The sequence below is a fragment of the Dipteris shenzhenensis genome, chromosome 26, assembly GCF_047967505.1.
Source record: "Dipteris shenzhenensis isolate YYH24624 ecotype China chromosome 26, Dip_SZ_1.0, whole genome shotgun sequence".
Classification (NCBI taxonomy): Eukaryota; Viridiplantae; Streptophyta; class Polypodiopsida; order Gleicheniales; family Dipteridaceae; genus Dipteris; species Dipteris shenzhenensis.
In genome coordinates, this window is record NC_141621.1 from 30,420,165 (window position 1) to 30,492,253 (window position 72,089).

A 72,089-nucleotide genomic window follows, 5' to 3' on the forward strand; every position below is an offset into this window, starting at 1 on the left:
ATGTTGGATGCCTTTCTTTTCTTGGAATTAAAGTTAGAGAGAGTAAGGTTCTTAAGGTTCCCATTTTGTATCAAGAGAATAGTGTTGCCACTGCATCACTGGTCTCTAATCCTTAAAGAAAAAGCAAAAATAGTGTGGAGCACCATGACCTACTGAGGGCATCACCACCTTTTTGTATGAAAGGCAGAATAAAGCTATTCCAATCATACATCCTTTCAACCATTGAGCATATTGTTCCTTCCTTATGGCCACCGACTTGCCTCCCACATTTTCTTATCAAGTCATGCATTGTCTCCATGTCCTTGTGTTTTAGTTCTCTTGAGACCATGCTAAATACTTGATCGTTGATATCCTCATGTGTGTGCCCAACCACCAACAAAAACTCAACTTCAATCTCATTGAAGATTCTATGAGCGATTAGCATTGAGCAAAATGCAAAGAAGAGTACATTCTTATTCTCTCATCCGTAATTATTGTCTGCCTATACTCTCAAATTTTCTCGTAGGCAACCTTTTTTTGCATTTACATTGTGAATTACCTTCATAATGGATGTTACAACTTGATTGCTATCATGTAGATGCAATGAATCAATCTAGATTTTTAAATAATTAATAAAGTATATTATTGAAAAGAGACTAATGTTCTTTATAATGGTTGTTACAGCTTGTTTGCAAAGGAAACTCACAAAGGACATGGGTACAAATTTTATTCTGGGGATGGAGGTGATTCTAGGTTGTAAAAGAGAAGTAGTTGCATTTTCTACAATCCATGAAAGTGATCCAAATTCTATTTGTCACTTTAGAAGACTAACCCCTAAATCCTAACACTAGCCTTCTATACCCTAACCCCTAATCCCTAAACCCTAACTCTTAAACCCTAATCCCTAACTCCTAAACCCTAATCCCTAAACCATAAACCCCAAACTTGAGAACCTAAATCCTAAACCCTAAATCCTAATTCGTGAACCCTAACCCCTAATTCCTAATCCTCTCCTAATCCTAAAATCCTAAACCTAAACCCCTAAACCCTAACCCGTAGTCCCTAAATCCTAAATCATAATCCTAGACCTCTTAACTCTAAACCCTAACCCAAAACCCAAAACCCAAAACCCTAACCCCTAAACCTTTAATCCTAATCTTGGCCCTATAAACCCTAAACCCTAACCCCTAAATCCTAAACCGTAACTCCCAAACTTTAACCACTAATCCCTAAAACCTAAATCTCAATCCTTGATCCTTAATTCTTAAACCCTAATCTTAGCCCTCTAAACCCTAAACCCTAAAATCCTAACCCTATCTCCTAAAGCCTAACCCCTAATCCCTAAACCATAAAGCCTAATCTTGATTCTCTAAACCCTAAACCCTAACTCGTAAAAACTAACCCCTAATTCCTAAACCCTAACTCCCAAACCCTAAACCCTAAACCCTAAACATTAACCCCTAAACCCTAAACCCAAACCGCCAAACCCTAAACCCTAAACCCTATGATTGATTTAAGTAATATCATTCATTTAAGTAATAGTTTTCATTAGGATTGATAAGTGGTAGTGGAAGTGAAAGTAGGAATGTGGGAATGGGAGTGGGAGGTGGGAGGTGGGAGTGCGAGAAAGGGATGGTGGGAGTGGGAGAAAGGGACGGTGCGAGTGGGAGAAAGGGAGGATGCGAGTGTGGAACTGGGAGTGGGAGTGGGAGTGGGGTGGGAGAGGGGAAGGTGGGCATGGGAGTGGGAGTGGGAGAAGGAGTGGGTGTAGGAGTGGGGGAGGTGGGGGTGGGGGTGGGAGGGTGGGAGTGGGGGAGAGGGAGTGGGAGTGGGTGGGAGAGGGGGAGGTGGGAGAGGAGAGGGTAGAAGAGACCAATGGGAGAAAAAATAATGTGATGGAAGGGCCAATGGGAGAGGATACAATAAAATGTAGGGACCAATGAGAGAGAAGCACTAAAAACCCTAGCTTTTCTTATATATACTCTCCTCCTCTCATTCTTTCTCACATTTCAACAAGTAAGAGCAAGAGGAGAAGTGGGAGGAGGAGCAAGAGCAAAACCAAGTACAAGCATACTTTTCAATCTCAACCTTTTTTTAAATTTTCTTCTTTGAAATTTTATTTTAGAGAGAGAAAGAAAAGAGAGAGAGAGAGAAAGGTGGAGAGTGAGAAAGAGAGAGGGGAGAGTGAGGGAGGGGAGATGTAGAGAGAGAGGGAGTAGGAAGGCACACTACTGCAGTATCAAGAGAAGGGAGAGAGAGAGAGGCGAGAAAGAGGGAGAGAGAGAGAGAGAGGAGCAAGGGAGAGGAGAGGAGGCGCGGCAGGGAGATAGATAGAGAAGGGAGAGAAAGAGGTGAGAGAGACGGAGAGAGCAAGAGAGTGCCATGCAAGAGAGAGAAGGGAGAGAGAGAGGTGAGATAGAGGGAGGGAGGGAGGGAGAGAGAGAGAGAGAGAGAGAGAGAGAGAGAGAGAGAGAGAGAGAAGAGAGAGGTTGAGGCAGAGAGGTTGAACGGAGGGGCTAGCAGGGGGGACTGAGCAGAGAGGCTGAGCAATGGGGCTAAAAGGAGAGGCTGAGGCTAAGAGGTTGAGCGGAGGCATTAGCAGAGAGGCTGAGTGGAGAGGATTACCAAAAAGCGAGCGGAGAAAAGCGAGCAGTCCCAAATAAGCGAGCAAGATTAAATAGGTTTCAAGCGAGTGAGAACCTCATCCACCATCTTATTCCTCTTAATATCATTGGAACAATTGATGTGATCATAAGCAAATCAAACATATTCCAAAAATGAAGGCATGCTTGAAACTCATAATTAACTTCTCTTTCATCCTCATATTATCACATTTGAGTCATTGTGGAGAGATAGAGACACAACAATACATAAAATTTGCGATAAAAAAAGCAAACACTACTCAAATTGAACATCCACACATCAAGATAATGACATATGACAAGGTAGAATATATGACTGAAAATATGTAAACATGATCATGTGCTACATATACATATCATGTCCTTTATGCTTGTAGGAGATCGTCCATACATTCGATCCAAATACATGGAAGGAAAACCAACTATGGCCTATAGTAGTGGAAATAGAAGCTTGTTAATGCCTGGTGCTTATTTTCCGTTAGATGCAGCAAGATACTAGTTACAGAGTGTCTTTGCCAATGATTTCACTTGAATCATGCTCCTCTTATGCTTGAGTTTGTGGTCACGTATTGAGTTTAACATAATAGTCTATAGGATATTGGATGAGCAATCAACATAGTGGTTTAGATGCATTCGTTTCTAGTTCCGAGGGGGTCTTGTTTTTGAAGGCAGGAAGCATAAGAATGGCAACACTTTAATGCACTGTCATTTTTGTGCTTCTGCCACCCAAAAACAAGATCTGCAAAGCCTTGCTTAAGCTTGAATGAGCCTCTTGATTTTGGGGGTGTAATGGTCGAAAATGGCAACGCATTAAGCCATTTTTGACCATTATACCCCAAAATTCAAGAGGCTCATTCAAATTTAAGCAAGGACTTTGCAAGCATTGCAAGTCTAGTAATTGAAATCAATCAAATTAGGAATTGGCAAACTCGATTTGGGAATGGTCAGAGATACTTTGTCTTTGAATAATGCCTTGGATCATGGGATGGGACCCATGAACCTGCTGCTTGTGATGACGAATGGTTCTGCCCTCGACTGGAGGTGACATGGGTGTAGTAGTAAAAGGGAAAAAATGTGGATATGATAGCCCTCATGGAATCTCTAAGGGGTCTTGCTTTTGGCCATGATTTTCACATTCTAGCACTTGAGCCATACATCAATTTCCAACACTTGAGGCATATAGTGGCTTCACCCACACAACGTTGCCAGCTGCAATCCAAGCATCAAGTAATCTCATATTCTGTATCTAGAGACATCATGAGGGTTACAGCCTCTTTTTGGTAGCCTTACTAGCAATATGTATTGAAAAAAAATGTATTCAATTATTATATTCTTCCTTGCTATATGATTGCTCTTAATGCATCCAAATTGTAGAACTATTTCAATACTACTGCTTAGTTATATTATATAATAACCTCCATATGTATGCTCGTGAGTCAACAAAAAAGAGACTTGGCAGCCCAAAAATGACAGCGCATTGATGCACTGCCATTTTTGGGATACGAGGCCTCTTTTTTAACGTCTCGTGAGCACAAGAACAAGCAGTTGTGTTCCTTACCTTTCTCTCCAATGGGGGTCTTCATTTTGGGGGGTGTATGCCAAAATTTGATAAACAACATCATTTGATGCATACAATTTTATTAAATAGATAAAATAGGCATGAAAACCATCTAAATTGGCTCTTTCCATTTGATTTGATGTATGATATGACCCCATTTGGACTTGTAAGTCCAAAGATATGGGGTCCTACTTTTAGGGCTTGAATGCCTGAAATAGGCAGCGCATCAACACACTGCCTATTTCATACATTTAGGCCTCAAAAGTAGGACCCCATGCAGGATTGCATGGGGTCCTACTTTTGAGGCCTAAATGTATGAAATAGGCAATGTGTTGATGTCTTGCATGGGGTTCTACTTTTGAGGCCTAAATGTATGAAATAGGCAGTGTATTGACGCACTGCCTATTTCAGGCATTCAAGCCCTAAAAGTAGGACCCCATATCTTTGGACTTACAAGTCCAAATGGGGTCATATCATACATCAAATCAAATGGCAAGAGCCAATTTAGATGGTTTTCATGCCTATTTTATCTATTTAATAAAACCATATGCATCAAATGATGTTGTTTATCAAATAGGACCTCGTATCTTTGGACTTACAAATCCAATGGGATCATGTCCTATATCAAATCGAACGGCAAGAGCCAATTTCAATGGTTTTCATGCCTATTTTTTTCATCAATCAAAACTGTATGCATGAATATATACATCAATATATGCATCAATATATACATATGTATTTATGTATATACATACATACATACATACATATGTGTGTGTGTGTGTGTGTGTGTACATATACATATACATATATATATATATATACACACACAGATACATATATATGCACATATAGATATATATGTATGTATATACATACAGCAAAATTAGGACCCCATTGGCTGCCTATTTCATGCATTTTGTTGTCTCATGAGCATAAGAACAAGCGTGTTGAAAACAATTCACCAGTCCCATATGTTGACATTCCTAAAAATAAATGATATCTTGTGACATTTTTAAGTGATAAATATCTAATTATGTCTTGTACTTGAGCCACCCATTATGGGGTGTGCCTTTCGAGTTTTTTCCTATATGTTTTTGGGATTCACTTGTTGTTTTGCATATGCTAGAATGAGATTTTGATGACTTTGTTTGAGAGTTCATACTATTATATGTAAATGAGATCTTGATGACTTTGTCCAAGAGTTTATAGTATTATGTGCTAATAAATGAATGATGCTTATATTATGTGCAATTTGCTCATTCAAGAATTACAAGACAAGATAATGAAGCATAGTGTTGTCTTAAGAAAGTCAAAGAAGATAGTGTAGTTGATAGATATGGAAGATGCTTCAAGGAAGATGAAAGTAGACCAAGTTCTCCAAGGAGCAGTTGCAGCACATTTTAGTACACCGAGGTAATAAGAAGTAAAGTTGAAATGTTGTTGTATCTTCTTGTGCAATTACAAACAAAGAATATAACCAAATAAGTAGATGGCCTGAGGATTGGATTAAAAATGCATTAAGCAAGACAAAGAGACCTGCACCATTGCCTCTTCTTGTGATAGATATGATCATCTCATGCTATAAGTGACACGTTGGATTTAAAGGACCACTCGATAAAAAGATGCCATGGATAGTGTTGAAGTAGGAGCACATTTTGAATGCATGGATGTTTTAAAAAAGTTGCCATGTGATGTTTTCTTGGGCCTTGTTGTCCTATACACGGTCTCTGAAGAAGAATCACATCGATGGAGTCAAGAGGAATTTTCTCGCTTATTCACACTCTTGGATTCGATTAATGAGCATGATAAATTTGTCCTTGTTGCATTTATCAAGGACTTAGAAGTCATCAGGATGTTAACTGAATGTGCAAAACAACAAAATTGGAATACCATCTTAGCATGGGGTTCATATGATAGAAATGATAATCGAACATCTCACCAATACATGGTGCTTCGCATCTTCTTTTACAAAGTAGATGATTATAATTGTGGCCAACTCATGCCATCAAATAGGGAGCTTAATCTCTCCTGGGTAGAAAGAGAGAACGTAGAAGAAGGATGGAATTTGGAATATGTTGATTGTTTGATTGATTCATACTGTCATGAGGAACACCATGTTGTAGACGTATTCATAGGTGGGGTTACCAGTCGAGCAGCTCTCCTAAAAACAAGATGTCTAGCCCTCACAAAATCAAAAGGTGATGTGGGAGATTTGGAGACAATGTGTGCACACATTATTGAGGTTGATGAGTCTTTGAAGGTGCAGATGGGACAAGACATTCCTGAAGATAGGGCATCCGACGAGGCAACTCCAATAACAAGTGTTGAGCTTCAGAAACAAATAGACAATGAAGCAAAGAGACCTCATCCAACATCTCCAAGGAGTTCAGATGATGAAGGACACAAAGGTAATAATACAAGACATTCCTAAAGACAAGACATTCCTAAAGACAGGGCATCTAACGAGGCAACTCCAATAACAAGTGTTGAGCTTCTGAAACAAATAGACAACGAAGAAAAGAAACCTCATCCAACATCTCCAAGGAGTTCAGATGATGAAGGACACAGAGGTAATGATACAAAAGACAAAGAGGACTCAGACAATGATAATATATGAAATTTATTTTTGGTACATATGATGATTTCTATTTTTTCTTAATTCGATTCATCTTAGTTGTTGTTATTGCTGTATGTTGGATTTGCATATATTAGCATAGTCTTTTTAAATCGAATGTAAGACTTTTCTTATGTGTTCACAATGGAATGATATGAAGAGCATCGAGGAAGGGACATAATCCTTCCACCCCTAGATTGCTTTATTTTAAATGAGACAATTTATTTGATAGTTTGTTTAATATATAAATGACTCAAACTTATATTATTTTTCATATGGGTACTTGACAGGTGCTTTTCAATTAATAACTACTATGAAGAGAAATGTTCATGAAGATAAAGATATACAAGGTGATTATAAAAGTGTTCATGTACATGGGAACTTAGATATTAACAATTTCCATAGGAGTGTGGATCATTGCACATTAGAGAAATCCCATAGTGTAGGAGATTGCAACTTAGGTGAATCTATTCAGCTAAATCAAGAAGAAGACAAAGAGTCTATGCATATATTTAGTGGTTGCTCACATGAGTTATTAAACCGTGCTGTTGATCATGCAAATACTCTACAAGTACAAGAGGACCTTGAGATGGACATTTCTAAAGAGTATTCAAGAGAAACTATAAAAGGTTCCTCTGAAACAAATTATTCAATGCAAGAATCCATACAGGGTTCATCACATACAAATGAGACTCATTGAATTCATAAACGTGCCATCATTTTAGACTTAAATGGATTATTGCTATGCAAGGTCAATAATAAATTCTCTGATAATAGATGCTAGAATATTCACAGAGAGAAGATATTGCTATGGAATGGATGCATAGAGTTTCTACATATTCTTCTTGAGCACTTTAATGTGGGCATATGGTCTTGTGCCTTGGGTGGAATATAAAGCAAAAAATTCAATTACTAGAAGAAGTAGCAAATAAAAAGTCGCCTTTCTTCATGGTTTGGGGACAAGCGGAATGTTATAAGAGGAAAAATCCTCCATTATTTAGACCAGACAAGAAGAATGTAGAAGCTTAATTTTTCAAGCCACTTTATACCATGTGGGAATCGTGGAAAGGACAATATGATCAAAAAACACTAACTTGATCAATGATAGCCCATATAAGGGTTGTCTAAATCCTCTTGGTACTTGTTTGTTTCCACATCCATCTACACTTAAGAGTCAATCCAATGTTGAACTCATATTAGAGAGTATTGCCTTATCTCCTTGAATTGAGACATGTTTCAAATGTCCGATCAATGATCATAGTAGATCCCTTTGGTCAATGTCTAGTTATAGTAGGTCATCCCTTGTATGAAAACTTTGAGAGTGTTATTAAGCATTTTCAAAATTTAAGGAGCGATCTTCCTCCTCTGAAAATATTGTGGGAAGAAAGTTACTCTTCCTCAGACAAGGAGAAGAAACCATCAAATTTTTCAAAGCAAGATTTTTTTTAAAAAAATGTAGTTAATGAGAAAACCAGCACCAATAAGGAGATTGTCTATAGAACAACTTTACATATTACAATCAATGCACCATGTGGATTCAATGAGTGATGTGGAGGCAATCTTAAGGACTCAACAACTTGGATTCTTGAGTCGATACATTATGAGCAGAATTATCTTCAGCCTTTGGAAGATTGGCAAAGAAAACATGGCAGTAAGAGAACAAGTAAAAAATGATCCCATTTTTCAAACTCAATTATATCTCTGATTCCTCTATAAGTGGTGCAACTGTATAAGTTTTCCTAGTACTCATAATAATTTGCATCAAGCTTTGTTTTCAATTAGCATGGCATTGAAAATAACACAATGTTTATAAGCTTTAAAGAATTGTACTAACTCTAATGCTTTCCTAACATCCATTCATATTGTTAAAGGACTTGATGCCCAAAAAAATTCATAGTTAAGGCAATCATGTAAGCTCTCCAAGTTTTGGACATTTTATTTAGTTGAAGCAGTCTAGCTAACCACTTTTTGATCTGGTCTGTTGCAAGCACATATGAGCTAAAAAAGTGTGAAGATATGATATGAGCTATTACAGATATTACTTTTGGAAATGTAGCTGCATTGAAGGAATTCTAAAGTTCATTTGATGATAGGGTTATCATTCAAAAGCAACCTCAATACTTGTCATTTGGTAGAGAAGATATCTCAATCCTCTTAAATCCATTGAAAGATGTTAATGACAAAGTAATGATGTCCATCCTCAAGTTTGATACAACTTTTTTTGTCTTGATACTTTAGTATTTCATTTGAATCTAATGATCTAACGTTCGTTTATTTATTTGTGTAGTAGGGTTATATCAAAGTTTCCAAGATCAGTACAAAATCATGTATATATGCTAGATTCTCTTCTTTCATGTGTACTTAGAGATAAGACAAAGACCATAGCTGATATTTGTGCTTGGTTGTAACCTCTAGATTTGGATGGCGTGCAAGTCATATTTATGGCATATTATGAGGCATAAGTAGCATTAAAATTTTATTTTCTCTTTCATTGATAAGATTGTGTCAAATAATAATTATTCTTAATTAATCATGCAACTTACATTGGAGTTTGGTGGTTTGGGACCTTGAAGATGAAAAATGTTAACTTATCAATTCAATTGAAGGCTTTCATGGCTCAATGTTATTGTAAGTATTCTCTTAATATGTTGTCACTTCCATGTTATGTATCGTCAAAAGTTATCCAATACACAGACTCGGTCCTTTTATATGTTTGATGGGTAGGTCGACATATAAATTGGTGTCTACTATTGGAGAAATCAAGCAGCACCAAGGTAACTCAGTAGACACAAAAGATTTCAAAAAACACATATCAGTGAAACAAAAGGATGGGCACAGCTGTCAGTGGCGAGTGAGCTACAATTGCATGGTAGTCCTCAACAAATTTTTTGAATGGTACTCACATCTCTCAATGGAGGTATATATAGAGATCGATCTACATACATTTATGGCTGAGACCATTCGAGATGTAATTGCTACAATCAAGAAACAACATGTCATTGAAGTAGTCGAGTCTACACCCAAAGAAACATAGCAGAGAATTGAGTCTCCAAAAGCATCATAGCTTCCAGCAGAGTTGGAGATACAATCTACGCCCAAAGCATCCACACCAAAAGAATCCCAACTTGTAGAGGAAGAAGAGATTGAGTCCACTCCAAAAGCATCATAGCTTGTAAGGAAGGAGAGTTTTAGTCTAACTCTAGAGCATCATAGCCTTTACAAGTTGCATCACGAAAGTCTACAGACTCATTGTGAACCATGTAGATGATGTTGTAAAGTAATCCAAATTTCTTGTAATAAAGACAATATGAATTGGCTCATGAGGTTTTTTTTGTTAACTATGTTTAATATCTAAAAGATTGAGGGATATTTACTCATGATGTAAATTTATTCCATGTGTATTATATAATGATATGGATGTCTAATGATGTGGTTCTGTAGAAATATTATATGTGATGATGGCAATTTAACAATTATAATAATTTGGATTGCTCATAATGAAGCAAAGCAAGAGGCAAGAAAGAGCATTATAAAAAACATTGAAAGAAATCTTGAACATTCTCCTTTTCTTGCAATAAAAAACATTAAATGCATCCGCACAAATATACAAAATAAAAACAAAAAACAAGCAAATATAAGTGAGTTTTAGTATTAAAAAATAAGAAATGAATGCAATGATAAAGGATTTGAAGGAAAATCTTTAAGCATCCAAGCAATATCTACAATGCAATTTGCACAAATAAAAAGTAAATATAAGTGAATTTTAGTATAGCAAAATTGAAATTTAAGTGCACTAATAAATTATTTGAAGCCAAACTTTCCATTGCTTGTTGGTGATAGCTTGTACCTATTGATCATACTAACTTCAATATGTATTGATGATGAGTATAGTGCTTTTCACAAATTCATGCCATGTATCTTGATAAAAGTTTGTTTCAAATTTTGTCTTTTATTAGATCAAAATTTTGAGTGCCAAAAAAAGTGGGACTTGGGGTTTTCCCACTTTTCCTAATACGGTGTTATTGCACAATCTCAATATATTGATTACGTGTTGATGCCTTTCCAAAATGAGCTTGTTAGATTTGTTTGCAATATGCACTAAGACATGATCCAATAGTTCCTATTTTAAAATATCATGATAAACCTATTTAGATCTCATTCCCAATCCCCTTCAAGCCACTTACTACTAGCGACCCTACATATTAGAGAGCTTTAATCGACTCTAGTGACCAATAATTCCATAGAATGGTGGGTAGGATGCGTCAATGAATGTAATTTTAAGCCACAAAAAAAAATATCATGAAAAATGGGGCTATTCATATTGCAATGAGAATGTGACATTTTCAAAAAGAGGCTAGTTTCTAACAATTTCGACACTAGCAATGGATATGTTTTGGATCTCATTGGTATAAATCAACTTTTGAGATGATGTTGCTATCAACACTTTAATGTAGATGTTACATGTTAGAGAAACATGATGGAAATAATTTCATATTTTATTTTATCTTACCTCACTTCAATCGTGTGATTCTAAGAGGAGTGGATTTGAAATGAAATAAATCAAGCACAATTAGTAGATGTTGGAATCTATTCTGACAAACCACTAGTGGTGGGATACGGAGTACCAACTATGACTTGAAATTTTTCGTGAGAGGCTAGCCAAGAAAACTAGTTTAGTTGTGATCCATACTTTCAAGCATTCGTCAAGATTGCCGCTTTGATCCAATGGCAGGACACATTTTTATTACAATTAAACCCTCTCTAAGCTAGAGGAGTGGAGACAAGAGTACCACTAGCCTAGCCTGTCAGAATTTCAGAACACTAAGAATGTTGTACTTGAACCACTAAAAGCAAACATCAAAAGGAGAGGGTCTAGTGAGCACATCTAATGAAGAGGAGTTTGCAAAGTGTCTATGACCGATGAGTCTCCCTCAACAAGAAGTCTTGGAACATCATCCAAAATACCTCCACCACAAACACAAACCAGAACAACTCCACCACAAACACCATTAGGAATACCAAGGGTACGATCAGTTATGGCACATCTGGAGTTAGCAATTTTGAAATGTAAGTTATGGCACATCTGGAGTTAGCAATTTTGAAAAAAGAGAATTAAGCTCCAAAAATCCATGTGGTATAGCTTGAAAAAGGATGGCAAGCAACCAATTTTGATTGGAAATGCAAAAAAATTACACTAGAGCACTCATAGGAAAGGTTTTATTCCTTATGGTGTAGGTCATTTTAAGGACTATAAAACCCTAAAAGAATCATTAGTAGGATGATTAAAGAAGGAGAAAATTATGAATGAATTTTGAAATGAAAAAGCTCAAGGAAATGAGTAAAAGGAATCTCTTAGTGGAGGAGTATGACCAATGATTCAGGAAAGATTGGATGTACTTGAGAGACAAACCAACCAGATTTTGGCAGAATAGTTTTTCAAAGCCATGCATCCAAAAATCTGAAGAACTATTGGAGGCATAGACCTACCAATCAGTGTAGTAGGGTTTTAATTAATAATGAGTCCAAATTCAATCCAGAGGATAGAGATAGTGAGTTTGTGGACGAGTGATTTTGAAGGCAACAACAAAAAGAAGAAGAGGGGAAAAAAGAAGAAAAATACTAAGAACTCTAAGGATGAGGCTAAAACACCTAAAGGAAATTTAGTCAAATTCAAAGAAGGCATCAATGTCCTCCAAAGTGGAGAAGTTATTGGAGCAAAAGTAAAAGAGTTTGGGTGTGTAGAATATCCCACCACAAACATCATATGGAACACCACTAGAATGATAAGTGATGGCACATCTGTACTTAGAAATCTTCAAATGTAAGCTCAATGAGTTTTGGGAAAAAGAATTCGAGAAGATCCAAACAGCCACGTGGTATAACTTGAAACATGATGACAAGCAACTAGCTTTGATACATTATTTGGAAATACAAAGTTCAAAGAAGAAAAATACTAAGAAGTCGAAGGATGAGGCTAAACCTCCTAAAGGAAATTAGTCAAAATCAAATAAGGCATCGACGTCCTCCAAAGTGGAGAAGTTAGTGGAGCAAAGTGAATGCGTTTGGGTGTGTAGACTATCCCAAAGATGCAGCGTGAGATATGCTAGAAGAATCATCCAACAGAGGTATGTTGGTATAACCCCAATTCTTGAATGAATCAGGTCCAACAAATGTAAGACCCTATGGCAATTGGAGAAATCAAATTGTTTTGGGACCAAATCTAGCACCACATTGAGCACCTCAATAATAACAAGGGAATTGGGACCCATAAAGGAAATGGAACCAACACGAGAACTAGAACCAGGGAAGACATTCTTGGGGGAAAATTCCCAATGGGACAAGGATTGCAATTATTGTTTCAAGAATCGACACTTTGTGAGGCCAGATTGTCCACTATAGGTGAAGCATCGCTTGGAGAGTGGTATCCAAAATGTTTTCTATTGCAGTAATACTCAAAGAACAGAGTAGAAACCCTCCACAACCAATGCTAGGATTATATAAAAAATACCTAATACATCGAGAGGGAGGACATCAATGAATCTAGCTAATACACATTCTGATCACCATGAGCATGTGATTGCGTAGGCTGTATTACAATTCAAGATGCATGTTGAAAGGTCACACAAAAAATGGTTTTCTTGTAGTCACTCATTCAAAGGGCCTCATCAAGGGACATACATATATACATATGTACATACATACATACACATACACATACATACATATATATATATAATCTTATAGATAAGATTTCTTCCAATAATAAATACCCTCATTGGAAAGACAAAAAGGAGTTAACAATAGAAGCATTGAATGAATTATATACATTTGCATTCAAAAGATAAGCCCAACAAAATTTGTAATGAACTCTGAGAAGGAGGGGACTCAGCCCAATGCCAGCAAAAAAGTCCAAAGAGACCTTTGACAAGGAAGCAAGAGGAGGTGACACAAAAAATGGTGTTCTTGTAGCCACTCATTCAAAGGGCCTCATCAGGGGAAAATAATATAGATAAGATGTATTCCAATAATAAATACCCTCATTGGAAAGACAAAAAGGAGTTGACAATAGAAGCATTGAATAAATTATAGAGATTGCATTCAAAAGATAAGACCATCACAATATGTAATGAACTTTGAGAAGAAGGGGACTCAGCCCAATGCAAGAAAAAAAGTCCAAAGAGACCTTGGAGAAGGAAGCCAAAGGTGGGCTATTTGCACCAGACAATCTGTCATATGTGATTTGTTTAAGCCCCAAAAGAAGGCACAAATTTTAAACTACATTGGACCAACTGTTATGTATGGTCGTGGAATTTTTGAAAATTTTGATAAAGAAACTCTCAAGGGAAGTGGATTGGGAGGAAGAAAGAAAAATGAGACCCAAAGCATAACATGAGCAACAACCATAAGATCCGTAAGTTCTCCAAGTAGAACTAGAAGATGAGGATTATAGAGTTTTGACTCTCAAACTTTAGTGAGATGGATGGGAGTTTCTTGTTGTGCTACTAGATTATAGATCTGGATTATAGATCTGGAGTGAACATCATACCTCATCTTACATAGGAAAGAAGGGGACCGACAAAAGCCTGGATCCAATAACACTGTATTAAAAAATTTTGGACTTGTCTAAAGTCCAATTTCAAAATGGACTAAAGAAAAGTCCAAAAGACCCCGAATACACTCCTAATGCAATTTTTAAAGCAAACTTTAGAAAACAAATACTTGATGAGATCACCAACTACTTGAACATTAATAGGTTGACCAACTCTCTTACAAAGGTGGTATACATATATACCATCTTGGTGTAGAAATACACCCTACCATAAGAGCCACACATGATGCGAATTTGCCACTCAAAAACAAAACATACTTGAAATTCTAATATGATCTACTTAGCACAATCAGGCTTGTTTTAGAGAATACAAAATAAGATTAGCAACTATATTATTACATACCACATAGGCCTAGACCACAAAGGTTGAGATAAAAAAAATTTGATATAATCTGCTCAACCCTTGGGGGGTGCACTATTAAGAAACCCTATGTATCACATGCATTCAAGGGGTTTTTAAAAAAACCCTCGATTAAAATTCTGCCCCCAATAAAAACACCCCTCTTTATTTATGAACTAAGTGATTTTCTCCTAAAGTTGAATTTAAAACCCCTCTTGTTATTGTAATCTTGTTAAATTTTTTCAAAAAGTTCAATTAAAATACATCTCCTTTTGAATGCACATGGTACACGAAAATTTTGTGAGGTGAACCCCCTGAGGCTCAACCCCACTAGGCTTGTTGCAAAGAAGATTATCAAATATACTATTATAGACCACACAAGGCGAGACCAGATATAATTCCACACAAGCCAAGACCACATAGGTCAAGATATGCCACATAGATCGAGACCACAAAGGTTGAGATATATTGCCACACAAGCCAAGACCACATAGGTCAAGATATGGTGCCACATAGGTTGAGACCACACAGGTCATGATGGACTGCATAAAATAATAGGCTCATGACATAGATGAGCTATGAGTTTCTAAGGTAAAGCTGCGACACATGCAGCTATCACAAGAAGACCTATCAAGAGATGGTGACACACACCTTCTATACAGTAGCATGTCACAAGCCAATCAATATCTTATGAAGACTAGAAGATTTGATGATTAGTCTCTCTTATCTGCTCAACAACCCACTCTTCCACTGACTCCACATCTCTATCCTCAATATAATTACAATGAAGAAAGAAATTCAAGTAGTCACATATTGTTTCTTGATAATTTCTTTGTGAGGCCCTGATTGTTTCTTCATCATTCGCATCAAATCGCCCATACTGAGTGATGTGATAATGAAGGTTACTTAAGAAGTTGAACAAATCCTGTGGCACTTTTTCTCTCTCCTATCTTTAGAATCTCCTCCCTCTCTACGCACCTCTGTGCATCAAATTCCTCTCTCTCCATCTATGTCAATGGAGAACCTTGTTGAATTCTAGCCTCTCTATTTGATGATTGACCAACAATCCACTCTTTAAGACTATTATATCCTGACTCTACATCTCCTACGATTTGGTATACATCCATGGGTGGAAAGATGGAAGAAGAAAGTGTTTGCAAAGGACTAGGATGGAGGAATACTTCACTACCTCAATGTGGAGGTAGTGAAGTGGAGAGAATAAATAGAGAGAGGATGAGAGAATTGGTGAGCACTCAAGTGTATTTGCACGAAGGAGATGAGGATGGGTGAGTGGGAAGTGAAAGGTTCAAAATAAAGTCAGTGGAGCATTGGGAATCGATACTTGGAAATGAATGCTCTACTTTTAGTTAATGGAGCATTGAGAATGCTCTACTTTCAATGAGTGCTCTACTTTTAGTGATTGAAGCATTGGGAATTGATACTTGAAAGTGCATGCTCTACTTTTAGTGAGTGGAGCATTGGGAATCAATACTTGGAAGTGAAAGGTTACAAATACATTTTCCTCATCACACATTTAATATTTCTTAATAATCACATCATCGGTCAAAGTGACGAATACAACATACACTGATTTTATTCCAAAATTACTTTTACATTGAATATTTTAAGACGTTGCTCTTAGTACCAATCACAGGCCCTTTCTAGAGGGTCCTAGCTAATACAAAATATATTATTTTATTCCAAAATCTCTTTTACATTGTATATTTAAAGCTCTTGCTCTTGAGTACCAAGCACATGCCCTTGACTACCAGGGTCTTGACTAATAGGATGCTCTAGGTGCTTTGGAGGATTACGATCCTCACCATTCTGCTCTAGAGGATTAGGATCCTCACCAATCTTTAAGCTTTTAGGCTCAGGCTCTTTGTTTAGTATCCCACCTACTCCACTTTCTTGACCTTGATGGGTGGGATCCTTGCCAGTCTTCCCACTTCCAATTTTAGTCTCTTTGCTTTATATCCCAGCTGCTTCACTTCCCTAGCCTTCATCTAGGATTTTGAATGGCTTATGGGGTTTTAATTTCTCTACACTTTGCACTTTTGTAGCCTTCCCTTTTCCTTCGAGGTAGTGGACTACTTCTTGCCTCTGGTTGTGTCGTATGACAAGTGGAACCTCCTTTGCTTCCTCTGATACAAAATCACTCTTCCTCTTCATGCATAGTTCAAGCATGAGATCCCCACTAGATGAAGAGCTATCCACCTCCTCATTACTTGCACTAGAGTCATTAGTCTCTGAGTCACACCTTCTTTGTCTCCTCTCTCTTCTTCAAAGACCGTAGTGCAACTGTAAAGTGCATCAAAATATTGTATTTGATGGGGGGCATTAATGATATTTACATTAATAACTTGGTGTAGCTGTTTTTTAGTTGCAAAACCCATTCTATACAATGCTACCATCCACCCATCATTCAATAGGTTGGATACCATCTTACCTATCAATTGATGGTGCTTTGGCTTTCGATAGTCCACCATTGATGTATCTAGTTTAGAATTTTCTTCCTCGTTGTAATAAAGCTCCAAGGCATTTACAAGAAGTTGAATTAAAGGACCACCACCCATATTTAAGAAGCAAATCAAGTATGGATTCAAGAATTGAATACCTCTACCTTCTAGCATGATCAAGTCATAGCGCAACACTACACCACATGTGAAAGATTTTTGTGAGTGGATATCCAATGGATGTCAAACTGGCAAAGAGATGATCCCTTTGTGCTTCTGACACAAACATGACCAATGTTGATATTTTCTTGTCTTCCAAAGGGCCATGTATGATAAACTTTACAAGGTCAACTATCCTTGCCACTCCAAAGTCTTGTAACTCATCCAAGATAAACGCACATGACTTATCCCAATGTTTGCTCTTTCCCACGGCTTTCGCAAGAAGAGCAAGGTTTTCTTAGTATGTAGGGTTCAGAGGCTTTTTGTCACCTACATATATATCAAGGTTGTCATTTGTTGTATACGTGTAGCTTAGGACCTCGAATCATATTTCGGTGAGAGATGTAGGCTTAATAGAAAAGTGAGAAAACTTGTGAAGAAAAAGCCATATTATTATTATAATCAATATAGCAAGATTAACAAAGGAAGTTCACAAAGACTGAAAGAATGTAGAAGGGTGTGGACTTTGATGAGATATTCTCTCCAGTTGTGAAGATGACCACACTTAGATGCATGCTTGGACTAGTGGCATCATAGGATATGGAGCTTATGCAGATGGATGTCAAGACAGCTTTCTTGCTTGGGGATTTGTATGAGGAAATTTACATGGTGCAGCCGGAAGGCTTTGAAGAAAAGGGCAAAGAGCATTTAGTTTGCAAACTGAAGAAGAGTCTCTATGGTCTTAAGCAAGCACCTAGAGAATGGTATCAGAAGTTTGATGCTTTCATTCGGTCCCAGGGTTTTAGAAGGAGTGAAATTGATCACTGCCTCTACACTAAAAGGGTTACGGATAATAGCCTCATAATCCTGGCACTATATGTGGATGATATGCTACTGGCTAGCAAGAATACTTATGAGCTAGATGCATTAAAGGCCAAGTTGCATGAGCCCTTTGATATGAAGGATTTGGGACTTGCAGGTCATATTCTTGGTATGGGCATCACGCGTGATCGGAGTAGGAAACTCCTTTGGCTTTCACAAAAAGAGTATGTTACAAAAGTATTGCAGCGTTTCAATATGGAGGGGGGGAAGGCAGTGAGTACTCCATTGCCTCCATATGTGAAACTGAGTCATACAGATAGTCCCAAATCAGATGAGGAGAGGGCCATGATGGCCAAGGTTCCTTATGCATCAACAGTTGGGAGTCTTATGTATGCTATGATAGCTACTAGACCAGACATTGCATTTGCAGTGGGAGTTGTTAGCCGGTATATGGCTAATCCAGGAAAGAGGCATTGGGAGGCAGTTAAGTGCATCATGAGGTACATGAAGGGTACCAAGGAGATGTGCATTTGCTTTGGCAAAGGAGACATGCGTGTACTTGGGTACACAGATTCAGAATATGTAGGGCATGTGGATAGTAGGAGATCCACTTCTGGTTATGTGTTCACCTTTGCAGGTGGTGCAGTGTCGTGGATGTCTCGCGCACAGAAGTGCATTGCTTTGTCTACCACAGAGGCTGAGTATGTTGCAGCCACAGAGGGTTGCAAGGAGGCTATATGGCTTGATCGGCTAGTGGGAGATTTGGGGATTCATACAGGTGTACCGACATTGCATAGTGATTCCATGAGTGCTATTCAGCTAGCACGGAATCCGGTCTTTCATGCAAAGACCAAACACATTGAGGTCAGGTACCATTTCATCAGCTTGAGGACAAGCGCATAGAGCTTGTCAAGGTTCATACAGATGATAACCCTGCAAATATGCTGACGAAGAGTCTACCTAGTCAGCGGTTTGAGTATTGTCATGTATTGATGGGCATTGGATAGTATGCTCACTAGTTCTTCTCCCTTAAAGGCACATTGTCCTTTAAGTGGGAGGTTGTGGGGGTTAAAGGTCATTGTGCCTTTACCCCGATTATGTACAATACTCAAACACATATATAAATGAATGAAAAAGAAGATTAGGGTGGTTCTGCACCCACCAAAACTTGTGTGGCTCTCTGTCTCTCTCTCTCTCCTTCTTCCATTCTTGCTTCCGTTGAGAGCACTCTCATAGTAGTAGCACTTGGTGTTGTCCTTGCTCTCTTTGGCCTTGTTTTTGTCTCTTCCTACTCATTCTATATGGGACCGATGGTGGATTTCTTGGCGAGACCGAAGCCGACTAGTGAATGTTGACTTTTCAAGTAATAGAGGACCGACATGTACATGGGATAGTCGATGACATCCCCATGGGTGCTGAGATCATCTCTCATCTGGCTGCAGTAGTAGTCAGCCCAGTCGTCTCTTGGAAGTTCATGATTCTCAGTAAGACATTGGGCACAACGGTTTGATGATGGTCCATGTGCTTCACTTGGGTGAGCCATTGCAAGGCTCTTACTGGTCACTCTACTTCGGGCTTGGGGATGGTGGTGAACTGGATGCAGCCTTTGCACTTGTGGCAATCATAGTGATAGACCGTCTTTAGGGAGTCCAGGTTCTTTTTATGTTTAGAGTATTTATCTGCAACCACTGGCAGGTTGAATGCTACCCGCACCGCGTTCTGATTGATTTGGTAGTGGTGGGGGTTGCCTGCTGCATCTCACAAGACACCAATGTTGGTGTTATTGTTGTATGTCTTGAGGAATTCTGCCAGTAGGGTCATGTCCACATGGCATGGGAGATGGACTGCAACTCTTCCCAAGCCTGCAAAGTTGAGGGCTTCCATGGCTATCGGGTCAAGGAGAGCGGCATATGCTATTGCCATGTGGTAGTGGAGGGTGTAGTCACAATCCTCGTAAGTGAAGCACGAGTGGATCATGCAAGCATCTAGCTCTTGGAGCCATGCTTCTCCCAATGGCGAGTGCACTTGTGAATGCACGATCTTGTACTCACCTACAATTCACACCGAGGTGCACTTTTGTGTTCTTGGGGGGCGTGCCTACTGTTGCTATCTCTTCTTAAGTAGCTTGTTTGGTGGAGGTGTCTTCGTCCTGTAAGTCCACGGGTTTTTCAGTCGGCATTCAAATTGTGGCATAAGGAGTGCTCTGAGAATCTGATGAACCAGTGGCCTCTGGAATAGAGCAAGGGTGGAGACCTAGGTCAGCTTTGAACTTGAAGAAGTCATGTTCATATTCCATTGCAAACAGGAGGGGAAGTTGAGTGATGAGGGAATTAGTGGATGAGGAAGAATACGAGGACATAAATTTGTTGGTGGGGATGTAGAGGAAGTGGGCAAGAAACTGTCAGATTTTTGGATAAATTTTGACAGACTTCTTGGGTAAAAGCTATGGCAATGACCCAACGAGGTAGGCCTGCTTTAATATATTTCTATCCCTCTGAGCGGCGGGATACTAGTATGGTGACGGTTGGGGTGCTGACTTTGATGGCGAATGGTGGGTGGCAAACTTTGATGGTGATGATCGGCATGGAGTGTCTTAGGCCACGACTGGTGTGGTACTCAAATGGCGATGGGGCAGTGTTGTTTTGGATGGCGATGACCCGGTGGGGTATCTTGATCGTGACGATCGGCGACGAACATTTCGACGATAGTCGATGGCGAACATTTCAGCGATGGTCGTTGTTGTACTGGTTTGGTGATGGCCGACAGGGTAGTGACTCTATAAAAATAGGGAAAAGATAAGGAAGGGGGAGTGGGGTGGGGGAAAATGTGGAGTGAGTGGAGTGCACTTGTGTGGTGCAACATGATAGTGAGGTCAGTGTGCAAGAACACGAACACTTGTAAAAATACAATAATGGACTCTAATCACTTGGTGCTGACCGTGTGTGCACGGGTGGTGTGTTCGACAGGGACTAGTGGGTTGTGAATGCATTGGGTGAGATGCCTACCATACTGACTCACCTAGACCTAGACTCAATGATTATGATGAATGCGATGGAGGCAGGCATCGTACTGTAACATAGCGAGTGAGGAGCCAAGTAGAGTATGCGTCTAGCTTGTTTCTTACCTTAGATGCAAGGGGCACCTTTGTGTCAGGCCTTGTTGTTGTTGTGGGTTCCCCTACTTCCTTGGAGAAATGAGCTTTTGTGAGTGTACCTGTGGGCCTGGCCCCTACTTGTGTGAGTAGGGAGGTGTCATTACCTTCAAGTGTCCATCCCTAGGGCGAGATTCTTGTGTAACTCTTTGTGGGGCAAAATTCGGTTCCTGTGGAGTTTCTCGACTGGTGGTGGTGATGCTTGTGTTAAGTCGACCGCCCATGGCACCAGTGTGTATTTAGTACCTTGAGGTTGGCCTACTATGTCCAGTTCGTTGGTAGGTTCTTGCAGTGCTATATCCCGGAAGACACAGTTTGTAGTGCTGCCTTTGACACCGTCGGGGGTTTCCCTATCTTTTTCTAGATCCAGGTGACTTTGTTGCCTTGGCTACCCCAGCGGGTAGTGTTGCTCGAACTATTGGTGATGCAAGATGGTGGATGAGGGGGAAGCGTTGAGCGCGGCTTTCTCCGGGTAGTGAATGCATTCGGAGGAAGCAATATTGAGGCAACTGGAGCTGTTGTTGCTGCGTTACCATTCTTTGAGCATTGGTTCTGATCGAAGTGACGTTGGGTGCAGAGGATAGCATCTTCTTGTACTTGCAGCTCCCAGACTTCTTGAGCAAAGGATGGTAGCATTGGTTGAGCATGCCATGGCATTGGTTTACCAACTGCGGTGAGCTTTCTTCTCCTTTTGAGCTAGGCCCTTAAGCAGTGTGCTGGTGGAGGCTGGGACTTCCAATTGGCCTTGTTGCATTGCTTCATTATCGTCGTGAATTAGCAAGGTTGGGGCCAAAGAGGGGGGGCTTGGTCTGCATAGCAGGAATACCACCGTTTGACCACCATTGGTAAGCAAAGCAGTTCGGATGCATCAGTCAATTTGGCAGTTGATGGCGTAGCACCCGATTCTTCCTAGAATAATCTGCACTTCAATGGCTTCTATAGGGAGAACATAAAAGCATATATCCATAGCTTGGCAAGCAACCATTAGACTTAGATTTACATAACCCAAGGTTTACAAAAATTGGCTATTTATAGCTCTTATTGAGGCAATAGTGAGGGTTAGGGGTGCCTGTAGCTTTCCCCATACCTCTCGGGAGATGAAGTTGTGGCTTGCCCCTGGGTAAACGAGAGCTTTTATGCGCATGTGTGGTACCTATAACTGAACAAGCAATCTGGCTAGCTCTATTGTTAGCTCATCCATTAGTGGTATTTGTTCAATCATTGCCTTAAGTAGGGTCATTTGTCTACACTGTCGGATCTTAGCATTATGGATTCTGGCTTCCTCAATGGCCTAGTGCTTCATCCTAGCCACCTCTGCCTTGAGTTCCTTTTCTCTATGCACTACTTGAAGGGTGGAGATAGTGAGTGGTCCGTAGTATCTTTTCAATTTTCTTCTGTTTATGTAGCCATCCATTTCTATTCCATTAAGGGTGGCTATTCAAGATGACCCTTGAGGAGTGATCTCAACTAAGCGGTAAGGACCCATACCTCGGTACTTAAGTTTATGTTTGGTGTTGTGGACACTGTGCAGGAGTGCCAAGTCTCCTTCCACTAGGTCCTTGTTCTTAAGGTTGCAGTTGAACCACTTTTGACATCAGGCAATTTTTTACTCGGAGAGAGTAGGCTGATCACAACCTTGTCTCTTCTAACTTTTTGAGGTCAACTAGCCTTTTGGCTAGTGTGTTTTCTATGAGCCTCTATTTTATGGCAAGATGGAGGCTAGGTGCTACATACTCCATTGGAATTATTGCCTCTACTCCAAAGGCTAATTTGAAGGGGGTACAATGTGTTGCTACCTTGTAGGAGGTCCTGTAGGCCCATAACGCTGCTATGAGCTCATGCACCCAGTCAGTACTATTGGCTTCTACTGTACATGTGATAATCTTACAGCAAGTCTTGTTGGAGCTTTTGGCCAAGCCATTTGCTTTAGGGTAGTATGGTGTTGACTTCCTATGAATGATCATAAAGTTGCTCATTGAGATTGCTATGGTTTTGTTGAGGAAGTGAGTTCCTCGATCGCTGACTAAATCCAACAGGCATCCACAACAGGCATCCAAACTGCGTGATGACTTGTTCATATAAGAACTTGGTAGTGTCAGCCTTTACCGTGGCTCTTCCTTCTACCCACTTTGTGAAGTAGTCAGTGGCGAGGATGATGTATCATGCCTCGATCCCGTTAGTGGCTAGGCTTATGGGACGAATGAAATCAATGCCCATTTCTCGAAGGGTTGGTCGGCCAGGATTCCGGTCAAGGGCATCATGTCTACCCTGTGTGGGATTTGGATGCAATGGTAGGGGTCATATTGTTTGATGAATTTGGCCGTGTCTTCGAAGAGTGTTGGCCACCAGAGACTAGATTGCAACACTTTATGTGCTGTAACATCAAGGCAAAATGGCCTCCTGTGATTCCTGAGTGGGCTTCTTCAAGCACCTCGATGTATTTTTGTTTGCACATGCATCTACATAGTATGCCATCCTTATGTGAAGAGAATGGGAGATAAGTAAGGAGTCTCACTTGCAATTTTCTCACATACACAATGGGGGAATACACACAAAGTGGAGGCTGAAAACAGTTTTCCTCTTCTTAGTTGTGAAAGCCAAAAGAACTCTCTCTAACTACAAAAGGAATAGTTATATGTGGGTCTCAAACCAAACTTAGCTAACCTAGGTGGCATACTAACTGAGCCACGAACTAGAGTACATAAAGATAGCTATCATCTAGCAATTATTCATGGGCGGTGTACCAACCGCATCTACAGCTAACAAGTCAATGACATAAATGCACAATGGCCACCCTGGCATATCACGAGTGGTGGAGCCCGATATCTCAACACTCCCCTTCGAGCTCAATCCCAATTCCTACGCACCAAGCAAGTCTCTGAACTTGCATAGTTTCTCTGCGCCCAATGCCTTCGTGAATATGTCAGCTACCTGATCCTCTGTGCTGACATAAACTAGATCAATAAAACCTACTAGAACCTTCTTCCACACGTAGTGATAATGCACCTCAATGTGCTTTGTTCTAGCATGATAGAAGGGGTTATTTGCCAAGTGTATACTGCTCATGTTGTCACAATAAATGACAACTGGCCCATCTGTAGACTAATGCATATCATAAAGTAGCTTATGCAACAAAGCTACCTCACATGCAGCCATTGTTGCACCCCTGTACTCAGCCTTTGTGCTCGACAAGGCAACTGTAGGCTGTTTCTTACTGCTCCAAGTGATTGCAGCACTCCCAAAAGAGAACACATATCCACTGGTAGATCGTCTATCAGAAATACTTCCAGCCCAATCGGCATCAACGTATGCATGCAATTGTATCTGAACCCCCGTCTCATAAAATAGTCCATACTGCAATGTGGACTTCACATACCTCAATATGTGTCTAGCCACATCCAAATGCAGTTTCCTTGGAGCTTGCATAAACTGACTTACCAACCCAACAGCATAGCTCAAATATGGCGGCCTGGTAATAGTCATATAAATCAAACTTCCTACTATGCATCTGTACATAGTAGGGTCTTCCAAAAGCTCACTTGCATTTGCGCTCAACTTCACATTCTGCTCCAAAGGAACTGAAATAGGCTTACAACCTATCATCCCATATTTGGACAGCATGTCCAATCCATACTGCCTCTGCAAGAGCCATATCCCACTTGTGGATCTAATCATCTCAATGCCCAAGAAGTAACGTAGCTCTCCCAAATTCTTTTTCTCAAACTTCTGCTTCAATAGCATTTTTACATGAAGGATATCTTCATCACTGTCACCTGTGATGATCAAATCATCAACATAAATAACAAGCAGGATAATGCTTTTCTCTGTTTTTCTTACATAAAGTAAGAAATCTGCCTTGGAAATCTGAAAGCCTATAGTGACAAGATACTGTCCTATCTTGTCAGACCATGCTCTGGGTGCTTGTTGCTTCAAGCCATACAAGGCTTTCTTCAACCTACAAACAAACATAGGATGAACAGCATGAGCATAACCTAGATATTTACTGGTTTATATCAGCTGCTCATCTCATAAAAAACAACATCTTTGCTTACTGTAAACTTATGAGTAGAAGGGTTGTAGCATGTATACCCTTTTGTTGACTCTGTGCCAACATGAACTTATGAAGAGAGAGAATGTGTTACGACTTTGTGACACAACTTTGTGTTACAACTTTGTGTAACAACTTTGTGTTACAACTTTGTGTTACAACTTCTACATGTAGAGAGAGAATGTGTTACAACTTTGTGTTACAACTTTGTGTTACAACTTTGTGATACAACTTTGTGTTACAACTTTGTGATACGACTTTGTGTTACATGCAGAGAGAGAAGCTCTCCAACTTGTATAAATACCCCATAATGGAATGAAGCCCACACTCTTTGGGGCATTGTGTTGAGTCTACTTTGGTATTCCAAGCATTTGTCTCAAGTGTCCATGCTTCCTTGCACTGCACATCCAAAAGCATGTCCTAACCTTGCAACTCCTCCTCCCCTCTCCTCCAACCTTGCAACCCATCCTCTCCCTCTCCTCCTCCCTCCTCCTCCTTCCTCCTCCTCCTCCCTCCTCCTCCTCCTCCTCCCTCCTCCTCCTCCTCCTCTCTCCTCCTCCTCCCTCCTCTCTCTTCTTTCCCCCATGCTCTTACACCTTCTTCCTCTCCCACTCCTATGCTCCCCTAAACCCTTTGTTCCTCAACCCTTAAACTCCATGATCTACGAGGGAGACGAGTTCTCCACCATGTACTCTACTCTGAACCTTGGATCCTCCTTCTAACCCTGGACTCCTTCTAAACCTTGGAACCTCCTTCTAAACCCTGGAAATCTTTCTGAACCCTGGAACCTCTTTCTGAACCCTGGAACCTCCTTCTAACCCTGGAACCTCCTTCTAACCCTTAAAACTCCTCCTAAACCCTACAACCCCCAATGAAGGCGAGAGCCTTCATTACTTCAACAAATTTGATTTACGTTCCTTTTACACATGCATGCACTTTGTTTGCTTACCACACTGAAGCCTACGTCTCTCACCGGAACATGACTCGAGATCCTAAGCTACTCATATACTACAACCGACAATCCCAATATATCTGTAGGTGACAAAAAGCCTCGGAACCCTGCAAACATAAAATACCCAGCTCTTCCTACGATAGTAGTAGGAAGGAGCCAACATTTGGTGCCGTTGCCGGGGAGACTAGCGTCTCAAGTAGTGAGTAAACATACATAGGTATGTGTAAAACAAGACACTACTTCGAACTTTCATGAACATAACACTCAAGGGCAAGGAGTGTAAATTTTTTTTCCCAATTCTAGCCAAACATATCAACCCCAAACATCAACTTTGGGTTACTACCTTAAGAAAATTTCTTGATTTCTTAAATAGAAGCCACATGATATACAATCAGGCTAGGTAGTGGACATGGATGCGTAGAGCTTGCAATTTTGATCATTTTACCTTTTTACAGAAAAGCAAACCGAGCTCTCCATAAAGAGTTTTGGCTCGGGAAGAGTTTAGGGCTAAACCCTAAACCTAAACCCTAAACCTAAAATCAAATCCTATAAAAACCTACTCCACCCCCTCATTCTTCATCTTTCACTTTTTGCCTCCATTCTCTTCTTCATTCCGAGCCCCACGCAAGACACTCCTCCCTCTCCATCGACCACCCCGTTACTCCTATCCTCGCATTGTAAGTGACTTCGAGCCCTTCTCGCAGCGATAACCTAGCCTTCCACCCACCGTCCATTGTTCCACAACAATCCCGTTACATCGAGAAAGACTTGGAGAGCGTTCAGGTGACCACTTCTCCCTCCTTTTCGATTTCCGTCTGTCAAGTTTTTGTGCTTTTTTTTTTCCCCTTCCATCTCCACCACCACCTTCCCCCTCCCCCCTCCCCCCTCCATCTCCACCACCACCTCCCCCCTCCCCCTCCATCTCCACCTCCCCCTCCCCCCTCCCCCCTCCATCTCCACCACCACCTCCCCCCTCCCCTCCCCCTCCATCTCCACCTCCCCCTCCCCCTTCCCCCTCCATCTCCACCTCCCCCTCCCCCCTCCCCCTCCATCTCCACCTCCCCCTCCCCCCTCCCCCCTCCCCCCTCCATCTCCACCACCACCTCCCCCCTCCCCTTCCCCCTCCATCTCCACCTCCCCCTCCCCCCTTCCCCCTCCATCTCCACCTCCCCCTCCCCCCTCCATCTCCACCACCACCTCCCCCTCCCCCTCCCCCTCCATCTCCACCTCCCCCTCCCCCCTCCCCCCTCCATCTCCACCTCCCCCTCCCTCTCACCCCTCCATTTCCACCTCCACCTCCCCCCTCCCCCTCCCCCTCCATCTCCACCTCCCCCTCCCCCCTCCCCCCTCCATCTCCACCTCCCCCTCCCTCTCACCCCTCCATTTCCACCTCCACCTCCCCCTTCCCCCTCCATCTCCACTTCCATCTCCACCTCCCCCTCCCCCTCCCCCCTTCCACCACCATCTCCCCCTCCCTCTCCCCCCTCCCCCTCCCTCTCCACCTCCCCCTCCCCGTCCCCCTCCATCTCCCCCTCCCTCTTCATCTCCCCCTCCCCCTCCCCCTTCCCCCTCCATCTCCACCTCCCCCTCCCCCCTCCCCCTCCCCCTCCCCCTCCCCCTCCATCTCCACCTCCCCCTCCCCTGTTGAGAGTTCACGCTCAACATCATGTGATCATGTGTGCATAGCACCATCACGTGATCATATGTGCATAGCACTAACCTTATAGAGTGCTATAAAGGAAAGGGTTAGCTCCCCTAACCCTAACCCTAAAAGGGTTTGTATATATTCTATTTTTTCAACTAATTCTAGTGTACAGTTAGTCATTTGTGGTGTGCTCTCTAGCTGTGCCCTCTCTCCTCATCTCCACTCTTCTCCTCTCCCCTCTTCATATTTTGTCATGGTATCAGAGCTCCCTTGTCTTCCATTGAGACATTGAGTTTCTTGAGAGTGTGAGATAGATTGTGAGATTGAGAGTTTGTGTTCATTCTTTCACTTCCGTTGAGTGATAGAATTTCCGTCCATGTGAGAGAGATTTCTGCCCATTCATTCTCCAAGAGAGACCTAGATCTTAGTCTTTGAGAGAGAGTTTTTGAGAGACCTGTGAGAAAGAGAAAGAAGCTAAGCCTCTTTAACAAAGATCCTTCGACGGCCGTCCCTAGCGAATATCGCCTCTACTCCTTCTGTGAGCTTAGTCTAAGTCTTGCTTCCACTCCTTCTGCGAGCTATCTAGCGAATACCGCCATCAACCCTGGCAGTCTTCAACAACAACGAGCAGCTACCTTGCTGCTCACAAGCAAGGCAAGCGAAACAGCAGCCAACTTCAACGACTACATCTCCTTCGAGCTCTCTATGTCAGCCGCTACAACGACCTCTTCCAAACGGGCTATCCACTTACGGCCGTGACCTTCTACAACGAGAAGCTCTTCCACCAGCAAGTAGCGAAGGTCAACCATAGCGAGCCTCGTAGTCTCCAACGAATAGCTCTTGCGACTCCTCCCGCCGGCCATCAGCTGCAACGACCCTCAGCGAAACGTCGATCACCACTCCAATGAGCTCGACACAGCTCCAACGGGCTCCTCGCTGCAATCAAGAGACCCTCCAACAAGCTCACAAGAGGCTCCTCCAACGGACGGCGCACCTTCAGCGCCAAGCTTCTAGCTTAACGAGCTGCTCTCACGTGACAACATCCGCGACTCCCGACGGACCTCCAGCAGAGCCTGCTCAGCCTCTACACCGAGCGACGCCTCCCACAACGCCTCGAACGGCGGCTTCTTCAACCCAGCTCCATTAACGGGCCGCCTCCATCGACGAAGAAGACGACGGAATCCAGAAGATTCCGTCCGAATCTTTCTAGATTCCGGCTTCCCACAGCGTGACACGTGGCCCGTGCACCACGTCATCTAATCTGCCACGTGTCAACCTTATCTGCCACGTGTCAATCTTATCTACCACGTCAGCTGACATGTCACCTTTGCCACGTCAGCTGACACGTCACCTTTGCCACATCACCTTTTCCACGTCAGCTGCCACATCACCACTGCCACATCAGCACTGCCACATCATCTGGCCACATCATCTGTGCCACGTCATCTGCCACGTCACTTGTGCCATGTCATCTGTGCCACGTCATCTGCCACATCACTTGTGCCACATCTTCTGTGCCACGTCGTCATTGCCACGTCATCAGTGCCACGTCATCAGTGACACCTCAGCACGGCCACCTCAGCAGTCCAGTCAGCACTGACCCTCTGCAGGCACAGTCCCTTGCCAGGCACACTGTGCACACACTGCATGTGCACACTCCTGCCACCTCAGCACAGAGCTTCACTGGCACACCTCTTGCTAAGCACAGTGCCACATCATCACTGCATGTGACTCACAGTGACACATCATCATTGAGCACCATTTGCACTCCTTTTGCCCCTCCACCTAGATCAAGTCATATCTCTTGATCCAGGAAGAATTTGAGGGTGCTCCAAAAAGGAAAGTCGCTCGATTTTTCGTGCTCTACGCGCTCGTTACATCACGCGCACATTTCGGCACAAGTTACACTCACATTTGAGCCTCGCCGACAAAACCACTTCCTTCATGCACATTTGCCTCTACATCGACACATCTGACCCAGCACTTAAAAAGAACAAAAGAAAAGGAATTATTTGCTGCTCTTTCATCGATCGACGGTTGGTTTAGATCTAGATCAGAGTAGACTAGATCGCCATAGAGGGGACGCTTTGAATTCCCCAAGTTGCCAATCTAAGCCATGCCCGAAATTCCCGACTAGTACCTACTCGGAGTCAGTCCATACGCTCACATCCGATTTCACATCATTGCATTACCTGAAACCTTACGTTCATCAGTTCAGTGAGCAGACTTCAGAGTTCAGAGGCATTGCAGATTGATTCAGTGGGCAGATAGCACTTGATTTCACACACACATGCCACCATTGTAAAGCCTATTTGGCTATCTCACGGCATCGTGCACATCATTTTTCAGCCTTGTAAAGCCTCTTGGCTATTCCCGGCATCATTGCCACAAGCCTTGTAACACAAGTCAGATCTTATTTACTGCAAATCTATCTTCACCGACGGTACAGAGATTTCACTTAGCATCTTCAGTGTATTTGCAGTTGATTCATACAGAGTTTTCCAGGACACTTTTTGAGTACATTGTTTGCACCATGTCGACTAGCAACCTCAATCTGGAGGCATCTGCTAAGTTAGACAACTCCAATTACGGTACATGGAAATACCAAATGGAGACCATTCTTGTGCTTCAGGACAAATGGGAGTATGTCGATGGATCCATACCTAGACCATTGGCCGATCCAGCCACCAGTAGCTCTACTCCATCTGTTGTCACAACACCAGCAACGGGATCTACATCTACACAAACAGTTTCCGCACCAGTAGCAGATCCTGCCATTGCCCGAGCTCAAGCAGAATGGGATAAGAAAGACAAGTATGCCTATCACCTGATCAAGCAGAATGTGCAAGATGTCATGATAGGACAGCTCAACACAGTCAAGACATCAAAAGAAGCATGGGATATGTTCGCAGCTCTCTACGAGTCCAAGAACACATCCAGGATTCTCACCTTGAGAAACCAGATCAACCAGAGTTTCCGCAATAGCAATGAAACTGGTCATGCTTATGTACTCCGCATCAAAGACTACAACAATCAACTTGCAGCAGCAGGAGAGACTATGAATCCCGCAGAAATGGTTCAAGTAATCCTGAATGGACTAGGAGAAGGATATGAGAATCTAGTCCAGAGTATTGCCATCCAAAGGCAAATTCCAACACTTGAAGAACTTCAGTCAGTTCTACTTGGTGAAGAACTCAGGACTCAGTCCATTCAAGCACGTAAAGGTCATTCTAATGATCAGGCATTCACCGCTTCAAACAAAAGCAGAGGCAAAGGCAGAAACAGAGGTAGATCATATCAGAAAAGTGGTCAAAATCAAAGTCAGAATCAGCATCAGCATCAGCAGCATCCTCAGCAACATCAAAATCAGCAAAGAGGAAATCATTCCAACAGAGGAAGATTCCAAGGACGAGGGAATGCATCCACCAATGTGTCAAACATTCAATGCAACTATTGTCACAAGTTTGGACACTATGAAAGAGATTGCCGCAAGAAGCAGTATGACCAAGGCGGTCAATCCAACAGTAATAGAGGGAATTCCCGAGGAAGAGGAAATCATCGTGGTGGACATTCTAGTCACAGTCATTTTGCAAATGAACATGGAAATATGTTTCTTGCAAGTGAGGAATTGCATCAGACTGATACAATGCACCTAGACACTGATTTCAATCCCAAAGAAGATTTCAGTTATCAAGTCGACCAAGTGGAATAGGATCCTTGGTACATAGACAGCGGTGCATCATCTCATATGACAAATCATCAGGAATGGTTCACAGAAATGAAGCCATTAGAAGGTCAAAAGAATGTCATCTATACAGCAGACAATACACCGAATCCGGTTCAAGGGACAGGTGTTATCCCTATGAACAATTTCACTGGTACAAAAGGATTAGTCAAAGATGTGCTCTATGTTCCGAAGCTCAGCAAGAACCTTTTGTCAGTAGGTCAAATGACGGAACACAACTACAAAGTCATCTTCGACGGTGATGAATGCACTATCAGAGACAAATCCAAAAGAGGTCAGCTAGTAGCAAAAGGTGTCAAGGAAGGACGCTTGTACAGGATGCTAGCTACCGTACCAGATAAACATGCCATGTCAGCTCAAATGCAACAGATGCCACTATCTGCAAAATGGCATAAGAGATATGGTCATGTCAACTTCAAGTACTTGTTAGATCTAAGGAATCAAAATATGGCAATTGGGATTCCAAAGCTACAGTTTCTTGGAAAGGTTTGTGAAGCATGCTGCTTCGACAAACAAAAGCGAACCAACTTTGTCAGAAGTACCTCTTGTGCACGAGGTATTCTTGATTTAATTCATACAGATGTATGGGGTTATGCCCAGACCCGCAGCATCAATGGTTCACTTTATTACTTGACCTTCATCGACGACTACAGCAGATATTGTTGGGTCTACTTTCTGAAAGAGAAATCTGAAGTGTTTGCCAGATTTCAAGAATTCAAAGCCATGGTAGAAAACCAAACAGGCAGAAAGATCAAGGTCATGAGATCAGACAGAGGAGGTGAATACATGTCTTCAGCATTCATGAACTTTTGCAAAACTCACGGCATTCGAAGACAATTCACATGTGCAGATACTCCTCAGCAAAATGCAATAGCTGAAAGGAAGAATGGGACTTTAGCAGACAGTGCTAGAGCAATGCTTAGTGAAAAGCATCTTCCGAATCAGTATTGGGCAGAAGCAATAGCTACAGCTAACTACTTGCTTAATCGGCTTCCTACCGAACCGATACAAGGAATGACTCCTTATGAAGCATTCACTGGACACAAGCCACGCATTGGGCATCTCCGCATATTTGGTTGCATAGCATATGCCCACATACATGATGATCATCGCAGGAAATTGGATGCGAAGTCACGCAAATGCATCATGGTTGGCTACAGTGAAGAAAGTAAAGCATACAAATTGTATGATCCCATCAACCGCAAAGTCATTATCTCCAGAGATGTAATCTTCGATGAGGAATCAGAATGGAGAACCTCACCTACACAGGAGATAGAAGCATCGACTTCACAGTCACTTACAGAACAGGTTGATGAAGAAGAGCAAGAATTGCCAGCAACACCCCAAACACTGCCACAGCAGCTCAGACGGTCTACTAGGGAAAGCAGACCACCAGCCAGATTGACATATGCTCAGAAAGGCAAAGCAATTCAGGTGGAAACCACCAACTATGCTCTTATGACTACCATCATGGCTACAGAAAAGCCAGTGTACTTCGAAGATGCAGTAGATAAGCCAGAATGGCAAACTGCAATGAATGAAGAAATGGATGCTTTGTATAAAAACAACACTTGGGAATTATGCGACCTTCCACCAGGAAAGAAGGCCATAGCCAACAAATGGGTATACAAAGTGAAGTACAATCCAGATGGCAGTATTCAGAGATACAAAGCCAGATTAGTTGCAAAAGGATTTGCACAACAATATGGCCAAGATTATGATGAGACTTATGCTCCAGTAGCAAAGATGGATTCCATACGGTTCTTGATATCACTAGCGACACTCAGTCAATGGAATGTGTATCAGCTCGATGTCAAGAATGCATTTCTCAATGGTTATCTAGACGAGGATGTCTACATGCAACAACCAGTAGGTTATGTTGAACCAGGAAAAGAGAACAAAGTTTGCCATCTCAAGAAAAGTCTCTATGGCTTAAAGCAAGCACCCAGAAGTTGGTACAGCAGAATTGACAAGTATTTTGCTGATCTGGGATACATGAAGTCCAATGCAAATCATACTCTCTACTACAAAGTTCAAGGGGAAGATATTACTATTGCACTTTTGTACGTAGATGATCTGATTGTGACAGGAAGCAAGGATAGCTTCATCAGAAAATTAAAACAAGACTTATCTGCAGAGTTCGACATGAAAGATCTTGGACTTATGCACTATTGTCTTGGAATTGAGTTCTGGAGAGATTCAGATAGCACATTCATGAGTCAGCTCAAATATGTTGACAGTCTCCTGAAGAAGTTGTTGAGATATCAAGCTCTATCCCCGACATATCTCCTGGATGACTATCATTTATGTCACCGCCTATGTTAGTTGTACTCGTGGTGTAGTTAGACTACCACGTATGTTTTTGGTTTGGGTTCACATATGAACCACGTATTCTAGGTTTTGACATATAGGGTATTTCCCTCTTCTATTGTATTGTTGTTGTGTGCAAAAGTGAAGAAAGGCTTCACCCTCCAACCTTGTGTCCTCTCTCTTTTGTGTGTTGTGAAGAAAGCTGAACTTGAGTCTCCTATCTCTCTCCCTTATTCTTTACATGGTATCAGAGCCTTGTTCGTGGTAAGGAGCTCAAGAAAGCTAGCCAAGTTTGTGGTGTCCTGGTAAGAGGACCAGTGTAGCTTTCCTATTTCGAGGTTGGGAGCAAATCTCTGCAGGTAGCGCAGCCAGAAGTGCAGGAGTGCACTGCTTCAGATTGAGAGGCCCTTCGCGGTGCGGCGAGAGCGCAGTATATGCTGCGGTAAGGCCGTTTCGAGACCCATTTTGAAGGCGAAAGTTCTTCGCAGGCACTCAGAAAAAGGCCCTGTTTTTGCTGTGCGACCACCGCGCGGCTAGTCGGTGGAAAGGTGCCACAGAAATTGCATTGTATGCCTATGTGCAGAGATATTGGGAGTTGCAGATTCATGCCTGTTGCCTGTTGATGCAAAATCGTCACGAGGAAGTGACTGTGTGGTGAAATACCACTTTCGTCAGTGTTGCAGATCTGCCCCTGTGAGGCTTTTCGCAGAAGTTTTGCTATTTGCCCTTGTGAGGCATTTGCTGTGTTTACAGGTTGCTGTTGCAATTCGTGATTTGTAAAATGTCTGAGAATCTGTCTACCATTGTCAGTGAGAAGCTTGACAAGAATAACTTCCAAGCATGGAAGTTTAGGATGACAAACTTCTTTATGGGAAAGGGAGTTTGGGATTACATCAGTGGTGAAACTGCAGAACCAGTTTTGGGTGCTGCTCCCACTCCTGCTGAATTGAAGGCCTTTAAAGAATGGCATGAAAAAGCCAGAAAATGCCTGTATTGGCTGTCCGTTAGCATTTCAAATTCTATGATTGTGCATATACAGGATCTAGAGACGCCTAAGGAGGCATGGGATACATTGGTGAAGCTGTATAGCACAAATACCAAAGCATGATGATGAGGACTTAGTGTCCGTGACCTTGAATGGTCTTGGGAAAGATTATGCACAATTTCGGACATCCATTGGAGTCCGTGAAACATTTCCTGATTTTCAGGAACTTATTGCTCTCTTGCTGAGTGAAGAGCAAAGGAATGGTGGTTCAGCCACCTCAACTTCTCAAGAGACTGCTTTCTACTCGAATACAGGTAGAGGCAGGGGTAGAGGAAGAGGCCGTTCTAGTGGCCGTGCAGGAAATCAGAACCAACAGCAACAACAGGAAAACCAGTCCTATGGAGGAGGACGTGGTAGTTCTAGAGGCAGGGGGAGCCAAAGAGGCCGTGGTTCATGGCAAAGGAACCAGCAAGTAAATAGCGCACAGAATGCTATTATTGTGGAAAGCCTGGACACAAGGAGAATACATGCTATAAAAAGCAGAATGACATCAAAAGTGGAAAGTTGCAGCAAAGCAACTATGCATCATCAAGTGGGCATGGTGACGACAGAAATGAGCACCTTTTTGTGATGCAGCATATGGTTAACTCCATGTCAGGAGATGCTGCAGCTTGCAATGATGTTTGGTATGTTGATTCAGGTGCCTCTAACCACATGACCAGTCATGGTGAGTGGTTTCATGATGTCAGAAATTTGGATAAGCCAGGTTATGTTGAAACAGGTGATGATACTGCGCACCCAATTACGCAGGTTGGTAAAGTGCCATTGGCTATGCAGGATGGCAAAACAAAGTACTTGGCAGATGTACTTCATGTTCCAAAAATCACTAAGAACCTGGTCTCAGTTGGCCAGATGGTTGAGCAAGGTCTGCAGGTTAGATTTAACCCTGATGGATGCTTCGTTGAGGACTTGAAAAATAAGTGCCGCTTAGTTGCGAAAGGCAACAAAAATGGCAGAATGTTCACCTTGGATGTTGATATGCCTGAGGTGAAAGCTGCTATGTTTGCGCATGGGAGAGGTGTCATTGCAGATATTGAGATATGGCACAAGCGCATTGGGCACGTGAATATACAAAGGCTGAAATCTATGCAAACAAAAAACATTGTTGCAGGTTTGCCTAAATTCAGAGTTGAGGGAATGCAAAAGGTATGTGAAGCATGCCAAATGGGTAAGCAGGCCAGACATGCATTTCCCAAAAATGCTAAGGTGAGCAAAAGACCTTTGGAAGTGATCCATTCAGATATTTGGACAACCAAAACTGCTTCTATTGGTGGATGCCATTATTATGTGACGTTTATTGATGACTACACTAGGAAGGTGTGGATTTATTTTATGAAGCACAAAAGTGAAGTGTTCAGCCATTTCAAGGCTTTTAAGGCCATGGTTGAAAAAGAGAAAGGTGTGCATATTAAAGTGCTAAGATCTGATGGAGGGGGAGAGTACTTTTCAGAAGAATTTTGTGAATATCTGAAAGAACAGGGAATTCAAAGGAAGTACTCATGCAGGTCTACCCCTCAGCAGAATGGGGTTGCAGAAAGGAAGAACAGGCATATTGCAGAAGTAGGACGGGCGATCCTAAATGAGAAAAACATGCCTGATTATTTTTGGGCTGAAGCAGTAGCAACTGCTGTTTATATTATGAACAGAACCCCCACTGCAGCTGTCCATGGCATGACGCCTGAAGAAATGTATACAGGCCAAAAACCAGATATTTCTCACTTGAAGGTATTTGGTTGCATAGCTTATGTTCATGTTCCTGATGAGAAGAGAACAAAGCTAGATCCAAAGGCAGAAAAATGCATCTTTATTGGATATGCTCAGTACCAGAAAGGGTATCGCTGTTATAACCCTTCCACCCGCAAAATGCAAGTGAGCAGAGATGTTGTTTTTGATGAAATGAGCAGCTGGTATGCACCAACTGTTATGGTAGGAGATGCAGATGCAGGAAATGGGAATGCTGCAATAAATGCAGAGCAGCAATCTCAAGCCTTGAGTGGACCCAGAGAGTCCTCTACTAGTGGATCTAATGCATGGACAGGGAGATTGAGATCTAGTGAATCGTCACATGGCAGTCCTGATAGTGTTGTGCAGGTATCACATAAGGGAAAAGAAAAAGTGGACCATGCTCCAGTGTTTGATGTGTCTGCTGGTAGCTCTCATGTTGATGGAGAGTCAAGTGGCTCTGAAATGAGCCTTGATGAGGAACTTGGGATTCCTTCTGTTGTTACACCTGGTGCAAGGAAAAGCAGGCATGATTTAAAGACTCCTGCAACTGATCCAGTTGTACGGAGGTCCACTCGTATTAAGTATCCAGTTGACAGGCTGAGATATGATGGGTATACAGCACATCACTATGCTTATATGGTCAAGGTTCTAGAGGAGCCAGAGCCCACATGTTTTGAGGATGCAGCAGGGCATAAAAATTGGGAAGCAGCTATGGATGAAGAGATGGCTGCCTTGGATGCAAACCACACTTGGGATTTGATGCCTTTGCCTCATGATAAGAAGGCTATTGGCTGCAAGTGGGTTTACAAAGTAAAGCACAATGCTGATGGGTCTGTTAGCAGGTACAAGGCAAGATTGGTTGCCAAAGGTTTTGCACAGACATATGGAATTGACTATGAGGAAACTTTCAGCCCAGTTGCAAGGATGGCAACCGTGAGAGCAGTAATTGCTATGGCTGCTGCAAAGGGATGGTCTTTGCATCAAATGGATGTGAAAAATGCCTTCTTGCATGGTGACTTGCAGGAAGAGGTTTATATGATGCAGCCAGAAGGTTATGAGGATAAAGCACACCCCGATTTTGTATGCAGGTTGCGCAAAGCCTTGTATGGCTTAAAACAGGCGCCGAGGGCATGGTTAGACAAGATAGGGCAATATCTTGTCACTATTGGATTTCAGATTTCCAATTCAGATTTTTCACTTTATGTGAAAAGGACAAACAGAGGGATTGTGCTTATAGTCATCTATGTTGATGACTTGATTATTACAGGTGATAGTGATGCAGACATTAATGAAGTGAAGCTGCTGTTGAAGCAGAAATTTGAGATGAAGGATTTGGGAGAGCTGCGTTACTTCTTGGGCATTGAGGTTATTAGATCCCCGAGTGGGATATGGCTGTTGCAAAGGCAATACGGTTTGGACATGCTGTCCAAATATGGGATGACAGGCTGTAAGCCTATCTCTATCCATGTACTAATACTCCACACAAGTGTGTTTTTAGTCCATGTTTGCCCTCCAATGCTAGTGGGATACATCTATATCATGGCAAAGTTGTATTCTAGTCCATGCCATCAATGTTGATGCACATGGACTTATCGACATGTAAAATAGCTTCCTCTCTCCAAGAAGCATACAACTTTCGAGCATCCTACACATGACGTAAATGGATTGATCACCATTTAATATATCTTCCTCATTGGCTGCTCACATTTACTATGTTCAATGGAATTTTTTACACTTCTAGCATCTATTATCTAGCATCCATGGGACAAATGGAGCAAACCAATGCCCTCCTTTGTAAATCCATGGGAAAAATGGCCACAGGAAATAGGAGCCACTGGGATCAGAAGGTCACTGAAGCTATGTGGGCTTACAACATCACTCATAAAACGTCTACAGGTCACACTCCTTTTGAGTTGGTGTACAGTACTGAGGCAGTTTTACCCCTAGAGATAGAGATTCTGGCCTTAAGATTGGCACAAGAACAGAGGATGACAGAAGATGAACATGTAGAGGTCAGGTTGGTACAACTTGAGAAGTTAGATGAAACCCGATGCCTTGCACTACATCAAACAGAGATCGAAAAGAATCCACAAAAGGCCCTCTTAAATGCTAAAATTCACAAGGGATGGGAAAGACACTTTGCTGAGGGGGATGTTGTGCTATGCTTTGATAATAGATTGGACCACCAAATGGATAAGAAGTTCCTGCCACTGTGGACTAGTCCATACAAAGTCATCAAGGAACGTAGCAATGGGTCTGTACAAGTTCAGGAGCTACATGAGCCATATGGCAAGAAGGTGATCAACAAGCGTTATCTCAAGCCCTTCTTTGTGTGTGATGGTCCCAGGCATGGAAATGATGTGCATTCCCTGCCTGGGGGGGGCAACTGTTATGGATAAATTTGACCAAAGTAAAAGATGTAAATATGTATGTGTGCTTGTATGTGTGGCAATAATATAATAAAATATGGTGTGCATAAGGCCTAGGGTTGAGGTGGTAGGGCATGACCATGTGCCACCCTTCCATGTAAGAGGACCCATAAGGTGTGTTGTACATAATCCATGGTAGTAATAATATAAAATGATAAGGTGGCATGGGTCCTCCATGCACCACCCCTCCACCTAGGTGGTCCCACACCTGCATTTAGTGAGATATGGCCCAAGGACCATGGGAGAAGTAATATAAAATAGGTCGAGATAAATATTATATTGGATTATTCTCTCCATGTAGGATAGGCCCATGTGGGGGGGGGTGTAGAAAGTCTGAGAATGCAAGTTAAATAATGGGAAAGTAGGATGAGGTGGCAAGATTCCTTGTGCCAACCCTCCACTTGTCCTCCTAGATGTTTGAATGTATTATAAAATTGGGAAGAGACCAAGGGAGTATCTTAGACTTGGGATATGGGGACTGATGTATGTGGAAATATGAGGCAAAGGGTTGTCGCAGACAATTGAGAGTGCGTAACCATCTTGCCCACATGGGACACTCTCCCACACACACCATGCATGTGGGAGGATGCATTTATTGGGAGAGACCCCCTCTCTTGGCCATAAAAGGAGGGGGCTATTCCTTGATGGAACACGCTCATTCTTGTAAAGCCACCTAGCTAGTACTTTGATTTCCCCCCCCCATCTTTCCAATAAAGCATGACTCTCTTCCCTTGATGTCTCCATCTCTACATTCCACCTCCCATCATGTACATGCTCCTCTTCCCCCTCTTCCTTCCCCCTTGTGCCATAGTTCCCCTAAAGGTATGTGAAGCCTACTAATTTGGAAAACAGGCAAGGAAACCATTTCCTAGACATGTTCAAGAGAGTAAGAAGCCATTGGAATTAATCCACTCTGATGTGTGGACTACTAAAGTTGCATCTATTGGAGGCTATCATTATTTTGTTACTTTTATTGATGACTACAGCAAAAAAGTTTGGGTGTATTTTATGAAAAAGAAAAGTAAAGTGTTTGGGCATTTCAAAGCTTTTAAAGCTATGGTTGAAAAAGAAACAAGCCTGCAAATAAAATGCCTAAGGTCAGATGGAGGGGGAGAGTACCTCTCAAATGAGTTTGCAAGGTTCTTGCAGGAGCATGGCATAAAGCAGCAATATTCATGCAGTCATACTCCACAGCAAAATGGTCTTGCAGAAAGGAAAAACAGGCATATTGGAGACGTATCTCGGGCCATGCTAAATGAAAAAGACCTACCAGATTATTATTGGGCTGAAGTAGTTGCTACAGCAGTTTACATAATGAACAGGACTCCCACTACAACAATACATGGCATGGTGCCAGAGGAGATGTATACTGGTAGGAAACCAAATATTTCTCATTTGAAAATTTTTGGTTGCATTGCCTATGTCCATGTGCCAGATGAGTTGAGGTCCAAGTTGGATCCAAAAGCTGAGAAGTGCATCTTTATTGGTTATTCTCTGTAGCAGAGAGGGTATAGATGCTATAACCCTTCTACTCGTAAGTTTACAGTGAGCAGAGATGTTGTTTTTTATGAGATGAGCAGCTGTCATAAACCAGTAAATGTGATTGATGATGTAGATGCACAAAATGGTAATGTTTCATAGAATTCACAGTAGCAATCACAAAATATTAGTGGACCTATAGTGTCCTCTAGCAGTGGTTCACATACTTCGCCATGGATAGGCAGATTGAGATCAGGAGAATCTCCTCAAAGTAATGTAGATAGTGGTATGCAGGTATCACGAAAAGGAAAAGAGTCAGCCCATGTTTGATGTGAATACGTGTTAATCAAACAAGTACTTATCGGATGGGGGCTCCACTTTGCACACAAGTCAGTTTCAACTATACATTCTTATGTGGATGGTGAATCTAGTGGCTCAGAACAGAGCATTGATGATGAGTTGGGTATTTCTTCTGTTGTTACACCTGGAGTAAGGAAGACCAGTGATGTTTTGAGAGCACCTAGAAGTGAGCCTATTTTGCGCACATCTAGCAGAGTTAGGTATCCTATGGATAGGCTGAAATATGATGGATTTACAGCCATTCACTATGCTTATATGGTCAAAGTGATACAGGAACTAGAACCCACTTCTTTTGAGCAAGCCATGGGAAAAGAAAAATGGGAGAAAGTCATGGATGCCTTGGAAGCAAATGCTACATGGGAATTGGTGCCTTTGCCTAAAGACAATAATGCAATTGGCTGTAAGTGGGTTTATAAGGTGAATCACAATGCAAATGGTTCTGTGAATAGATACAAGGCAAGATTAGTTGTCTAGGGGTATGCACAGACATATGGCATTGATTATGAAGAAACATTTAGTCCAGTTGCAAGGATGGCAACCATAAGAGCAATCATTGATATGGCTACATTAAAGGGATGGTCTTTACATCAAATGGATGTAAAGAATGCCTTCTTGCATGGTGATTTGCAAGAAGAGGTCTTTATGGAGTAGCCACCAGGTTATGTTCATGCTATTCATCCCGAGTTTGTTTGCAGGTTGAAGAAAGCCTTGTATAACTTGAAGCAAGCACCTAGAGCATGGTCTGACAAGATAGGACAGTATCTTGTTACTATTGGTTTTCAGATTTCTAAGGCAGATTTCTCACTTTATGTGAGAAAAATAGAGAAAGGTATTATGCTGCTTGTCATTTGATGATTTGATCATCACAGGTGATAGTGATGAAGATATCCTTCATGTGAAAATGCTATTGAAGTAGAAGTTTGAGATGAAGGATTTGGGAGAGCTGCATTATTTCTTGGGCATTGAGGTGATTAGATCACCAAGTGGGATACAGCTCTTGCAAAGGCAGTATGGATTGGACATGCTGTCCAAATATGGGATGATAGGCTGTAAGCCTATTTCAGTTCCTTTCGAGCAGAATGTGAAGTTGAGCGTAGATGCAGGTGAGCTTCTGGAAGACCCTACTATGTATAGGCACATAGTAGGAAGTTTGATTTATATGACTATTACCAGGCTAGATTTGAGCTATGCTGCTGTTGGATTGGTAAGTCAGTTTATGCAGGCTCCAAGGAAATTGCATTTGGATGCAGCTAGACGCATACTCAGGTATGTGAAGTCCACATTGCAGTATGGACTATTTTATGAGGCTGGGGTTCAGATACAATTGCATGGATACACTAATGCTGATTGGGCTGGTAGTATTTCAGATAGACAATCTACCAGTGAATATGTGTTCTCTTTTGGGAGTGCTGCAATCACTTTGAGTAGCAAGAAACAGCCTACAGTTGCCTTGTCAAGCACAGAGGCTAAGTACAGGGGTGCAGCAATGGCTGCATGTGAGGTAGCTTGGTTGCATAAGCTACTTTATGATATGCATCAGTCTACAGATGGGCCAATTGTCATTTATTGTGACAACATGAGCAGTGTACACTTGGCAAGTACACTTGGCAAATAACCCAGTCTATCATGCTAGAACAAAGCACAATGAGGTACACTATCACCATGTGTGGAAAAAGGATTTACTAGGTCTTATTGATCTAGTTTATGTCAACACAGAGGATCAGGTAGCTGACATATTCATAAAGGCATTGGGCATAGAGAAGCTGCGCAAGTTCAGAGACCTGCTTGGTGTGTAGGAATTGGGATTGAACTCGAGGGGGAGTGTTGAGATATCAAGCTCCACTCGTGATATGCCAGGGTGACCGTTGTGCATTTATGTCATCGACTTGTTAGCTATAGATGTGGTTGGTACACTGCCCATGAATAATAGCTGGATGATAGCTATCCTTATGTACTCTAGTTCGTGGCTCAGTTAGTATGCCACCTTAGTTAGCTGAGTTTGGTTTGAGACCCACATATAGGGTTCTTCTATTTCTATGTACAAGAGTTCTTTTGGCTTACACAACTAAGAAGAGGAAAACTATTTTTAGCCTCCACCTTTGTGTGTATTCCCCCATTGTGTATGTGAGAAAGCCGCAAGTGAGACTCCTTCCTTCTCTCCCACTATCTTCACATTCATTCCCCACCAACATCTTAACCTTATCCTCACATCTAGTAGTCATTCCCTATCATTTCAATTATGGGAAAATCAGAAAGCGAGTAGATTATAGCCAAAGGGATTCACAAGCCTAGTCTAATGACGTTTAAGTTTGCAAATTCTAGCTTCATAAAATGAGAGAGCCAATCTTTTGAATTACAACAATGCAATGGAAGAATGGGCCTAGGTGCCATTCTCCCATTACAAAGCTCTCAAATTTTCAAATTTGCAAAGGGAGAGTGGCACTAGTGGCATTCTCCTATTACAATGTCCTAAATTTTTGCTTTATAATGGGAGAATTGCACTAGTGCCATTCTCCCACTGCAATGTCATGATTTAAAATTCAGTCTTTGAGATGGGAGAATCGCATGAGTGCCATTCTAGCATTGCAATGTCCTAATTCAAAAGATTTTCTTTGCAAAGGGGAATGGCACGAGTGCCATTCTCCCCATGCATTTACTTGAGAAAAAATTTTGGCTTCATAAGGGAAGAACAAACTGGTGCCATTCTTCCTTTGTGAAGACAAAATTTTGACTCAAGACTCTACCTTGGGAGAATGCCACTGGTGCCATGCTCCCTTTGCAAAGCCAAAATTTTATATCAAGATATTATAATGGGAGAATGGAACTGGTGCCATTATCCCTTTGTGAAGCCAAAATTTTGAATCAAGAAATTGCATTGGGAGACTGGAACTCGTGACATTTTCCCTTTGCAAAGCCAAGATTTTAATCATGACATTGCAATGGGAGAATGGCACTACTACCATACTGTCTTTGTGAAGCAAAAATTTTGAATCACATCATTGCATGGGGAGAATGGAAATGGTTTTTTTTCCTTGTGCAAATCCAAAGTTTTGAATCGCGACATTGCAATAGGAGAATGACAGTGGTGTAAATTTAAAATTTAAATGTTTCTGGCTTTGTAATAGTAGGAGAATGGAGAATGGCACTAGTGCCATTCTCTCATTACAATGCCATAAATTGAAACCATACATTGTGTGTGTGTTTGTGTGTGTGTGTGTGTAATATTAACTAGAAAAGAATTCAATGCATGGGGCTAGATGCTAGGCATGGCAACGCTCGAGGGCCATGGAGGAAAAGGGAACATGAGGGAAGAAGCGTTAATATACGTGGGGAAAAAGGATTAAGAGGGGTGGGGATGAAGTGCTTCCATTGGGCAGCCAGCCGAAGATGATGATTTAGTTTTTGTGACCTTGAATGGTCTAGGAAAGTATTGTGCATAGTTCCAGACATCCATTGCCATCCGTGAGAATTTTCCTGATTTTGGGGAGTTGATTGCTCTTATAATTTTTGAAGAGTACAGAAATGGTGGTGCACCTTCTTTAGGAGGAACTTCAAAAGATATTGTCCAATGTTGGAAGAGGTAGAGGCAGAGGTAGAGCAGGCCGATCTGGAGGCTGTGGTAGAAATCATAATATGCAACAAATTCAAGAAAACCAGTCCTATGGACGAGGACGTGGTGGATGGCAGAGAGGCCAAAATACAAACAACAATGTTGAATGCTACTACTATGGTAAAATGAGTCATATGGTTAAAGACTACTATAAAAAGCAGAATGACATCATGACTAGAAAATTGCAGTAAGGCAATTATGCATCCTTTAGTAAATAGGATGATGACAGAAATGAGCATCTGTTTATGATGCAGCACATGACCAATTTTGTGACAAGTGTAGAAGAAAGCAATGATGTGTGGTATGTTGACTCAGGTGCATCAAACCACATGACAGGTCATGCAGAATGAATGCAGGATGCAAGGAAAATGGAAAGACCAGGATTTGTGGAGACTGGTGATGATACTACACATCCTATTGTACAGATTTGTAAAATTCCTTTGTCTATGCACGATGGAAAAAAGAAATGCATGTCTGATGTATTTCATGTCCCGAATATCACCAAGAACCTGGTTTGTCATTAGGAAAAAAGGGAGCTCATTTTGGGGCCTTTTACGGTTTGGAAAAATAAGCTCTCAACCAATCAATAGAAGGCCAACGTAACGTTGAAAATTCACGAAAATAAGAGAAAATAGGAAAAAGAAACAATACTTTATGTAAGTACAAGCGTGCTACATTAATGAGGAGATTGGTTTTTTATTCTCAGAAGATCTTTGGACAAGAAGATAGAATCTAAACTGACATTTTATCTGACAAGATCCTTCCCGCTTCCACCTTCCTTTGAATTTTCAAATGTTGTGCCGCCTTTCGTGCGAAAGGTCTACCATTCTACACCATTGCCTCATTGTGCAACAGCCTTTCTTTTCCAAAACTGCTCCCTTGATCCAGCTGTTTGGCATAGAGTAAGATGTTTCTCGTCAACTGTCTGTTTGCCCACTTTCTCTTTCTTGAAACTTCAAATTGTTATCTTAGTTACATTACTTTGCTATTGTTACAGATTCAGAAAATCTCCATGGTGAACCAAAACCACGGCCGTTCTTGTGGAAGACGCTCTGTGGATGATAATGCTACGAAGGCAGAATTATACCAAACATCCTTACCCCGTCGACCTGCTTCTTCTATTTCGTCGGTAGAGAATTCAAGTACAGTCAAAACGGAAGGAACTTGGGAAAGGTTTAGTGTTTCGAAAGGAGCATGGGTGCTCATGCAACCTAGCAAAAGAAAAAGACCCCAGACAAAAAACATTTTCTTGGCATCGTGGAAGGGAAGAGTACGAGATTTTAAAATCACCAAAGGGAAGATATCCATGAAAGAAGTTTTGATTTAGCACGTGTACATGCATAAAGAACTTGTCTTGCGAGACTATCCAAAAAATCTTCCACAACACAGGCCTAATTGTATATTTTTCTATTGTGGTTTTTTTCTTCATGAGGTGTATGGATTTTTAAGATGAAGCTTTCTCTCTTAGCTTATTGACATTCTTGTGTTGTTTTATTTCAGATTTATATCCTTCATCGTATGAGACATGGCAAAACATCGATTGTATTCTGGGATTTATAGATGTTCTGCATGGATCGATAGGAGAACAACAATACCAAGGTTGATGTGCAACAGAGCTAGCTCAATCGGGTATATTTTTTACTGATCATTTTTATCAATTGCTGGACAAAGCTAACACACATGGTGTATTAATAAAACAAGACCTTCCGGCGTGGAATTTGGTGGATTGGCCTCACCCACATTCTAGTATTACAGAGGCATATAGGGCGAAGCTTTTTACAGAAGTACAGAAAGCTCTGAGGCCCAATATTGCCACTAGGATAGTAAAAATTTCTTTGTGCATGCCTCTCACAGTTTTTGTAGACTTTTTTAATACCTTTCCAGTAAAGGTTTCAAAAACAATGTTCACAGTTAAAGCAACAAATTCGGCATGCATGCCACAATTTTTGGATAAAGGTTGGGATAAGAAGACATGTAGTTCAGTGTTTTGTGAGGTGGTCCAACCTTCTATGCAACTGAAGTACATGGTTGCATCACAAAATTTTATTTTCTCTTTTTATTACAAGCGCAGTCGAATGCTAGGCACAAAGCTTGTCCCAATGGATCAAGATGAAGAGTCTTTTGGTGCAGAAAATAAACTTATTGATATTGATGTTGTTGAGAATGGTGATGTGGTAGCCAATATCTCATTAAGAGAATGTTGCTCCCTAGCTCAATTGCGCAGTGACATTCTATTTGAGACTGAAGGTTCTATCTCAAACGACTTTTTATTTATCTACAACAACAGAAAGGTACACCATCTGATTTATCCTAGTCTCATTAAGCATTGCTATTAGTTTAATTTACCACTCTAATTCATATTGCTTTTTTGCAGTTACTCAGAAGAAGAGAGAGCTCAGTTAAATGCAAAGACATAGAAAATTTTAAAATTGAGATAACACAGACTCCATAAAGAAAGGTTTTGTATTCAATCAAGTAAGATTTTGTACAGAACTGTTTAGCTGAATCTGTAGAACATATTTCTGAAATCCATTTTCTATTTATGTACAGTTTCATCCAGAGGCTGCTCTACATTTTCTAGAGGATCTTCTCTCTGCTGCTCCATCCTGTCCGTGCTCCATCCTGTCTCCTCCACTGCCCCAGAAGCCTCTCTTTGCTGCTTCTCCACCTTCTCCTCAACATCAGCAGCAGGTCTTTGCTCCTGTGTCTGCTCCTCCTCAGCACTCTGTGATTGCTCCTGTGGCTTTTGGTCCTCAGCATTAGGTGCTTCATCTGTGGGATCAAGGTGTATGACACCTTCTTGTACTTTAGAGCTTTCACCCAGCTCCACAGTAGCTGGTACAATAGGTTTGGGGGAGGCATAGCTCAAAAACCTCCAAATTGTATGAGCTCTAAAATTACGTACATAGTTGGGGCTGAAGCTATCCTCTTTCATCTGTAATGGCAGAGGATAATTTAGAACACTTTGTATCATTATGAATTATCTTCAAGCTAAATGAAAAGTATTTTTCCTTACCAGATCTGGCTGTTCCTTCTCAAAGTAGCTTGAAAGTATATATTTTGCATTGATCAGCACCCTCCATCCACAGCTACTTGAATCATTTTGTTGTGGTGTCTGTACAGTTAGAAAAAAATGTTAGAAACTGTGAGCATCAGCACAAAACAAAATTATTCAATAAGTTCAAAGACATAGCATTTAATAGACTTTTTACCTCTAGACTTATTGGCTCTATTGAATCCAAAAGAGAGACATTTGGAGGACAGTGATCCAATGCATCTAATAGCCTTCTAATACAACTGCAATATGTATAATTTAGTTAGTATGGTATCAAAATAATGAAGTTTTAAGTTCAAAAAGCACACACAGCACTTACAATTTCAGCTCTCTGTGTGTGTTTTTTAGAGAGTTGAATAGAAAGCATTGCTTCTGCTGGATGTCAATAGACACAAAACTCCAGTGGTCACTGCATAAGGAAAAAAGCATAAGAAAATGAAAGGCTACAAGAGTTCCCAATATTAAAGAAGAATCTTAAAAGAAGTAGTCACCCACATACCTGCTATGGTATGGAAATAGCAAAATATCAATTACTTCAAAATTGCAGTGTTTGAACCAGCTGGGAATACTCATGGGAGTCTCCTTTGCATCTCTTAATCTAGAAGAAATGGCTGGATCAACAATATGGACTGTATGCTGTACAGAGGGGTGAAGCCAGCTTCTCATCATGCTGCATAGGATCAGAACATAATTAGGGTAGGTTATAAAGGAGTTACAAGGAGGATTGATTTGCAAAAAATGTAAAATTTATAGACACTTACTAGAGCATTGCAAGAATGATAGTATCTGAGCAATACTCATTCTTGTTAGCCAATGCTGCTAAGCATTGTTTTGTCAAATCAAAATCATTAACTGAAACTTCATCCTCAATATGTACAACTACATCAGGGCCCAGCTCCTTCAACCTTCTATGTATGTGTAGCTCCTTCTTTCCAGTCTCCACATCTATAACAGATTTTGTTTCTTTTATTTGCTGCTTCAGTGAGTCCTCATAAGCAGCCTTCCCTCTGGTGTTCTTTGAGTGTGTTAACTCAACAACCTTTACCTCATCAACCTTTCACTTCCTTGTAGGTGGAATTAGCAATATATCTCTCATTTTGATGTCCTGCCATTCCACAGGATGAACCAGCTTGTCATACCTCCATCTCACTCTGGACAAAGTGTTGAAGTCTTTGGCCATCAAAGTCACCCTGTGAGCATGGGCTGCTACAAGCATTGCATCCTCAAAATATTTCTCCAGGTAATCCTCTGCCATTTCCTGTAAGGAAAGAATGGCAGTTCTATTCCACCTGAACCCAAGGTTCCAACTGTCACAAATTTCTCTCACCAGTCTTTGAAAGGGTGCTTTGGGTATTGCAAAGCCTATAGCTTTCTGTTGCCTCCTTATCTCCCTTAGCACACCTGCACCCTTATTCAATCTTTTGGCCTTTTGCTTGAGCAAGCTCATTGGCTTACCCTTCCTGCCATGTGCAGCTCTTCCCTTTGGAGGCACACTAAACTTCTTGGTACCTGCCCTAGCTGCTGTTGCTACAAGACCTGGTCCTTTGCCAACTTTCCTTGCAGTTGACTTGGTTCTTGCCATCACTCTGAAAAACTGCATACAAAGGATTGGAAAGAGATCACAGACATGGAGAACATGTTCTAACAAAGAAAAGGCAATCACAGGGGTGGAAGAAGCCAAATAGAGAAATTTGCAATAAAATGCGATATGAGCAGTTTGGAATTTCAAACAGTTCCACATCGCATTTTGCTGCAAATTTTTGAAATGACATGCTGGTGCACTCCTACAGTGATTTCTATGTTTCTCCAACCAAATACAGTATGAATGGAGTTTATGCAAGAAGATTACAGCTATGGAAGTCACAAAACCAGAACATGTTCTAACAAAGAAAAGGCAATCACAGGGGTGGAAGAAGCCAAATAGAGAAATTTGCAATAAAATGCGATATGAGCAGTTTGGAATTTCAAACAGGTCCACATCGCATTTTGCTGCAAATTTTTGAAATGACATGCTGGTGCACTCCTACAGTGATTTCTTTGTCTCTCCAACCAAATATAGTATGAATGGAGTTTATGCAAGAAGATTACAGCTATGGAAGTCACAAAACCAAAACATGTTCTAACAAAGAAAAGGCAATCACAGGGGTGGAAGAAGCCAAATAGAGAAATTTGCAATAAAATGCGATATGAGCAGTTTGGAATTTCAAACAGGTCCACATCGCATTTTGCTGCAAATTTTTGAAATGACATGCTGGTGCACTCCTACAGTGATTTCTATGTTTCTCCAACCAAATACAGTATGAATGGAGTTTATGCAAGAAGATCACATGCAAATATCACACTTGAAGATCTGCATTCCTACAGTGATTTCTCTGTCTTGGTTTGAGTCTATGCATTTCCATGCAGGATGTATTTTTTCTATTTTAGGCAAGAAGATTGCAGAGACTAAGGGGAGAACCCATTGTTACTGACCTGGAATCTATTTGTGGATGTGCTGTGTTGCTGAGGAGTAATCTGTGCTGAGGATGAACCTGTGCTGCTGGACAAGATGCTGATGCTGCAGAGTATGGAGGTAGGGAGGCAAGAGCGCAGAGACTGGAGGGCAAGAGGTCTAAAATAGGATACCACAAATAAGTTCAAATAGAATTAAAGAATCACTAAATCCCACACATGTGGAATGTAGTCGTTTTTCACATGTGTGGATGGGACCCAGATCTCTTGGAGTTTGAAATTCGGCACGTGTGAAAGTACACTTTATTCCTTGGAACTTGTGCCATTCATGATTTCATCATCAATACCACAACCACTTTTCCCTCCCCTGGATCCCAATCTTTCATCCCTGCCACGACCCTCGCATCTTCCATTTCCTTCTCTCTGATCCTTTCTCTGATCCTTTCCTACCCAGCACACTCCATCCAGACTGCAACCTGCCTGAAGACAGTACTGCCAGATCTCCAGGTTACCTAGAGTGCAAAGTTCAAGCTAGAGAAAGAGCAGGAGATTTACCAGTGCAACTCAATCAGCATGGAAAAGGAAAAAAAAGGTCAGAATTCTAGTTTGGTTTCAATGTTTTTCAACATTTATTTCTTCCATCCATTGGATTTTTTATGTCCCAATGTCTTCACTCAGCTCCATCCTTCTTCTTACATTTTCAATTAATACTGTTCAAGAATGTGGTAAATCACCCAGAAATTAGATTGTACGTTGATATGAATAGAAACAAGAAATTTGCAACAAAATGCGAGGAGAGTGGTTTATAATTCTCTAAATAGCCCATATCACATTTTGTTGCAAATTCCTATTGTTGACTCCTTCCTCATGAAAAGTTTCACTCATTCCATTATTTCTCTTGCATATGAGATCATAGTGTCCAGGAATCACTGAGATGAACCAAGTGCTTGATTTGACATGCACATGAACAGAACTTGAGAATTTGCAACAAAATGCGAGGAGAGTGGTTTATAGTTCTCTAAACAGCCCATATCGCATTTTGCTGCAAATTCCTGTTGTTGACACATTCCTCATGAATAGTTTCACTCATTCCATTATTTCTCTTGCATATGAGATCATAGTGTCCAGGAATCACTGAGATGAACCAAGTGCTTGATTTGACATGCACATGAACAGAATTTGAGAATTTGCAACAAAATGCGAAAAGAGTGGTTTATAATTCTCTAAATAGCCCATATCGCATTTTGCTGCAAATTCCTGTGTATTATTTGTTTCTCACTTCTACCTCATTAATTTGCTATCTTTAGCCCTGTGGAAATCTTCCTTGATGATGAGAAATGTTTTTGTTTTGGAACAGCTGGCTCCTAGGCCCCACCTTTCAAGAGGAAGCTGGACTTTTCTGCTGCTATTATTAGACCACAGCAATCACCAGGTGAGTCATGAGATGTCATGAAGGAATTATCTGGTGATATACAATGCATTCACTGATTGCATATGTCAGCATATAGAATTCATAGTATATAAGTTTTTGAACAGGCAAAAAGAAGAGGCTGGAGCAGAGTGCTGATTCTTCCATCAAAAAACAAATGGAACCAGAAGAGGACAGTTCTCCAGATTTGCTCCTATTTGAGTTTCTTCACAAATGCAAGGCTCAGAGTAACTTCCATATATACCACAGTATTTTCAACATGGAGTTCACAATGAGCTCTGTACTGGAGCAGCACAAAGATTTTCTTTCAGACTATTGGGATGCCTTCAAAGAACTGACAGAGGCAGGAAGAATTGTGGGAGGAGAAAAGGTTTTTGTGCACCTAAATCATATTGTCTCCAATGACAGGCTGAGGTACCATGTGAACAGAAGATTTGACAGCCTGCCTGATCACTATAAATTCAACTGTACTTTGCACGCCAGAAAGTGCAGAGTGCTGGAGGAGAGCATGGCATTTCTTATGTACATTGTCTTCAGTCAGGAGTCTTTGGATGAACAAGGGCAGGAAATAGAAAAAGAAGACACATCTGAAGCTTCTAAAAAGGAGGATGTTTCTTTGGTCACAGAAATGGCAGAGCAAGAAGAAGATATCAACCTTCAGGATGAGGGGCTGCAAGTGGCTGCTCTTGACCTTGTTCAACTGAGGATAAAAACTCTGAGGGGAGCAGAGCCAGTTGAAGATTTTGATGTTCACAGCAGCAACTATGCAGTGCCCATGCTTCCACGTGTGTTGATTGGTGGAAAGGATTATGTTTTCCTCCATGATACAGAGTGTATGTTTGATTTGAGGGAGGACTATGCCATTTCCCTTATTGCCCAGGCTTCAAGGCTTGACAAGGAGGTTGGCATAGAGGATGACCATTTAATACTGGCTTTGGAAACAATGTTTGATCCTGTAGAGGCCCTTTCATTTTGTTTCAAAGAGGTTGAAAAGTTCCAAGAGCCAGATGAAGCTGCCTTCCAGCTCACACAGGAAGCTATGAATCTCTCAGCACTATACACAGAAAAGCCTAAAGAAGAGGCTGGACAAGAAGGGAGAGGGATAAATCTTTGGAAAGATGAACTACTTGTTGCTGATGAAAATGAGAAGGTACTTCAAATCATATACTTTGACTTCTACTTAACTTTGTTTTTGTAGGTTGTGTATTGTCTCACTCCAATCCTTTGATATGTTGCAGCTACAAATTGAGGATGACACATTCCTCCAGAGATCAAGTGGAAAAGCAGGCAGGTTGGGTTTCGCAAAATGTCAGGCCTAGCTCATTATATTCATGATCTAGGCAGTGCCAAGATCTTGATTTACCATAGGCAGTTGAGCAACAATGGAGAAGCCATTGTTTACTTCCTAAAATGTTTGTCTAGGGCTTTAGGTGGACATGTTCTTTCATGGCAAAAGGAAAAGATCATTTTGATAGAGAGGTTGTCTGCCATAGATATATTTGGAGATTATGTGAATAAGCAGGCCTCTAGGGCCACTTACTTTTTGTCTTACACTTCTTATGCATTAGCATGTGGTGTTAAGGAGCCCAAATATCTGGAGGGCTATGGAAAACACCAGCTCGTAAGGTTTCGAGAGCCACCCATGATTGCATCAGGCCACACAGTCCAAGAAGAGGAACAGGTGGAGAGAGCTAAAGAAAAGGATAAAGAGACAGTTGACATCAAGCCAATAAAGAAGAAAAAGACTCCAATCAAGATCAAAAAGAGAGTTCCGATCGGCAGGCCCTGGGAGAAATAGGATTTAGTCATCGAATATAGCACAAACATTATATTAAATTTGAACTGATTTGTATATGATCTTGTATAAATGATTAATAAGTTGATGATGAAATGATTTGTACATTTACATAGAGTGGTGTCGTTAAATATTAAATGAACAATATATTGAAATTGTAAACAAATTGTATTAAGTTCAGATCATATGTTTCACATTGAAATACTTTTCATGCATAACACCAAGAGTCACTTGTTCCACTAAAAAAATTTCTATTGAATGAGTTTGAAAACATGTGGACATAACACCAATAAGTTACAAATGAGTCCTATTCATGTTTACTTGTCCATTTATGGTTTCTAAATATCTTTGATTCCCTCCATTGTCTATGTCTCTCTGCTGCAATTGAATTGTGTCTAGAGCTTGTCTTCGTCTTTGCTTTTGGGCTTAAAGAAAAGCAAGCTTGATTTTGGAGCTAGCAACCTTTCTTTTAGCATGCAGCCTCTGTAGTATGCCTCGGTAAAACCATTGGAAGACTTCCTTCAGACTATTCGCCTTCTGACTCCCTCCATAGTGTTGTGTGTGTCTAAAAAATGCATTACATGCCATGTAGTGAGACTTCTCCATGCCTTGGGTAGACCAAATAGCTGGGCATCCATACTTTTTGACAAAATAGGGAAGGTGGTTGTATATGATATGCTGTAAGACATAAGAATGCATAGTAAGTAATAAAAAAAAAGAGGATCACACTTAACTAAAAGAAAAAGACATAACCTTACCATGTAGTGAGTTATATTGCAGGCTGTCCACGCGTCTTTCATTGACTTTCCAAAATGTTTAATTGCCTCCTCAAAGTTCTTGTAATCACTCTTTGTCCATGTTACTTTGTCACAAAACATGAAGAGTTGATCAAGAGACCTCCACACCTCTGCCTTCCTATTTCGTGCTTCCCCATCTGCCTCATGATCTTTCACAGCATTATGGACTTGCTTCCACAATCCATAATTAATCTTTGAAACTGCTCTACCTTGCCTTACTTGCTTACTGTGTTTGGGTCGAGACAAGAATCTTCTTGCCTTAACACCACCAATAGAGGGCTTGATTGGTACCTCCTTGCCATTGGTAGACTTTTTAAAATCCTTTGTGATTTGAACATCTCCTCCATGCAGACCTATATCGGATAACACTTTTTCCAATGCTTGAAGATCATCCTTTCTATTTTTTTCAGGACGGAGTTTCCAAGCAAATCCAATATATAAAAATACCAATTTCTCAATAATTCGACATAGACCATGCAATGTGCAGATGTGAACATTACATAGTGGAATGTCCAGAATGGCCTTGAAGTCAGGGTCAACTTTATCTCTATTAGGTGCTCTCTTCCACCATTTTGAATCCATTACTTGAGCTGATTCTTTGCAGTAAAGACAAGGAGACTTTGAGTTGCCTCCTTTACTAATGTTATACATGCACTTAAGTGTTTTAAGATCCCCGGCCATGTGCCACTCTACTTGAAAATCACCTTTTCCTGCAACATGGAGATTCTCGCCTTTGATTATTCTTGGTATTTCCGTGTGGTGAAACACCCAATCTAGTGTTTCATGGTCTTCGGTCTTCACCTGCGAGATTATAGAAAACAAAAGTATTACTAGATCAGATTTGAAAACAATGACCAAAATCAAGTATAAAACAACCCATGATCATACCTGGAACGAGCCTAACCACCATATGTGTTCCTCAGACTGCACACTAAAATACTTCGAACTTGCTTCAGTCAATGATGTATCAATTGCTCCATTCATCAATGTAATAGTAACTCTTTCCATTTTCTTTTCCTTTACAACCTCACACTCATCCAGTTTGATAACAAATTTCAAAATGCCTTTGCACTCCTCAAATGTTATTCCATAAAACTCGACCATTCTTTTTTGAAGTTGTTGCAGATCTAAAAATATATTGTTCCAAGGATCATACACAGTGGTTCCTTTAACACCATGAAATATTTCTTCAATATGGATATATTGCCCAATAAATTCATCTATACTTTCATTCAAATGATCTCTTATCCTCCACATGGTTGCTAGATTTGGCAGTAAAACTCGTTTAATCCTTTGATCTTTCAAAGTTGAGGATATCGCATGGAAAATCAAACTATATCCCTTCCTGCTAACTCCACTAACATCAAGAGCCTCTTGGATTATAGTGCCATCAACTTGATTATTGGATACAAAGTCCTCTACAACATTGTGTTTGACTGTTTTGTATTTTTTTTCCTCAATCAAACCTTTTGCTACACCGCAAGAAAGCAATCCTTTCATTTGTTTAACAGGAAGAAGGTTCGGGTCCATATTTTCTTTTGCAGGCTCCAATAATTTCCTATAGTAGCAACACAATATGACTATATTATTCAGCACCTCCATTCTTATTTTGCGACAATCAACGAAATAGATATAGTCTGGAAGAGAGCCTTTTTGAGTATACAAAATGATAAATTTCAATCTAACCTTGCTTCCTGAATTCGTCGCTTGCATCCACCAGTCCCAGCCTTCAAATTTGCAATGTTTTTAATCTTCCTGCTACGTAGTCTGTCTCCAAGCACGGTTCTCTTCTTTCTTGCTCTTGTCAACTCTTTTTTACTCTTTGAATGCTCCTCAATTTCATTCTGCAACTGCTGCTCCAATTTTGCACGAATGGCTATCTCCTCCATCTTGGCCCCCTTTTCTTGTAGGTACATCATTTTATACGTTTCCGCAAATGCAGACTGTGCTGAAATATAACCAAGAAGTCCATTTTGTCCATCGCCGGCAAACCTCAGTAATGTGGTGGGATTGACAAATGGAGGTGTAGAGTTTTTTACTTGACATTTTGGATATATGCTTCCATCACACCATAAGTCAATATGTTGAAGCCCTTCTCTTCTCATATTTTCCTGCTGTTGAGCATTCAGCACCGTATCCTTTCATCTTTTTTGTGCTGAAGCATATTTTTCTTCTATGTCGATGTGAAGATGGTGTAATTGCTTCTTCTCAGATAGTGACTCACTAGTATCGGCCATTTTTTGTGCTTCTCAGGTTGCGAAGTTTGTTTTTCAATCTCATAGTCATTTTGTAACATGAATCATGGAAGTGTGGCAGTATCCATGTGAATATTTTGAAAACTTGCAATCACTAAGTTCAGTGTTGGACTCTTTATGAAAGGCCTGCACACGTCGGCCAAAGAGATGCGGAATCTTTGGTAAACAAAAAAAAATCTAAGAGGATATTTAATACAAAATCGTGTTAGTCAGACAAAAGATTATCTTATTCCTTTTTGAATTGACAGTTCTGTAGTCCTTACTGACAATTCTGAGCCACGTTTCCATATTTTACTATTTTTGAGGTCTTTTAGGAGAGAAATAAATCAAAAAATAGTGAATTTCTTACAGGGCCCCAAAATGAGTTCCCTTTTTCCCTAATGATTGGTCAAATGGTTGAGCAAGGATTGCAGGTTAGATTTAATCCTCATGGATGCTTTGTTGAGGATATGAAAAATAAAGGTCGCTTGATAGCAAAAGGGAAGAAGAAGGGCAGGATGTTTACATTAGATGCGGACATACCTGAATTGAGTGTAGCAATGTTTGCACATGGGACCGGTGTAGCTACGGATATTGATATCTAGCATAAATGCATTGGTCATGTTAATGTACAGCGACTTAAATTAATGAAGGCCCAAAATATCATTGCAGGATTGCCTAAGTTCAAGGTTGCAGAAATGCATAAGGTATGTGAAGCATGTCAATTTGGAAAACAGGCAAGGACACCATTTCCTAGACATGTTCAAGAGAGTAAGAGGCCATTGGAATTGATCCACTCTGATGTGTGGACTACTAAAGATGCATCTATTGGAGGCTGTCATTATTTTATCACTTTTATTGATGACTACAGCAGAGAAGTGTAGGTGTATTTTATGAAAAAGAAAAGTGAAGTGTTTGGGCGTTTCAAAGCTTTTAAAGCTATGGTTGAAAAAGAAACAGGCCTGCAAATAAAATGCCTAAGGTTAGATGGAGGGGGAGAGTACCTCTCAAATGAGTTTGCAAGTTTCCTGTAGGAGATGGCATAAAGTAGCAATATTCATGCAGTCATATTCCATAGCAAAATGGACTAGCAGAAAGGAAAAACAGGCATATTGAAGAGGTATCTTATGCCATGCTCAACGAAAAAGACCTACCAAATTATTTTTAGGCTAAAGCAATTGCTACAGCAGTCTACATAATGAACAGGACTCCCACTACATCAATACATGGCATGATGCCAAAGGAGAGGTATACTGGTAGGAAACCAGATATTTCTCATTTAAAAGTTTTTGGTTGCATTGCCTATGTTCATGTGCCAAATGAGTTGAGATCCAAGTTGGATCCAAAAGCTGAAAAGTGCATCTTTATTGGTTATTCTCTACAGCAGAAAGCGTATAGATGCTATAACCCTTCTACTCATAAGTTTACAATGAGCAGAGATGTTGTTTTTTATGAGATGAGTAGCTGGTATAAACTAGTAAATGTGATTGGTGATGTAGATGCACAAAATGGTAATGCTGCACAGAATTCACAGCAGCAATCACAAAATATTAGTGGACCTATAGTGTCCTCTAGTAGTGGTTCACATACTTCGCCATGGATAGGCAGATTGAGATCATGAGGATGAAATGCAGATAGTGGTATGCAAGTATCATGAAAAGGAAAAGAGAAATTAGATCAGGTCATGGTTGATGTGAATGCAGGTCACTCTTATGTGGATGGTGAATCCAGTGGCTCAAAACAAAGCCTTGATGATGAGTTGGGTATTCCTTCTGTTGTTACATGTGGAGTAAGGAAGACAAGGGATCTTTTGAGAGCACCTGGTAGTGAGCCTATTTTGCATAGGTCTACCAAAGCTAGGTATCCTGTGGATAGGCTGAAATATGATGGATTTACAGCCATTCACTATGCCTATATGGTCAAAGTGATACATGAACCAGAACCCACTTCTTTTGAGCAATCCATGGGAAAACAAAAATGGGAGAAAGCCATGGATGAAGAAATGGATGCCTTGGAAGCAAATGCTACATGGGAATTGGTGCCTTTGCCTAAAGACAAGAATGCAATTGGCTACAAGTGGGTTTATAAGGTGAAGCACAATGCAGATGGTTCTGTGAATAGATACAAGGCAAGATTAGTTGTCAAGGGGTATGCATAGACATATGGCATTGATTATGAAGAAACATTCAGTCCAGTTGCAAGGATGGCAACCGTAAGAGCACTCATTCCTATGGCTGCATCAAAGGGATGGTCTTTACATTAGATGGATGTAAAGAATGCTATCTTACATGGTGATTTGCAAGAAGAGGTCTTTATGGAGCAGCCACTAGGTTATGTTCATGCTGTTCATCCTGAGTTTGTTTGCAAGTTGAAGAAAGCCTTGTATGGCTTCAAGCAAGCAACCAGAGCATGGTCTGGCTTTTAGATTTCCAAGGCAGATTTCTCATTTTATGTGAGAAAAACAGAGAAAGGCATTATGCTGCTTGTCATTTATGTTGATGATTTAATCATCACAGGTGATAGTGATGAAGATATCCTTCATGTGAAAATGCTATTGAAGCAGAAGTTTGAAATGAAGGATTTGGGAGAGCTGCATTACTTCTTGGGCATTGAGGTGATTAGATCCACAAGTGGGATATGGCTCTTGCAGAGGCAGTATGGATTGGACATGTTGTCCAAATATGGGATGACAAGTTGTAAGCCTATTTCAGTTCCTTTGGAGTAGAATGTGAAGTTGAGCACAGATGCAGGTGAGCTATGTATAGACGCATAGTAGGAAGTTTGATTTATATGACTATTACCAGGCTAGATTTGAGCTATGCTATTGGGGGGGTTTCCATTTTTTGAGCAGAAATCCCCGAGCGGTGAGTAGTATGTCAAAGAATATGGCCAAACACACTATTCTTGGACCTAAATGTAGTACATCATGCATAGTAGGAAGTCTAACGCATAGTAGGAAGTTTGATTTATATGACTATTACCAAGCCAGATTTGAGCTATGCTATTGGGTTGGTAAGTTAGTTTATGCACGTTCCAAGGACACTGCATTTGAATGCGGCTAGACGCATACTGAGGTATGTGAAGTCCACATTGTAGTATGGACTATTTTATGAGATTAGGGTTCAGATACAATTGCATGGATACACTAATGCTGATTAGGCTGGTAGTATTTCAAATAGACTATCTACCAGTGGATATGTGTTCTCTTTTGGGAGTGCTGCAGTCACTTGGAGCAATAAGAAACAGCCTACTGTTGTCTTGTTAAGCACAAAAGCTGAGTACAGGGGTGCAGCAATGGCTGCATGTGAGGTAGCTTGGTTGCATAAGCTACTTTATGATATGCATTAGTGTATAGATGGGCCATTTGTCATTTATTGTGACAACATGAGTAGTATACACTTGGCAAATAACCCAGTCTATCATGCTAGAACAAAGCACATTGAGCTGCATTATCACTATGCACGAGTGAAGGTTCTAGTAGGTTTTATTGATCTAGTTTATGTCAACACAAAGGATCAGGTAGCTGACATATTCACGAAGGCATTGGGCACAGAGAAGCTGCACAAGTTGAGAGACCTGCTTAGTGTAAAGGAATTGGGATTGAGCTCGAGGGGGAGTGTTGATATGTCGAGCTCGTGATATGCCAAGGTGACCGTTGTGCATTTATGTCACCGACTTATTAGCTGTTGATGCGGTTGGTACACTGCCCATGAATAATAGGTAGATGACAGCTATCTTTAAGTTTTTTTCACCCTCCACCTTTGTGTGTATTCCTTCATTGTATATGTGAGAAAGCTGCAAGTGAGACTCCTTCCTTCTCTCCCACTCTCTTCACATATTGCACCAAGGCATTCTCTCAACCTCCTTTAGTCTTCAAATGGCTCTTCAAAGGGTTGGTCACCCTTCTACAACATGGCAGATCATCCTCAATCTACCACATCACCTTATTAGAACACGTGGCCTTATCCACCAACTGCCATGTTAGCAGCCCCATGAGGCTACCACGTCATCTTCTTATCCACAGCGACACGTCATTTGCCACGGTGGCAACCACATCATCACTACCATGTCATCTAGCCATGTCACCCCTACTAGCTGATCAGTCACATTAGCAGCCACATCATTCGCCATGTCATCACTGACACATCATCAGTGCCACATCATCATTAGCACGTCATCATTGACACATCATCTCTGCCACCTTAGCACAGGCTCCACTGGCACACCTCTTACTAGGCACAGTGCCACATTATCACTGCATGTGACCCATAGTGACACATCATCATTGAGCAGATTTGCACTCCTTTTGCCCCTCCACTTAGATCAAGTCATATCTCTTGATCTAGGAAGAATTTGAGGGTGCTCCAAAAAGGAAAGTCGCTTGTTTCTTGTGCTCTACGCGCTCATGACATCACGTGCACATTTTAGTACAAGTTACACTCACATTTGAGCCTCGTCGACAAAACCACTTCCTTTATGCACATTTGCCTCTACATCGATGCATCTGACCCATCACTTAAAAAGAACAAAAGAAAAGGAATTATTTGCTATTCTTTCATCGATCAACAGTTTGTATAGATCTAGATCAGAGTAGACTAGATCGCCATAGAGGGGATGCTTTGAATTTCCCCAAGTTACCAATCTAAGCCATGCCCGAAATTCTTGACTAGTACCTACTCGGAGTCAGTCCATATGCTCACATATGGTTTCACATCATAACATTACCTGAAACCTTAAGTTCATCAATTCAGTGAGCAAACTTTAGAGAGTTCAGAGGCATTGCAGATTGTTTTAGTGGGCAGATAGCATTTGATTTCACACACACATGCCACCATTGTAAAGCTTATTCGGGTATCTCACGGCATCATGCACATCATTTCAGCCTTGTAAAGCCTCTTGGCTATTCTCGACATCATTGCCACAAGCCTTGTAATACAGATCAAATTTTATATATTGTAGTTCTATCTTCACCGATGGTTCAGAGATTTCACTTGGCATAGTCAGTGTATTTGTAGTTGATTCATACAGAGATTTTCACGACACTTTGAGTACATTTCTTGCACCATGTCAACTAGTAACCTCAATCTGGAGGCATCTGCTAAGTTACACAACTCCATTGTGGTACATGGAAATACCGAATGGAGACCATTCTTGTACTTCAGGACAAATGGGAGTATGTCGATGGGTGTACACCTAGATCATTGGACAATCCAGCCACTAGTAGCTCTACTCCATCTGTTGTTAGAACACCAACAATGGGATCTACAACAGCATCTACAGCTCCACAAATAGTTTTTGCACTAGTAGTAGATCCTACCATTACTCGAGCTCACAAGCAGAATGGGATAAGAAAGACAAGTACGCCTATCATCTCATCTGATCAAGCAGAATGTGCAAGATGTCATGCTAGGATAGCTCAACATAGTCAAGACATCGAAAGAAGCATGGGATATGTTCGTAGCTCTCTACGAGTCCAAGAACACATCTAGGATTCTCACCCTGAGAAATCAAATCAACCAGAGTTTCTGCAGTAGTAGTGAAACTGGTCATGCTTATGTACTCCGCATAAAAGACTACAACAATCAACTTGTAGCAGCAAGAGAGACTATGAACCCCGTAGAATGGTTCAAGTCATTCTGAATGGACTAGGAGAGGGATACGAGAATCTAGTCCAGAGTTTGCCATCCAACGACAAATTTCAACAGTGGAAGAACTTCAATCAATCCTAATTCATGAAGAACTCAGGATTCGGGCCATCCAAGAACGTAAAGGTCATTCTAATGATTAGGCATTTACAGCTTCATATACTCCGGGGGGTCACTCATCATATGTAACCCTTCACGTGAGTTCAACACAAGGATTTTTTTTATTTCTAAAATTTACAGAAATAAATATACATAAGGGACTATTTAAAATAGTTTTGGAAAAAAATTACACATTTGTATAGAAAAGGGGTACATTTTATTAATGAAATTTTTTACAAATAAGGGACTTTAAATATAGGCCTTGAATGCATGTGATATAGAGGGTTTATAGATAGTGACCCCCCTGAGTTCATATAGAAGTAGAGGCAAAGGCAAAGGCAGAGGTAGATCATATAAGAAAAGTGGTCATCATCAGCAACAACATCAAAGTCAGCATTAGCATCATCCTTAGCAACATCAGAATCAGCAAAGAGGAAATCATTCCAACCAAGGAAGATTTCAAGGACGAGGGAATGCATCCACCAACGTGTTAAACATTTAGTGCAACTACTATCACAAGTTTGGGCACTATGAAAGAGATTGCCGCAAGAAGCAGTATGACCAAGGTGGTCAATCCAGTAGTAATCGAGGGAATTTCTGAGGCAAAGAAATCATCATGGTGGACACTCTAGTCATAGTCATTTTGCAAATGAACATGGAAATATGTTTCTTCCAAGTGAGGAAATGCATCAGATTGATATAGTGTACTCAGACAGTGTACTCAGACACTGATTTCAATCCCAAAGAGGATTATAGCTATCAAGTTGACCAAGTGGAACAGGATCCTTAGTACATTGACAGCGGTGCATCATCTCACATGACAAATCATCAAGAATGGTTCATAGAAATGAAACCATTAGAAGGTTAGAAAAATTTCATCTACACAGCAGACAATACACCGAATCTAGTTCAAGGGACAAGTGTTATCCCTATGAACATTTTCATTGGTACAGAAGGATTAGTGAAAGATGTGCTCTATGTTCCAAAGCTCAACAAGAACTTTTTGTTGGTAGGTCAAATGATGGAACATAATTATCGAGTCATCTTCAACGGTGATGAATGCACTATCAGAGATAAATCCAAAAGATATCAGCTAGTAGCAAAAGGTGTCAAGGAAGGATGCTTATACAAAATGCTAACTATAGTACCAGATAAGCAAGTATGGTGCACCGTTGATAGTGCCATTTTGCAGATAGTGCCATTTTGCAGATAGTACAAGAGATATGGTCATGTCAACTTCAAGTACTTGTTAGATCTCAGGAATCAGAATATGGCAATTGGAATTCCGAAGCTACAGTTTCTTGGAAAGGTTTGCGAAGCATGATGCTTCGGCAAACAAAAGTGAACCAACTTTGTTAGAAGTACCTCTCATGCACGAGGTATTCTTGATTTGATACATACAAATGTATGGGGTTATGCAAAATGGCACTATCTGCAAAATGGCCAAGTTGACAGATGCCACTATCTGCAAAATGGCACAAGAGATATGGTCATGTCAACTTCAAGTACTTGTTAGATCTCAGGAATCAGAATATGGCAATTGGAATTCCGAAGCTACAGTTTCTTGGAAAGGTTTGCAAAGCATGATGCTTCGGCAAACAAAAGTGAACCAACTTTGTTAGAAGTACCTCTCATGCACGAGGTATTCTTGATTTGATACATACAAATGTATGGGATTATGCCCAGACCTACATCATCAATGGTTCACTTTATTACTTGACTTTCATCGACGACCATCAGATATTGTTGGGTCTACTTTCGGAAAGAGAAATCTGAAGTGTTTTCTAGATTTCAAGAATTCAAAGCCATGGTAGAAAACCAGAGAGGCAGAAAGATCAAGGTCATGAGATCAGATAGAGGAGGTGAATACATGTCTTCACCATTCATGAACTTTTGCAGAAGTCACAGCATTTGAAGACAATTCACATGTGCAGATACTCCTCAATAAAATGCAAGAGCTAAAAGGAAGAATGGGACTTTAGCAGACAGTGCTAGAGCAATGCTTAGTAAAAAGCATCTTCTGAATTAGTATTGGGCAGAAGCAATAGCCACTGCAAACTACTTGCTTAATCAACTTCCTACCGAACTGATACAAGTTATGACTCCTTACGAAGCATTCACTGGACACAAGCCACACATTGGGCATCTCCGCATATTTGGTTGCATAGCATATGCCCACATACATGATGGTCATCATAGGAAATTGGATGCAAAGTCACACAAATGCATCATGGTTGGCTACAGTGAAGAAAGCAAAGCATACAAATTGTATGATCCCATCAATCGCAAGTTCATTATCTCTAGAGATGTAATCTTTTATGAGGAATCAGAATGGAAAATCTCACCTACACAAGAGATAGAAGCATCAACTTCACAGTCATCTGCAAAACAGGTTGATGAAGAAGAGTAAGAATTGCTAGCAACACCCCAAGCAGAGCCACAGCAGCTCAAACGGTCTACTAGGGAAAGCAGACCACTAGTCAGATTGACATATACTTAGAAAGGCAAAGCAATTCATGTGGAAACCACCAACTATGCTCTTATGACTACCATCATGGCTACAGAAGAGCCAGTGTTCTTTGAAGACACAGTAGACAAGCCTAAATGGCAAACTGCTATGAATGAAGAAATGGATGCTTTGTATAAGAATAATACTTGGGAATTATGCAACCTTCCACTAGGAAAGAAGGCCATAGCAAACAAATGGGTATACAAAGTGAAGTACAATCTAGATGGCAGTATTTAGAGATACAAAGCCAGACTTGTTGCAAAAGGATTTGCACAACAATATGGTCAGAACTATGATGAGACTTATGCTCCAGTAGCAAAGATGGATTCCATACGGTTCTTGATATCACTAGCGACACTCAGCTGATGGAATGTGTACTAGCTCGATGTCAAGAAGGCATTTCTCAATGGTTATCTAGATGAGGAAGACTACATGCAACAACTAGGAGTTATGTTGAACCAGGAAAGGAGAATAAGGTTTGCCATCTCAAGAAAAGTCTCTACGGCTTAAAACAAGCACCTAGAATTTGGTACAGTAGAATCGACAAGTATTTTGCTAATCTAGGATACATGAAGTCCAATGCAAATCATACTCTCTACTACAAAGTTCAAGGGGAAGACATTACTATTGCACTTTTGTATGTAGATGATCTGATTGTGACAAGAAGCAAAGACAGCTTCATCAAAAAACTGAAACAAGACTTATCTACAGAGTTCGACATGAAAGATCTTGGACTTATGCACTATTGTCTTGGAATTGAGTTCTAGAGAGATTCAGATAGCACATTCATGAGTCAGCTCAAGTATGTTGACAGTCTCCTAAAGAAGTTTCATATGGCAGATTGCAAGATTGCATCCACTCCCATGGAATAGGGTTTGAAACTTACTGAAGATTCAAAAAAGCCTATAGTCAATGACAGATACTACAAGTAGCTCATTGGATCTCTTATATATCTGACAATCACACGGCCAGATATTTGTTATGCAGTAAGCTCACTAGCACAGTTTATGGCAAATCCAAAACAGTCTCACTGGAATGTAGCCAAAAGAGTCTTGAGATACATCAGAGGTACAACACAGTGTGGGATATAATATAGAGGAAATCATCCACAGCTGCATGGATACTATGACAGTGACTATGCCGGAGATCATGAGACCAAGAGATCGACACAGGGATATGCATTTTTCCTTGGTCAAGGTGCTATATCATGGTTGTCAAACAAACAGCCAACTGTTTCTTTGTCTTTGACTGAAGTAGAATATAGAGCACTCACTACAGGTGCATGTGAGGCTATATGGCTCAGAAGACTATTGTCAAAAATAGATTACTTTGATGAGTCTAAGCCAACAACAATATACTATAATAATAAATCGGCTCAAGCATTGGCCAAAAATCTAGTATATCACTCCCAGAGAAAGCACATTGATGTGAGAGAGCACTTCATTAAAGAAAGAGTGTTACTTGGTGACATCACACTATGGCATTGTGATAGCAAAGAGAATGTTGCAGACTTCTTTACCAAACCACTCAGTAAAGAGCTATTCGAGAAACACTGACTAGCTCTTGGTTTGACACAGAGGAAGGACATTCCCACTAAAGGGATGTGATGGAATGTAATGTTCAGTCCTTCTTCAATTTTCCAGAATCATCATCTTGAGGGAAGGCCTACTTCATGATGTTGATCTTGAGGGAAGGTGTTGAGAGGTCACGCTCAACATCATGTGATCATGTGTGCATAGCACCATCACATAATCATATGTGCATAGCACTAACCTTATAGAGTGTTATAAAGGAAAGGGTTAGATCCCCTAACCCTAACCCTAAATGGGATTGTATATATTCTATTTTTTCAACTAAATCTAGTGTACAATTATTCATTTGTGGTGTGCTCTCTAGCTGTGCCCTCTCTCCTCATCTCCACTCTTCTCCTCTCCCCTCTTCATATTTTGTCACAATGTGGGGTCTGGAACAGAGCCATAGGGATCATTGAATGACTGGAGGTGGAAGCAAAATCCCTGTTGAGTCATTTCCTTGGGAGAAATGTACCCCACGAGCTGTAAAGAATATTGGGGTCCTTTTTTTGGAGATCTCGAAAGTGGGCCCAGGTCCATCATCATTCCATGGGCATGTAAAGGGGATGGATATGTTGGTTGACGTGCGCGCTACGATAGTAGCACCAAAATTGATCCTTCTTAAAAAAAGGGATGTGCCAACGGGATGAAAGGCTGGTGTCTAGTTCTATATGACATGGCTATAGAATTTTGGCAGGGAGGGTAGTGGAGTTGAATATTGCTATGTTGTGGACTATGTGATGACCTGGTACCATGCCATGAAGTTCAGCAAGATGGGGTACACAACGAGGGTTCAAAGATCACATGGATGGAGGAGGAAGAGACTGGTGGGATGAAGGTTGAGGAAGAAATAACATATGGTGAGGATGGGGCAACAATGGTCGGGATTGCAGTGGAGGATGGCTTGGAGTGCATTGGGCAGAAGAGGGGCCATGAGGTTTATGTAGAAGATTAGGTTCTATGCACAGAGTACATCAAAGTGCATTTGGGGTGTTTAGGGGATGGTGTGTGGGGCGAGCATGTAAGTGGCAAATTGTGCAAAGACCTCCCAGTACATTTGGAACTCCTACTACTCCCTACCTTCCAATGTCCATTCCTCTCAGTACATTTAAGTGGCAAATTGTGCAAAGACCTCCCAGTACATTTGGAACTCCTACTACTCCCTACCTTCCAATGTCCATTCCTCTCAGCCAGAGGTGTGCAGGCTCTCATTCTCTACTTGCATGGTGACAGTGAGGGTGTGCTTCTATGTTAGGACATCCTGGAGGGTTTGGATCTATTTGTCAGATCCCTCCCTAAGTCTAGCTTATAGTTCCTCGGCTTGCACCTGTGTTCTTCCGTGGCACAAAGGCTAGATTTCACCTTATCCAATTGGTCCATGAGGGGGTTTAGACCATAATTCACTCGCAGAAAACTCATCCCATAGCTTGGTGAGGGAGACTTCTAGTTCTTTGGGCTTGGCTCAATATTACTCCACTCTATCGAGGGCAGTTTACCCGGTAGCTTGTGTGGTGACCATAAGCATGTGGCTGTTGTGCATGCTAAGTTGGATTTTTTTTGGGTGCAAGGTTTCCTACCCAAGCAAAGTCCTATGATGTGAGGATATGAACTTCATCTGCTTTGACAAAAGATTTTTGTGAATGGTAATAACTTTAGTATAGGTTAGGTCTATTTAAGTTGGTATAGAATGGAGAAACACACACACACACACACACATCCATGCTAATTGGGCACTTGGTTATTAGCAAGAAGTAAACAATTATGATAACTGGGAACAATTATATGTACAACTGGTTGTGAATCTTTTTGAATTTTGCTCCCGCTTCCCTAGATCTTTCTCTCATTTCCATTCTCTTTTCTCTCTCCCTCTACTGATTCTTGGTCATGCTCAAACCATGCTCTTGAGCTGCCCCCCCCCTCTCTCTCTCTCTCTCTCTCATGATATCCTTTGTGATCTCACTCTCAAGCTCTCTTATCGTGTTTTGTCTTTCTTAAGCTCTCCTTCTGTGATCTCTCTCATTGTCTCTCCCCTCCTCAATTGTTGCTCCATTAAAGGTGCACACACATAGAAAGCTTTACAGATGATTGAGCTAGTCTTTGAGGATTTTTAAAGGGTAGAGGCATTCTTGCAATGTTGCATGTTCATATAAGGTCAACACCATCATAAGCCACTAGACTATTGTGATGCAGTGCACAATGTCTCAAACTCCACATTGGTTCTCTCAACATGACATCCATCATAAGAAATTACAAGTGTTCCAGCTAGAAAGAGCAATGTAGAAAGAATAAGGAGAGGGATCTTAACAGTGATGGTTGAAATGGCACCGAAGAAACAAAGATTGCAAATGTTGTTGTTAAAAAATTCAACAGTTTACTCGAGTGTGTCTTTTCTTTGAGCATTTGGTATGAGCAAAATGTTTTGAGCATTGCGTATATTGTCTTTCAATAGACAATTTTCTTGTAGCACCATAGACCCCTTTAGTCACAAAACCACCCCAGAGAGATGCTATATTTTATTGCCCATTTTAACCACATTGAACATATTACCAATTTATCTTGCAAATATGTAATCTTTTGCTAACATTCCAAATGTAAATTTTAATCATGAGACCCCTTTATTCACAACTACCCTACATGTTTACTTAATTTTCGCATCCTCTCACTTAAAGCATCCACCATGCATACTCACTAGAAGCCCAATTTGAAAATAAGAAACCCAAATGCCCTTTTCATCAAAGAAATCGGCCTTTGGGATATTTTCTCAACATGGACTATGTAAAAAAAAGAGGCCCAAAGCCCCTTTCTTTTTTTCGCTTTTTTGTTTTTTTTAAGCAGCCCAAAAACTCCTTTCATAAAAGAAGGCTTAGGGGTCTTTGGGACATTTTTTCTTTCAGGGGCCATGGAAATAAAAAGGCCCAAAGACCCCTTTCTACCACAAAAGGGATTTTGGGCTACTTTCTTCAAAAACCTCTTTCTTTGAAGAAAGGGGTTTTTGGACTGCTTTCATGTGGAAAAGAGTAGCCCAAAAACCCATTTCATTGAAGAAAGTGGTCATCAAAAAGAAATTGGACTAAAAAAGGGGCCCTTTGGAGAATTAGTAAAATATTAGAGGCTTGGATAAGGGAATATGGTATCCATTAAGGATATTATGCCATGTGGACTTCTTTGTAACAAAGGCTCCCTAAATCTAGGGAAAATTTTACTTTTTTTTTCAAAATACCCCAAAAAAAGGCATTGGAGCTTCATAATAAAAAATTATCTTTGGTAGGCCTGCCCTAACCATGTCAGGTCTCCTTGTTTTCCTCCCATGGAAAACTATCCCCTAAGTAGATCTATGCTCACATTTTACATTTGGTTCAACCACCATTTCACCCAAACTTTGACTTCCTAACCAAAGATGTGGCATTTCGGTGAGCACATCTTACAATTCTTATTTGTATAAAAAAAGATCAAGATAGTATGTATTAATAGATCCCAAATTTTGCAGATATTTCAGTGGAAGGAAAAAACTCTACATGACTTTCAGATGTGTGGGGAGTCACCTATGGGAATGAAGGGTTTCCAACACTGCAAGCATTTCTACTTCACGTGAGTGCAATGCAATCACCTTATATGAGAAGGTAGATATTATTGGGATCACAGAGCATCGTGGGGGGGACCAACTAGGCATGCTGAAGATGAGCGGATGAGCAGAAGATGAGCAGGGAGCATATGCAGTGAGATGAGAGTTGGAGGAGGGAGTGTGGAGCAAAGTAGAGTAGGGGCAGAAAAGAGATAGAGGAGGGGTGTGGAACAAAGTAGCAGAGCATGGGTGGATCAGAGCAACATAGTAAAATGCCAAATGCCACAGATCTTGTATATATTATAAAGTTCGAGCAACTGCGGTGGCTAGAGCCTAGGGTTCCATCCATATTAATTGCATGCCACTGCAGTGGAATCCCCTAGACGGGTTGGTCTCACTAGTGCGGTGGTTGGTTGCACTAGAATATGAATAGCCACCAGCGCAGTGGTTTGCTTTGATTATTACAAGATGAATGGATTCGTTATGGGAAACCAGCACGATGGTTGTTGGAATATACTAAAAGCAAGCATGGGATGAAATCTGAGGGTTAACGAAATGATAAATAGTCTAAAGGACACTGTTTTAATATAGCACTATGCAACAAATTTTAGGATAGTGTGGTAGTAGTGTAGGATAGCACAGTAGTAGTGTAGGATAAGTTATCACGTGCAGTGGTTGGTTTGCGCTAGGATATGAACAGCCATGAACATGGTGGTTTGCTTCTATTATTACAAGATGAATGGACTTGTAGGATGTGTGGATTCATTATGGGAAACTAGCACGCTGGTTGTTGGGATATACTAAAAACAAGCATGGGTTTTACTATTTGGAATTTACAAAAACAATTTAATAAAACCATCACGATGGTGTTTGGGATATACTAAAAAGAAGAAGTCTCAATACAAATTCCATTTTGTAGGACAAGTGGACATATTGATTCCCTGCAATGAGACCACATACATTTTCTTAGTACTATCTCAGTCTTGCTCATCCACCACTCCAAGACACTGCAAGGTCATGCATGTCTAAATCCAATTTGAAGACACTCTTGCCCTTCTTTCTTTGTGGCACAGGTTGCATCTGGAACTTAATAGCTCTTACTAGATGAGAGTACACACATGTTTGTGGACTCTTATGTAGTAGTTCGTAATTGCGGCCTCTCTTGGATGTTTTTTTGTACCAAAAAGCTCCGGCTACTACATCCCACTTCTCATCGGTTGTTCCCCAATTATCCTTAAATGTTTCCTCAACCTTGTACTTAGGGTTTGTGCATTGCAATAAAAAGTATGGTTCATCTTCCTCATTCTCCCCAGAATATGCGACAACTATAGAGTTATCCCCCTCTTCCAGACAGTCAGTGAGGTCATCAAAACTCTCCCCAAACTCTGGCGAGTCTTTTGTCTCTCCATTGTTTGTCACTCCATTTGAACGTAGAGGAAAAACTTGAACTCTCCCGTGTCTTCACAGTTGCAATGCTGTCATAATCGTCATGATCCCCTATGACGCACACATTGCAGAAACAAGAAAGTTTTCTTTTTTTAATCAGTTGGTTGTTTGAAAAGCCTCATATGCTGTGCACACCATGAACTTCTTTAATTTTCTCACAATCATGTTGACTTCTCCTTTGCACTTCATCCACTTTCACTTCATGAACACTTTGCGTACTACATTATTCTTAAGACTTTGTTTATTGTATGTTGAATGTGTGCCTGTGGAGAGGTTGGCTGTAAGCCATGTTCCAGCATGATGGGCATCATTGAGTTTTTCTTGAGAGCATGCTAATTGGTGTTTAAACAGATCTTGATTAATAACAGCACCGCATCCATCATGTTCACCCTTGCCATAGCTAGACCCAATGAAATTCCACATCATGTCTAGACCTGTCAGGGATTTGAACCTTGAGACGAAGTAGAATCCATGTGCTGATTTAAATTGACAGGCAACACCATTTGACCACACCCAATGTTGTTTATATTTTTAGCATGGGGAATTTTCTTTTTCAGCCATTCTCAATGTAGTAGAAAACCATGCTGCACAAACAGGGTGTCATGTTCCCTATCATCTGAAATGTAGAAATGGTAAGTGCGTTGCACTGACCTAGACTCTTGTGAGTAAGCACGAAGATTGGCATCAAGCGTGGAAGAATCAAGCAAATGACTATACGTGATATGCAGAAGAATTGTTATCTACTTGTTGTACCAGTGAGCACTTTGTCTCTCATATTATTCTTGAAAAGAATAATTTTCTGCAAAATCTATGAC